The following is a 71,522-nucleotide window of genomic DNA, read 5'->3' as shown; positions in this document are numbered from 1 at the left end:
TAAATAAGTGACTGTCCCTTAACATCCTAAAATAACTGAATGGCCTTCCATTTCCTTTTGTACAATTTTTTTTTTCAGTTTTGGCCAGAAAGTGAAAAGGCACGGGCATACATTTATACGGATAAGATGTGGCCGTGTAAAAACCACAATGAAATCAAGATGCATCTGCGGAAACCACATGAGAGAGCATGAGCAGCATGGAGAGGCATTTCCCACGGGCCTGTGGACACACACTGAGGAGATGGGTTCTCCTGCCACACCACCACCTCCTCCAACCGACCCTCCAGCTACCAGCTCAACCCTTTGCTCCTTCTCGCACTCTCTCGCTCTCATTCTTGGTTTCTCTCGGTGGGGCTGCGCCCTCCTCTTGACATGCTCTTAGTGCTCTGCTTTGGCCAATCACAAAGTGGCAACCTGAAGTCATGCCTGGATGGGTCACTTCACCGCTGAGTTGGGCTTGATTACCATGGGGGGGGGGAATCTCCATCAAACTAGACTGAATAGGTAACACCTGGGCAAGGTTAACGGCGTAACTGCTCAGGAAGATCTGAAAGAAATCTGAAAGGAGATGCACTCGTGTGCCATAATAAGCATCCAACCCATGTCTTAGAGATGTGATGTGTACGGCAAGACTGCCTTTAATTAACAAAATCCCACCTAGTCAAAGTGCAGAGTAAGAGCCAGTCTGATTCTAAACTATGATGAGATCTAGATAATAAATCAAAACAAAGAATTTCGCTCTTCATCTCTGGGCTCTAACAGAGTCATGCACTGATGTGATATATAAGCCCCCGTCCCTCCCAGCCTGCGTCTCGTAAATATTCAACACTGATATGTGTCTCCAGAGTTGTGGATGAGAAACCCCACGGAGACAGAACATGTGTGTGCGATATGTGGCCAACACATCCCCTTACAGTGTATAGCGAGTGCATCAGAGAGGTCCCTAACATACACAACCACCCACACATGGACACACTTGCACACACGCACAGCATGTAACCAAGCGTTTACTTCCCCAGTCATTTACGTGCCTTCAGATGACTGAAGTCCTTGGAGCTACGTGTTTACCTGTAATGTTCTCCTGTTTTGGACAGATTCCTCGAGATGACGTCGACAAGCAGTCGTCGTCCTCTGGTGTGACCTGGACGCCCACCTCCACAGGGTTGGAAGCTCTCCTCAGCTCTCCGTGCGAAGGAGAGGGGGGCTTATCCACTGCTTTGTCCATGCACAGGGTGCCACTGCATTGCTTCCTTTTGTGCTCAATAAAAATTAGGATATCCCCCAGAGGGAAGTTCATCTGACACTGGCCACAGGTAAGCAGGTCCTGATCCCCTTCTGGAGCGACCTGGACCAGCCCGTGCTGTTCCTGCCTCTCCTCCGAGACCACGGACGACAGGGGCTCGGCTGCTCGCGGAAAAGCAGCAGCATGCAAGACGTGAGGAAGGAGAGAGACAGACAGGGAAGAGAGAAAATCACAGATTAGGGGGGGGTTCTGATGACCATGACCAATATGACTAAGAACACATTTCAAGTAAATATAATGGATTGTGATCATTACCCAACAATTTGTGTGCAGTGATCATTTGATGCAACTATATCCATACCATGAGCTCATCATCTTCAGAATTTTAAGATTCCCCGTCAAATTCTATCTTCTGCACTCTCTCTACAGATCTAATTGTTAAAACATATCATTCTTACATTTTATATAAAAGTAATTTGCATTCTTATCAAATGATTGGAAACTTCTTCCGTTTTAACTAAGAAAAAGGGTATCTATCGGTTAACAGATATTCTACTGCTCACTGTTCTTTATTTTGAAAAAAAAAAATCTATTTAGTAATGCAACGCAAGTTATCTCGTGTGTTCCCTTTCTTTTCCAACGAAGTTAAGGGTGACCAAATTCTTTGCAGCCACACTCTCAATTGTGCCCGACCGCGCACACATCTAAAGTAAAATCCATTTAAACGTGGTTAACACATGTGTAGACTTGGAACCAAGGATCTCATGCAAACAGCTTGCCGGACCTCTTTCCGGCGCGTCACTTTTATTTCTTTTATAATTGGCCTTAATAAAATGTATCACACATCAGCACTTACTGCAGTTTTAGAGTCATGATAAAGTTTCCTACAGTAGGCTATATCCGTGGACTAACCATCGCTGTGGAAGGGGATGTAAGTAATGTGTAAGGACACTGCAAAAACTGGACGGGGAATAGCAATGTTTTGTGCTTCTCGCATTCCTAATCTTTGCACAAAGGTTAAGGTACTACGCGAGCTTCCCAGTGCTAAACCGTCTGGACCTGCACTACTTTAATGAACTGTAAAAGCACTGAGGACCAAAACATATTTTTAAATTTTAGATAGATAGATAGATAGATAGATAGATAGATAGATAGATAGATAGATAGATAGATAGATAGATAGATAGATAGATAGATAGATAGATAGATAGATAGATAGATAGATAGATAGATAGATAGATAGATAGATAGATAGATGTTAGTTTTTTTAAGCATTGGGCTCTTGTGAAATGAGGTTAAAATTATTTTTGTCTTAAACTGAACTACACACTGAGTGGGTGGAATGTGAAGTAACCCCGAGACGTGGTCGCGAACCTACACCCCATGTGCGCTTAAGCAAGGACAAAAAGATAGCGCGTAATAAAAACGCCTTGTCCGTACACGACTCCTTTACATTTTAGTCCATTCAGGAGACCCGCGGGGGTTATTCAGCAGTCCTGGGTTAGGCGTGTGGGTTAACAAATTTGATCGTCTGAGCTCTTACTATGCACAAGCAAACAAACGTGATCCCCTTTTAGGCAGCTGAAGTGGAAATAAACCATGAAGAAATGTTAAAGTAAATGTGTTTTCAGATATCTGATTCCACCCGAAATAAGAGCCACTTTATTCCATAGGATTTTTACTCTGTTACATGAGGTTATCGGCATTTCCTTGATAGCCTGACTGCAGTGCTTCTTTTAATGTTTGATTCTGGTTCAAATAAATGCAAATCTATAAATTTACTTGACTGGTGTATTTGAAGTTTGTCGTATTCATAATACAGACTGGGAAAAATTATAGAGTGTATAATACGTTTGCTAAACCTCTTCACTGTTCATGATTAAGATGCCATTCATTTACAAAAGAATAACAAGCCCGTCGACATCTTTCCTATAAATGCAAGATCAGACAGGAACTGCCATCGAGTGAACTAAAAAAACAAAAAAACAAAAAAAAAAAAACTACAACCCAAATTGCCTAAAGTGTGTAAAACAAGCTTAAATCAAACTAAAGCATATTAAACTGACCAGTGGACCAGAGACTGAAATGGTCTGAAAACGTGTAAGAGGAAAATTATGCAACTTTTAGCATTCAATGGTATCATTTTCCGATTGTATTTAAACCCTATTGCCATTGGAAAATAGAAAATATGTGCTAGCACGATTTTCGAAATTATACTCAAAGCTGTTCGTGTCGTCTAGCGACAGTAGAGTAATGAATGCTTAAATCATTTTTAATGTTTGTTACCTATATCTCTTTAAGATGTTCTCTTTATGTTGTTTCTAAATACAACTTTGGCTACATTTCCGTATATAATCAGTGTTGGCTTTTAACAGTTAAACGATCTGTCCTAAGCCTAAATTGGATTTTGTTGGTTAAGTTTGTGTAAATTAAGCACAGCCTGTGTACGTATCTTTTCACTGAAGTACATTAAGATTTCACGTACATTTTATCAAATAACGTACTTTGGCCCGGCAAAGAAAAATGTACGAAATCGGTTACAGGTCTGCACGAAACGTTTCTCTCTTCCAAATCTATCGTCAAATATGTAGATTGAGGTGGCGGTAAAATTGATCAGGTTCAAGTTCATTTCCAGTTTATGATCATAGCCTGCCTCCTAGCGACGGGTGTCACCGGCGAATAATAAAGAGACGGCCGTGAAACTTGGAGACAGCGCTGAAAACCAACAGCCCGTGCGTGGAAACCCAATAATGTTACACGATACGTTACAACGTTACAACAGCGTGGGATTTGTGTCGAGCATGTTTATGAAATAAAGGATAGCCTAATACTTTTAGAGCTTAGTGCTGTCTAATAAAACGGAGTGAAGAAAATAGCAGTAGTTTTGTGATTTTGAGTGATCTTTTCGCCATACTTCCGAGCATGGTTTTTTAGTCTATAAAATGTGAAATAGGCCTAGTTCGTACCTCGAAATGATCAACAAACGGGTGGCAGCAGTTGTTGAAAACTATGCATAAAAACAGTCCTCACAACATTTTTGCCTTTTTGAAATATATTTAAAAAAATCTTGCTTAAAACGTTTAAGAGTCAAAATTCATATTTAGTACTCAAAAAAAAAAAAAAAAAGGTTTTAACCTCAGGTCACGGCCATGAATGAATACTTTAATTGAAGCGGAATTGTCCACGCAGAATATGCGTTCAAAACAGAGAGAAAGAACACTGGCAATTGAGCCGTATTCCTGTTGCTCTTCACGAAAGCCCTACATTAACGGGCTTTCCTAATAAATCTACACTTTAAACCTTAGAAATATAAACACATGTATATTAACTAGTTTAACGTAGCTTATCCAAAGCGTAAAGGTTAGTTTCTAAAGAGAAAATTCGTTCTGTTTCAGCGCTGCTGCCAGTGAGTAGGACGCACACGCGGCGCTTGTAAACAGTCGGACACGAGATTTTTCCCAATCAAAATCCACTTCCACTTTTTGAAAATCTTCCAAAAATAGTGCGAGAGGGGGGAAATCCTGCCCAGAATCACTCACAGGCAGTGTTACGGTATATTCCACGAGCCAGTCCTAACAGCCAGGCTGAAGCATGCATACCTACCACAGTCCGATACCTTAGCGTATCAACGGGGGCACGGAAGCCAAGGCACGCACATTTAAAGAAACTAGCGCTTTAAACTTCTCCGGATTTCACAGGGGCCGTGTATGGACGAAAACCAAACTTTTCTATTGACTTTTAGCAGATGAAGGTACGCGTAATGGTATTTCATAAATGGAAACACTCGCCACGCTCCTCGGTGAAGTCCACTTGACCACGATCTTCGCTGTCCACTGTCCACTGTGCCTTGACTGTGTTACTCTCCTCGTAACCGCTTTTTTTCCCCCCGTTTACTCAATATTACACACAGGACCAAGAAAAGGTGAGGGTAAGGAGTACACAATACATTTTCTTTACTTACGCGAAAAATCCCGTTTGCTTAAGTGCTGGGGTTTGCCTTGCTTGCGGCGAGACATGGTGGTTGGTGGTGGCTTTCAGCTCGGTTCACATCGGGAGAGCCGGGTTAGAAGGGAGACTCCAGAGAAAATATCTTCATCAATGCCTTTGACATCCAAAATAAATTAGAAATAATACAAAGATGGCGCAGGGAAGATGGATTGTGGGATAGCCGTCATGGCTTTTTTGAAAAGAGAGAGAGATGAAAAAATGGCAAAAGCCCCCCTGAGCTGCAAGTTCAAGTGCGGACGTGACGTCCCTGCGAACTTGAACGTCAGGAGATGGATGGACACAGACATACAAAACATGGGCAGGGCAAAGCCGGGGAGTGGGAGGAGGGAGTGGAAATAACAAAACCAATGGACACTCATTAGGGGCTGGACGTGAAAAATAGACCCGAAGAAGCCAATGGACAGAAAGATCAGGGGGCCGGACAAGAGGCGAGAGAGAGAGAGAGAGAGAGAGAGAGAGAGAGAGAGAGAGAGAGAGAGAGAGAGAGAGAGAGAGAGAGAGAGAGAGAGAGAGAGAGGTGTTTAATGAAAGCAGCAAGCAGTGTGTGTGTGTGTGTGTGTGTGTGTGTGTGTGTGTGTGTGTGTGTGTGTGTGTGTGTGTAGGGGGTGGACGCAGGAACACGGACCACGAAAAGCCAATGGACATGAGATTCAGGGGGGCTGGACATGCGATATGCAAGGGGAGGGGGAGAGAAACCTTTAATATAAGCTGCTTCAGTGGACATTGATCAGGGCTACTGGGGAAGAACAGAGTAGCTGAAATACACATTCAACTCATGGTCAAACAGCAGTGTGCAGTGTGGAGAGGGTGAACCTACACAAAAACAAAACAGTAAGCGCGAAACAATCAGGTTGCGTGAACAGGACAGACAGGTTCCGTGCCAGGGCGCAGAGGCTAAACCTTGAAACGGCGAGACCTCGGAAGAGCGCGTCCTGACCCAGACCTGCGTTGCAGAAGCCCCCGTATAAACGAGTAAATACTGCCTTTGAGGGGCATCCGTCAGGCAGCCTATAATTGGATACGTACTCGCAGTTTTCGCGAAAGATGTAGGTGGGACTTAAATACTACACAAGTGTAGTTTTAAAAACATAACACGGTGACGAATACATCAGGGGAGCAGCCCACTAAAAAGGGGGCCGAGGTAATAAGTTTCAGATGTGTTCAGGTCAGGATGGCAGCGGGGGAGGGAGACTTTATGTAGGCTTTCCAACGCCGAACGGATTTGGCTATAAGACGCGCAAAACATCGAGATGCCGAAGCGTTCTAAATGCGTAAAGAGACATCAAGCGCATAACAAAAGCGATGACAAGAGTGCTCCCATACATGAGGTGGGAGGAAGAGAGGCGCATCCCTGCGAAGTAGCTGAAGTAGGAATAGACTAGCGACCGAGCGAGAGAATCACGGCAGCGAACGGGGGACAGTCTGCAGGGAAGGGGCGAAATCAATAGGAGATTCTGAGAATGAAAGGCGCTGGAATGGAGGTCGAATCTACCAGATAATATGTGGCCAGTGAGTGAGTGAAAATGTTTTCCAGGCTACGTTTGGTGTCTTCCATTTTGGACAAATGTCGATCGATTTGTTGGTGCGTGGTAGTTTGTTTCATCTGTATCAGCTAGGAAGTGACAAGCCCCATCCGAAACTGTCACCGACTGGATAGACCCTGGTTAGGCAAGAGAGCCAATTCATTTTGACAAAGTAATGGTATAACCTTATGAATTTGGCTAATTCGCTTTTAAGGTGCGTTACAACTCTTGTGTGTAATATGTGACTGTGACTGTGATGTGTTAATTTGCAAGATTTTAGAATCCGCAAAGTAAATCGTATATGAAAACACAGTCTAGTTAACACCAGTGGGGCGCCTGTTTTACGTTTTTTACTTGTAGTACTGCCTTTTGCTCGACAGCCTAAGTGCACTGGTTTTGTGATGTTGTGGGATAATGTCTTTCGGCAGCGATGACAGTAATACAGCTTTGCTTCCTGTAAAACGTCTCACCCGGTCTCATGTGTGTTTTACGCATGGCTGAAAGAGACGAAACACAACTTGTTCTGGCAAACGGGAACTTGTGTGTCGTGATACCTGTTCAGAAACCGAGTTAGAGTTCTTCGGAACACACTATATTTGTTGTTGTTTGGAACTGGCAATGTTAAACAGGTGACGCAAAATCGTACACTGAAAAGCTCTATTTAATGGAATAAAAATGCTTAGTCAGACACTCAAGAAATATCGCTTCAACCAAAATATCACTTTATAACATAACAAACCAATTTAAACAGTAAGGTTTTCTGGTATTTCGTTTTAAATTACCTTTACCTTATTATGGAAACTTCTGTGGTGTGAAAAAACATCATCTTTAGCCACGGAAGAACCGGATAGGGGCTCATAATATACATGTTTTATCTGTTACCCTGCAGCTCATATTCCAACTTACAACCGACTGCTTTCAGCCGTGACAACCACAGCAAGTGTTTGCACTGTATTCACATCTTCCAGCATCGGCTCGCCGTTACTATGAGAGAGCACTAACCTTGACCTCCACACACGCCCCACGCTTTCCGGTTTTCCTTCCTTCTCGCGCTACCCCAGCTTCCTTACAGCGGACACTGATCAAAGAATACCGAGTATCAGGCAGACAAACCCGCGGGGGAAAGAAGACTCTCCAATGTCAGTACATCGCGACTGATCCCATCATACATCACACAGGCGTTGTTGGTAAACGTATTGGAATATTCATCTCGCCTAGCGCACGTGTGTGTGTGTGTGTGTGTGTGTGTGTGTGTGTGTGTGTGTGTGTGTGTGTGTGTGTGTGTGTGTGTGTGTGCAAGAGAGATGTAGTGAAAGAGAGAGAGAGAGGGAAACAAAGAAAAAAAAACGAGAATAACGAGAAAGAGCGGAACATCCAATGACTGATCTATGCTTAATAATACACTCCATCTTAGTTCGCAAGGTTCATAAGGCCCTGGGTATAGCATGGAATATGTGAACGTCTGAAGCGCCGCTTTACATCAATTATAGGCTAACTATAGGCTAAAGGTATACTGCTTTAGTTATGTGTCAAACGAATATTAGATCATAAGGACATCACTTAAACCAAGTACAATGTAGAGAAATGCAGCCAAAATGCATGTATGCCACGTGCACGTCTTCCGCGGGCGGCGTGTAATACGAAATTGACCGACCGGCCCGGTAAGGCGCGTGGAGTCTGGAGATGACGGGGGCTGCTATGATAAATGAGTGCTACCACCCACTTTGTGTTTCTTTCCTCTCTTTCTTCCGCTCTCTCTCTCTCTCTCTCTCTCTCTTTTTCTCTCTCTCTCTCTCTCTCTCTCTCTCTCTCTCTCGCTCTCTCTCTCTGTCATTATTCACAAAAATACATATTTCTGGAATTGTTTTAACCGTTGTCTTAACAATAGAAACATTTTTATTGCCATTTATTCTTCAGCTGTTTCGCATCAAAATTAGTCCATGGGGGAACTCAGCGGTGTGTGTGTTCGTTGGGTAGCGTAGGAAAATACAAAACAAAGAATGTAACAACTTATCTACTCGCCTATAATAGAAAATGTATTCATCGTGCATTACATGGTATTAAACCATAACTATTTTTGCGTGACCGAGACCTCTCTATCACAACAAACCGAAAGTTTAAGTCATAGTTTTCTTCGTTTTTATTTAGCGGTGATTTATATGGGCCTACGCCAAGTCCATGTGCTTTGCTTCTGTTTTGGTATGGTCCCATTAAACAGACATAAACAGACACTGAGCTTTAAACTGATTTGAAGCTACTTTTACCGTTGAAAGTTGCTGCAAAAATTCCATCACATCTTTAAAAAGAAATAAATATTATGCTCAGTTAAACGCATGTTTTGGGGAAGTTTACAGGTTTGCATGTCTCATCTATTTGTACCGCACTTAGGTAACGAAAAAAAAATTAACGTTCAAAAAAGTAATTTTGACGCCAAGGTCATCTCCCATCTCCTAAGTGCGCGACCGTGCACGCGCACGGAGCGCGCAGTATTCAGGGCTATCAAATACTGCGTCAGACTAAACCCTTGTACTAATGATGTAGGAGCATCGCATTAAGGTATCCCATTTAGACAAAGATGTATGATAACTGCTTTTTGCGTGTGACGTTTGTGCAGTACTAGCCTGTAACATTTATAACCAGCTGATAAAAACAGGTGTACTGTTTTTGTCTCTATTGTTTTAACTGACTCGGTTCGTGAAACACTTAATACTTGTCTTGAACTTTAAGGCATGTTTGCTCTTTTAAAGTTTCTTTGTTGCAAGTAATTGTCCTTTAATTATTGGTTGTATTAATTTTTGAAGACACTTATTTTAGGATGCCACATGAAATAAATTCTTATAACTCGACAGTATATGAAGAATTTCATTCCATTTCTGACGGACAATGGAATTCTATCATGGTATGCATCTTAGACCAACCAAGTGAGCAGACAGTGCATCATTTACCTAACCAACGCACGGTTCATTGAGTTGTAAGCTTCTGTCTCTCTACGCGGACAGATCACTTCTGTATGTTTGTGGGCAGCCTCGAACACAGGAGGCCGCACTGAGAGTGACCGGACTGAGAGCGAGGAGGTTCGCTCGGACAGACCCCGCGCTGACCTTTCCGGACGGGGTGTAATCAGTCCGGCCTTGCTGGTCCTAAATAGCACGCGATCAGACTGTCGGCATAACATAATTTCCAAACTAAGGCTAAGGGATAGTTCAGAGTCTTGTTAAAGATGTGGCTAACAGTCGTGTCATTTAAGCATATTTAAGGCATGTTGCGTACAAGATAAAATAGGCTTTTGTAACTGGCTGCCATTGCATATAATTCATTTAAAAAATAATAAAAGATTCATTGAAACTTAAACCAGTAGGTTACTTCATTCGTCATAAACGCTTTAATCAACAGGCTACTTAAAATGAACAGTCTTGTAAAGATTTTTAAAGATCGTTTAAAAAAAGAAAACCGTTATCTATGCTGGGTCCAAACAGTGAATGTGAGTCTCAGTTCAAAAGAAAGCAAGACTGGGCAGACTGGGAATTAGCTAAAATCCCCAGTAAGTCATGCCTTGCCTTTTTAAAGAATGTTCAAGCTTTAGCAGTTCAGACAGATTCAAAGACAGAAAATTAATATTAATGGATAGATTCCACAATGGTATTATCACGCTAAGCGATGGGTGGGCATGCCAAGCGGGTTTCGGCAGGTATTAGATATAATCAAAGGGATTACGTGTCTTTGGGGAATATATATATATATATATATATATATATATATATATATATATATATATATATATATATATATATATATATATATATATATATATATATATATATAAGTAAGTAAGTAAGTATTACTTTTATATAAATAGCAACAATGTTGTTGGGATAGAGAAACTGGGAAAAGAGAGACAAACAGGCACAGAAATGGAGAGAGAGAGAGAGAGAGAGAGAGAGAGAGAGAGAGAGAGAGATGGATGGATGGATGGATGCGTGGATCGGCCTACACTTTAAAATACCAAAATACTAACATATTATGCTTGCTTTTCATTTTGTGCCTACAACCAAATGCGCACACACATATTCAATGGTTATACCATCCTTTACTAGTTTTAATACCGCACGTCTGTTAAGCACTCATAAATCTATAGAAAGGGCTTATGCATTTCCCTGTTTATTGCTGTAATTGTTAAGTCGTTGTTAATTTTACTCTAAACGGTGGTTATGATGATGAATGAGGAGGACAAAATAGCACTCTGGGGACGTTTGCGTTTATCTGTAGGCCTACTGCAAAGCTTGCTTTATTGTTATAGTGTCAGATTTCAGTTTGGAAACTGTACAGAATGCGTCTGACACTAAACAGGCATAACGATGTGCATTATTAGAAGTATAAAATAAGAGATATTTTCCGCATATTTGGTCATCCACAAGCAGGAACTTATAAATATGTTTAACCCAGTGCAATCAGAACAGACCCGATAATTATGCATATGAATCATGTAACAATGCTAGGAAATGTTATGTTAAAGAAGGGTATCTTTTTCAGTCCATGAAATGAAGGCGAATATTTTTTTCACGACAACAGAATATTTAAAATATTACGCTCCAATGCACTACCGTAAATCTCTTGTCTGCTGAAAGCGAACGGGAATTTGTTTCCAGATAACGTAGTGAGTGATATGATGGCAATCAGTCATGGTCCAAGCCCCCTCTAGTGGCTAAAAATATTATAACCAAAATTATTTTTTGCCGCTTTCGAAGGTATGCCCGTAACGCGTTCAATTTACGATGTGGACCACAGTTTAAAAAAAAAAACGTTACTGCTTTCATAATAAACGATAGTTGTGAAGTGATAGCGTCTATAACATAACATATTCAAAGCGTTACCTACCACAACATTAATAATTTTGAGGAAACATGGTTAGATGCAAATATTTTAAATTCTCTAGAATTCTCCAGGCCTGTTACGCGTTATATCTATTTTATACGCTGATGGCCATCTGGGGCACTGTGACTCATCTTTTTTTTTCCTTCAATACCCTTGCAGTCTTAAACCTAGTCGACGTGTTTACCTAACCTTTGAAACTATAAAGTAGCCTACAGATTTTTATTACAGATTTTTATTATGTGTTCTGTTCACCACCTTCGCTTCTCAAAATACAGCCTGCTAAATACATTTGCATTACATGCATAATATGCATATATGTAGGCCTATATATAGTTTATAATGACGTAATGCAAAAAAAAATTATAATGTAGGGTTTGCTACTCTTAACTACATTCATGGTAAGGTTCATGCAGTGAGTCTAGAAGAAGTTAGACCGCCTATTTCCATATGTATAACTGACTGGTAAGTATTTGAGGTCCTATTTTAAGGCTATAAAACCAATGGCAATGGACAAGTCTTCATCAGGCTATGATATAGGCTATGCAATTGTTTTTTTGGGGGGGATGGGGGAGGGGGTGGGAGGGCTATCTGGATATCAAAGCATTCTTTGATAACTACAAGACAATCTTTTGCGATGCTTTTATTCTGAATAAGCAAAAAGTAGCCTTTCTGGTAAAAACGAGCCTACTTCTAAAATGACGCTACTTCATCGGCTAGTTTTGCTGACTGAAACATTTTTTGCCAGATGAGGAAATAACTCAAACACTTCTAATATTTCAGTATCTAGATAACATCAAAAGCTGGTCGTAAACTGCTGTAATGCTCATTAGTACAGTGATTCAGAACCATGGACAGCGCCAATTTTACCACAGTTTCAGAAAACGATTTTACTACTAAGTAGTTTAGGATAGCCCAAAAAATCAATAAGCACCTACCTCTAAAAGAAAATAAAGAGCTGGCGTGTTTCGGTTTCCTCAGAAGACGTGCACATACTTTCAGCTAATGTCTCCAAACTAATTTAGCTACAACATTTTCAAAATACTGAAGCGAATCAGTGCAAGCGCAATTGCAATAAAAAGAATCATGATTGATATCCCGCCTAAGTCAAAACCACAGCAAAGCATTCAGAATTTAACGTAAAATGGAATCGTATATATGGTTTGACCAGTATCTGGATTTTTAAAAAATGATAAAACTGGTAGAAGGTAAACAGCAAGAAAAAGTTTTGTTATGGGTTACGGTTTAATGAAAGTAGGTTTGCTTTAAGTGACTGGATGTGTTTTTTTCCTCGTTTTGACTGGCGACATGAGCAACATGGCGACGCAGCGTCTCAGACCTTGGCAAGATACGACCGAAGACGATATACAAGAGTGTAAGTTATGCGTGCCATGATTCATGACTGTAAATTAAAATTGACCAGTTTAAGGATATTACCATCTGACTTGCTGTTGTTGTTGTTCTTATGTGTATTGTGGCGATGGTGGTGTCCCAAAGATAAATGGAAAATCAATCGTTTAGTGTACCGTAATCTGGGTTTTAAAAAACTTTAATAAAAAAAACACCAGCAGAAATTCTATAATTTGTCTGTGCTTAATTAAGGAACAAATTAACGTGGCTAACTACGGCATACTATTTTCATTTGTGCATGAATTTGTGTGTGTGTGTGTTCTGATTAACACACAAAAAAGAATGCAATATCTGTGTGTCTGTTGTACACATACTGACGTACTAAATAATTATATCCATCAGTATTAGGCCTAATGCTGACACATCACATCAGCAATCAGTAACAATACAGAAAGCCTGTCGTGACATAAAAACCCCTATGGAATCATTTGAATTTCTTCAGTAATGGCTCCTAAAATGTGAGTGAATAACAACCCAAGACATAATCATCTATTTTGTTCTTATTTAACATGTTGCACACACCCATTTACAGTGATGCACCTTTACTGAGCAAATTGTTTTTTAAAAAATCACACTGATTAATTAAAAAGTATGTGACCCTTCAGCACTCTGTTAAAAGTAATAACCTCAACAGCATCCATTCCATACATGCAGATCCTGCACAGCAGTTCTAAAAATTTGGAATTTTTTCTATTCAGTTAGTGTGATATTGATTTACTCCTATGTTTTTTAACCCTGTCTTCTTGCATTACCCAACCTTTTTTTAGTTTTACATCACAAACACCTTGACATTCTGCTGTTGATGTTTTTTTCTGATACAGCTTTGAATGCATTGATCCTCTGATGACTACAAATTTCCGAGGCCTTGAGGCAGTTAAGTCATCTCACCATTATTTCGCATCCAACACCTTCCACAATTGGGTATGAGGTTTTAGGTGTTGATATGCAGAATTTGGTTTTCTCCAAACATTACTCTGTATACATCTAACAGAAAGTTTAGTTATCTTTTCAAGTAGTTATCTTTTCTGTCCACAGAATATTTCTGTCCCAGTAGTGTTGTCAAACATCATGGTGGTTTAATCAAAGACAGTGTAACAGAAAGAAGCACAGGGAGCAAGTGAGAGAGAAAGGTAGAAAGACAAGGACAGTGGTTTATCTGTAATAATAATATAAATAATAATAATAATAATAAATATCACACATGTTAAGTGCATGCAGGGTTTTTGTATACATTCTTCTCAAAGGTTTAGAAACACTTTCTTACAGCTGCATTGCCACTGAAAAGGTGATGATAGTATAATCACATCACGGGGCTATTTATGCAGAAATCCATGATATATCCAACACAGAATATGATTCTTAGCATCAGCAATGAATATTACATGTAATAAATATATGTTCATAATAATAAATGTTCATTCAGGTACATGCCTACTGGTAATAAACTTCCAACTAATTTCTGCAGTTACCTTTACCATCCTATGCCTGTCTTAGTGACAGCATATTGCTGGTACATCACATGTTAAACCAACTGATGCTTTATTTAGCACCACAAAGAAAGCAGCCACACACTGTGCCTATTACCTGATCAAATCTATTTTACAAAATGAAATAAATGACTTGTCTGTTTGCATGTAGTGCATACTGTGCAGTCTACTACAAATTAATATAGTAAAAAAAAAGTGAATGTTGTACAACCATTAACCACCAGGATCGCTAAAACGCTATTTTCCCTAACCTATGTCATATCCATTTCCTTTATGCAAAAATGGACCATGAAAATAGACCTTGGAAACGTTGCTGTGTTTACAGATTAAGATCTCTTAATGCTTATGATCTTTGTTTGGCTGTTTGCACCTCTGTGTTTTCTCAAGGAATCATTAACTGATCACCAGTTTAATTTGAGGATGTTATGCCCAAACCTTTGTCAGTATAAATAGTAATTATCCTGAAAAAAAAATGTATATTACAATTTTCAGTTTTACAGTTTGCACTCTTCTTCGGGTGGGCATTGTGAACAATTTTACAGCAGAGCAGTTTAATACTTTTCAATAAGTAACTTACAAATATTTGTATATGTGTATAAGTAAAATATAAGAGTAAAGTATGTGGAAAACATAAAAACATGTGTTAGTCTTCATTAGACTGTTCAGTGACTTATATTTTGAGAGTTTGTGTGTGTGTGTGTGTGTGTGTGTGTGTGTGTGTGTGTGTGTGTGTGTGTGTGTGTGTGTATGTGAGAGAGAGAGAGAGAGAGAGAGAGAGAGAGAGAGAGAGAGAGAGAGAGAGAGAGAGAAGATATTTCTGTTTAGTCATGTGGATGGTACTGCAAAACATTTTGAAAATTTTGTGCAAACATTAGAAGTGAGAGACATACATACATATTCTGGAAGGATTTGCAATATTAAAAATAAGACTTTTGTTATGTAGTAGCCCATTGGAGTGTTTGATCATGCCGAGGTAACCAAACACAGTAGAACATTCCTGTCAGCTTGCATAGAAAGTGCGATCCTGAAACACCATTCTAGATTTTGTTTTCTGTTGATAGACCAAATATATAGTTTGGTTTTATCTCAGTTTTACATTTATATATTCGCATTTGAAACATGTGCTTTCATTATCAGTCTTGAAAATGCTTCACTGAGTATGTTTGTTTTTATAGTAAAAAACCTTTTCAAATCTGATTTATGTGTTTTGTATGTTTTGGGTTTTTTTGACATCCAGTTTGTTGATAAAGTATGTCAAAGTGAAAAAATAACCCACCTACAACAGGTTATATGGGTGATATTTTGCTGAAAGAAAGATACCAAACATTGGCATAGTAAGCATTATTTAAGGTGATATATAAAGGCAAAACCAGAAGTATTCAAAAACCTACAAAATAGCCAAAAAAGCCCGTTTGTGGCCCGAGTACTGCAGAGCACGGGGCAGGACGTACAGACTTCCTCGATAGTGCATACACATACACTTTAACACGGGACTATACAAACGACCGTTACAGCTACAGAGATCTACTTGAACACGCACGAAGCGACAATGACCAGCAAAGGGAGCACACACATATAGGGGTTAAATAGACACATTGATACTTAACAGCGAACCCTATACACGTGTGTGCAATACCGGGGGGCGTGGTTACAAAACAGACGAACACAGTACGTATGTGGATCCCCCTGCACGCGGCAGGCCGTACCACGTGACTTAAGGGGGCGGAGCTGTCTGTGACAAAGGATTAATACAATATTAACAATTAAATATGATTTTTTAAATTAAATTAATAATTAATATTTTTACAACAATAAATAAATAAATATATAGCCAATACAGGAAAAAGGTGAATTTATAATTCTAATTAAGTACCTGAAATTAGTTAAATATTTCAAAACAGGAACAAATGACCCAAACATTTGAAGGGGTGAACTACCTTACCTTGTATCTTTACAGGCTTGGTATTAGTCAATGAGAGATATAGAAATATCATGCTAAGCTTTATAAAAAAAAAAGAGTTTTATTACTTGGGAAAAGATTCTAGGCCATTTCAATGAAATTTGATATCACTCTTGATGTCTGAAAGATCATCTATAAATGCAGAAGATCATTTTGACAAATCAGCTTGGGCTAGACAATGTCATTGAATTAACTTTAAGAGCCAAAGTCACGTAAAGAGGTCTCCAAGAACCACAAGTTAAGGTCAGCGAATCTACTGCCACAGTAAATGTTCAGCAAGCATCCCACTGGTCTCAGAAGAAGATAAGGTCAACCAGTTGTTCAGGAACAAAACACCTCTGCTTCCTAAAAGAATATTGCTGCATAACCCAAGTTTGCCAGACTACATCTGAATGAAGAACAGGATTATTGGAACAATGTGCTTTGAACAGATGCAGTGAAGGCCGTAAGTACACCATGTCTGTTTTGTTTTATACTCCAACAAAAATGTTTTGTTCAATCTGTTCTATACTCCAACTCATTGGATTTCAAAAGAAACAATGTCAGAATATTAGCTTCTTATTGGGTGAACAAATGTTTTGCAAGGCAGTAATAAGCTTTATTCTTAGCACTTTTGTAAACAAGGTTTACAAAGCACTTTACAGAAATATATAGTAGGAACATAATAAAATTAAGTAAAATTAGATACAAATAAATATAAGAATAAAATAAAAGAGTGGAAATGAAAGAGTAACATCAATAATTAATTCTATGCTCATTAAAAGCTAATCAGAACAGATACGTCCTCACATTCCTTCTAAATGACTTTAATGCAGCTGGATGAACTAGGTAAGAGAGGGATCCCTGGCTACTCTATGGTCGCATAGCAGGTATGGCCAGCATCTTTCTGATGGTAGATCTGAGAGTTCTTGTGAGAACATACACTAAATTCCTACTTTTTTAGAGATATGAGAGGGCAAAAGGGTGCAAAAATTGGATCACTGAGCAGTGGAAAAACATCACCTAGCTAGTTTCCTGTTGCACCAGGCTGGAGGCCGGGTCAGAATTTCACACAAGCAGGATGAATGAGACCTTTCTGTCAAGTGTCAACAGTTCTGGTGGCTGAAGATGGAGTTATGGTGTGGGGACTGTGGCTAACCAAGATCCTCTTCTCATGGCAGCAGGAAACTTTTAGCAAAACAGTGCACTAAACCACAGGATTCGTATAGTCATGCACTGGTTTCAGGAATAGGACAGTGGGTTTTCCTTGCTGCGCTGGCCTTCACAGCCCCAGATCTTAATCCTAAGTGCATCTTGGGGACAACGTAGAACAAGCTGTTCAAAGCATTTCAGTACCTTCAGATAATTTGTGGTAGCTGCTAGCTATCTGCTAGCAATTGTCTAAACCTAATCTACAGATTTAATCTATCTGCTAGCAGTTGTGATAACTGCTAGCTATCCTGTCTACATGGACCATCCACATGGACCAAGATTCCTGCAGAATGATTTCTGCTTCAAGTTGAATCTATGCCATCATGAATTGCTGCGGTTCTAAAGACCAAATGAGGTCCAACATACCCACTAGATGGGCATCTCTAATAAAGAGTTTATTCAGTATATCTAATAATCAATTCAGTGTATCTAATAATCAGTTTGCTGAAGTACTCTCAGGTGAAACCATAAAAGCATTTGAAGGTCATTAAAAGGATCCTAAAATAAATTCAAATGACACAGGAGCAGCTGACTGAGAAGAGGTGAAATATGATCCCTCATTATTGTGTGTGTGTCAAAATTCGCTCTGCATTCTGCACTCTCTGCAAGCTAGAGGTACATACATCTCTATGGTCGACCATAATAAAAAGGTGCAGACAAACTGACACAAAAGCAGGTATAAGTTTTTCACTGACAGACTTGGAGATGATGTCACAGACCTTGGATATATTTCTCAGGTTGTAGAATGACACTTTGTAAACATTACTTATGTGGTTCTTAAAAAGGGGACTGAAAAGTAACACTCAGGTTTTTGACACAGTTTTTAGCCTTCACAGAGAGCGACACTGAGCATGCCAGTGCAACATTTATAAGATTCCTATTACCAATAATAAGGAATTCATTTTATTTTTGCTTAGCTGCCGAAAAGTGTGACACATTCAAGATTTCTTTTCCTTTTGACAGTCAAACAGTGAGCTAAGAAAACTTCAGTGACTAGAGACTGCTGTGTATCATCGGCATACTGATGGAAGGAAATATAGTTATTCGTTATCCAGGCTAAATTGATCTTACATAAATTAAATAGATTGAAATATAAATGTCATTTGGATGAAATAGTTCTGATTGCAACATAATATACACCGCTGCTTAGGTAAGACTGAAACCAATTTAAAAACAGAGTCAAAAAGGTCAACCTAGTTTTGTAGTTTATTATGTGGTTAACTATATAAGAAGCAGTGTTAAAACCTAAAAGACCCTATTAGTCTAAGGTCCTTAGGAACTTTACAAAGTGTTGTTTCTGTACTATGATGAACAAGAAAATCAGAATAAAGTACTTAATTTAAGATATTAAAATAGAAATGATCACATGGATCAGAGGTAGCATCACAAGTACAACAGTGGTGGGTGAAATACATGTTAAAATTCTATCAATTCCAGCACCAGCAGTGTAATAGGTTAACATACCTGTCCAGATTACCAAAGCAGGCTGTTCTGTCATCTCCTCTTTCTGATTGACAAAAACTTCAGCTACAAAAACATATATGGGTCATTGACTATTTTAGACTACTTACTGATAAAATTACTTTCAGCATTATGTGTATCCTAGCAAGGTTACAACTAAATCAATAATATTTAAACAAACATTTTCATGAAGAATGTCATGCATTTATTTCTCTGGCTTCATTTAGTTACCATTAATAGCTAACTGCTAGCATCCAGAAGAATTTCAAATACTAGCTTAGTATGGTGGCTGAATTATGAAATACAACAATCATTTAGTAAATATAACAGTGGGATACAAAGCCTGACTGAGTGCATATATGATTCTTCACCCCATTTTCTTTTTGAGGACTGTCCCATATGCCCCAACTGAAATGTACATTTTGATTCAGCTACTAAGTATGACTGCATATCAGTCATACCTATAGTTAAGTTCTGGAAGCAGTTAAGGAGACTGTAGGCTTCTTTTTTCTTTTCCAAATAAAACCAGCTTCGGCTTTTACTGAAAGTGGTGGGGCATCACCCCAGTGCTTTGAAAAGTGTTAGGTCAAATGTCCTCTCGCCCCCATGATTCCAGTGGCCTTGCCCTTGAGAGTACGCCAAATGTTTTTTGCTAGGTAGAAGATCAAGAAGGTAGCTAGTAGTGTTGAGTAGTGAATCACTTTACTAAGTGTTTCATGATTAACTAACGAGAAAACTGGTATAGTATTTCTATGCCCATCATGGACAGTCACCATAATTTGCTGTCCCTGATGAAAAGTATCTTGCTACCAGCAGTTTGCAAACTCATCACATTTGTCATTTAAGAGTTCTGATGAGGCATTGGGTTCATTAGGTTCAACAGAGCTTTAAAATACCTATATGAAGACTCAGGTTTTTAGTAGGGCAACAGTAGGATATTAATGCATCTAATAAATTCAAATGTTCAACTATGCTGTCACAGCACTCAATAGGAGGAAGAGAGGTACAGAGGCCTGAGAAGGTCATCATGAAATTAGCATTAGATAATTATTTTCTTATCAACTAAGTGAGCACAGACCTTACAAAGACACAGAAATAATTGGACATTCCAATATCTAAAATATTCAACTCCTTAATATCTTAACCATGTGATATAATCAGATCTAGGGTGTGACCATGTTTTTTTTATAGAGCCCAGTAATGTTATATAAGGTCAAGGAAGTTCTGTAAAGCTGTAAAATCATTAAGAATCTGAAGACTCCATTGATTAATCAATAATCAAAATCTATGATAATCCTGGACAGTAGTATACCAAATTCATCAAGAAAGCATGAATATACTGTACGAGGACATATAACCAACATTGGAGATCACTATTTAACCTTAATATTCATGCAACGATATTAAAATATGGAGACCTCAGATCTAGGAACACTGAAGGACAAAGTTATTGCCAACCTTGGTCTCTTTTAAAAACATAAAGGTGGACAATCTCACTGGGGTCCGTGGCACAGCGATTTATGCCCCTCTTATTCATAACATGTCTTATCCTTGGTGGGCGAAAGGTGCTTAAACTGATGAAACATGATATATTCTAAAATCCTAAAATGTGTAAGTAATTCCATTAAGATATCTAAATATGTTTTTATCATGGCATATGTCATATGATATATTTCTCACGATCCAGATGGCCTGCCTAGAATGAGCGCTTTGGTTGACGTTGGAGAAGTCTTTAAGCTTGTTAGGCCTGCAGAGGCGCAGATTCATTGCCTCTGACTTGGTACAGTGTGCACCGTTTAGTTTCTTTTCCGATTTGCGCCGGACAAATGCACATCACGATGCCACAAACCGTTGTAATCTCGTGTAACATCTTCATTTGAGCTGTTATTGGATGGTGCTGTCCTGCAGAGACCCCTGCCTGGCCCTACTTGGTGGCCATGGCCAAACATGTACCTACAAACTGTAATTAACACAGCCTGCAGGTTATTCATTTATTTTGTGTGCGCTGCTTATCTCCAAAATTCTGTACATTGAAAATGCCCAAAACAGGAATTTGAGGCCTATTGTAGATGAACTTTGTGAGTGCAAAGCATGTGAGTGAGTGAGTGTATGCCTTAAAAATATTGACTTAGCTTAGACATATAAATAGCAACTAAACAAGCAAATTACATTGTTACATTACATTATTACTTTTGTTGTTGGTTTTGACTAACTACTGTATGCTATAGGCTAGTGTTCTGCTCTATCAACTACTTTAGTTAATTTTTATTTTAATGAATCCCTATTCTTTCATAAATTAATTCATTAATAATTATAATCAGTCAGGTTGAACCCATGACTGTAATAGCAACATACTAATACATGCTCTCCAGCTACTTTTACGAGAAACATGGCCTTTGTTTACAGCATTAGTCTCCAGTCATTAACTAATACATGGATATTTAAATGATCAGCATCACTGCAAATTCAAGTATCTTATTACAGGCAGAGGAGTATTTTTTATATTAACTACGGTTGGTGCAAAAATGTATCTGTTGGGGCTAAAACAAGCTCTCCTGCACTGGAAACACATGTTATTAATTGTAAACCATTTTACTCTCCTTCTGAATTTAACTCTAAAATTCTGTTCAGGGTCTATGTTCCCAACTGACACATGCCAGCTCTGCACTGCAACAGTTGGCTGAGCAGATTATGGAGGTTGAACAGGAACACCCAGACCAGACTCTCCTATCACCATTACGGGAGAGACGAACCACGCAAACTTTAATTTTACTTGCTAAAAGCTTCTGTGAGGACAGAAAACTCAAAAACTATCTACATATACAACATCAGCCAAAGCTCAACAACAACCAGAGCTCAGGAAACAATGTATAGCCAAAGAAGGGGCATGTAGTAGTGGAGATACATGCAAAAGGGCTACTGCACACAATCATCAATTACAAGCCAAAAGCACCAAAGTCACTTCAGACCCCCATACTCCCAAAACCAGCTACACTCAGGCTTGGAAACATAAAGGACAGCTACCTCTCCTCCTTCCTCCCAGCCTTAACAGTATACAGTCAGCCTACAGCATGCTGCCTGCAAACCTTCTCGCACCTCACCTGTGCTTATTCACAGCTCTTTAGCATCTGCATCCTCTTCTCCATCACCATCTCTGGACAACAGATCAGCCGGCTTCTCAGGAACCAAAAGACTAGGAAAGCAGCAGGTGTCTCACCTACTGTACTCAAGCATTGCCCCAAACAGCTTCATCCATCCTCACTGATCCCTTCAATCAGTCCCCGGCGCAATGTCTTGTGACGTCTATTTCAAGACCTGTGCCATCATACCCGTTTCCAAAAACAGAATATCTCCTGCCTGAGTAACTATAGACCAGTTGTCTTAGCTTCTATAGATATGAAGTGCTTTAAAAGACCATTTATAGCACCTCAAATCATGACTGATAGCGCAGGATTGTCTGCAGTTTGCATATAGGTCTGTATATGATGCCATCAATATGTAACCACACAAAATTCTGCAACACCTGAATGGTCCCTCTACCCATGTGCTGTTTGTATATTTTAGCTCTGCCTTCAGTACAGTCATGCCTGATGTTCTCATGGATAAACTGAGGAAGCTCAGTGGTCTCACTCCTGTCTAATACTGGGTCTTCAATGTCCTGTCCAACAGGAAACAGTATGAGCCTCTCTGTCATGGACAGTCAACTACATCTTTTATCACACATGTATTATTACACATATAGACTAGATGAGCATCTCATCTACAGCAGAGAGATTTGTTTTTCTATAAGCACCTGGTTGTATCACATACTGTTATACAGGTCAGCATATGCTATTGCTGTTGTTGCTTGTAATTCTGAATTGCTGTGGGATATATATCTGTTCAAGAGCTGGTTGTTATATAGATAGATGACCACAGACCAAAATGTCGTTCAAGAACCTAAACATATAAATGAATGAGCTTGACATATATTTTTTTATAAATAAACACAAACATTTTAAATTGTTACCATGACAGTGAAACATTTAAAATCATGTTGTCATCAGCTTTGTGAAACAGATATGACAGGAGATCCAGTGAAGCAGTTTTAATTTATAGACAGCGTTTACACAGAGAACTGTACTAACATTCAATAAGACCAAAAATCATAATAGGCACACAGAACCTAAACATACTTGAATAACCACTCTTGAACCAAAACAACACTTTCCCAGAGCCTTAGATTTCCCTTACCAAGGGGTAAGCTGTTCTTAACAGCCCCAGTCCAGCACAAAGTCCAAAGCTTTGTCTCAAAATCAAGCCTCCTGAACTCTTGGTCTCAGATATTTGAGACTGCCCAGGCTCTACCAGTATGCCATGGCTTTCTGATGGAATCCAGTGTGATACATATAAATCACTCCTGTAAATCACCCAGAAAATTGTATATTTTTGCATACTTTTGTATAGGCCTACTTTAAATCAATATGAGCTATTTTATGCTAAGAATGAGTACTTACAACACGGTGCTGCAAAATCCTGCAGAATCCTACTCCACTGGCAAGGTTTCTGCTTTTTGAAATGTTTTTAACACTACACATGAAATGTTATGTGTGACTGAAGAATATACTAGTTGCATCCTCAGATGCATCCAGCTGTAGCTGAATGTCCATTCAGTAACATTACAACCGAGAAATGCATCTTATGAAAGCTGCATCTTTGGGGTAAGCATAGTGGGCTCCAGTGCAAAAAGCACTTTTTAATTGCTTGGCAGTGGCTACTGCTAAGCTTGGGGGACTAGCATGCCTTGTGGGTTGGGCACAAGACCAATACCTCATCTCCAGGGGCGAAGTCTGGACTACAGCAGTGCATGTGGAAAAACTTGTTGTTCAGTGGGTTTCAAGGTGTTTGTGTCTTGTACTACCCTAAATCACTCCACGGATGCTTCCGCATAGGCACTGCCTCATCGTGACATGTAAATAGTGGATCAGTCCACCCAGGGCAGTTCAGTTGTCACAGCAGTGAAGGTGGAGCTCAAAGGCCCTACCCAGTTCACACCAAAGCCAGTGAAGTAACATTGGCTATGTAATCTTACGGCACATTTAGAGACATGTGACACACATGGAGATTTACAGGAAAGAACATGAACGCGCACACCAGATCACAAGCCCGCGGACTCTGGGACTGAGCCTCGCTCTGTTATCGCTGCTGTTTTCGCGCAAAGCTTGTCGGGATATTCTGGACCGGTGGGCGCCATATTGGAGTGCAACTATTGTTATAAAAAGAGACGGGGCTGCTGCTGGCTGAGTTTATGTTTTCTACTGTTGTGAGCTGAAAATATAAGGTATTACCTACGAGGGGTCATGAAAGAAATGTCAGCGTAAGTCACCGTAAGTCACTGTACGTGTAGCAATGTAATATTTTGTGTCCTGGTGATGGCAAGATGACGAGATATCAGTGGCTAGGCTACCCGGCTAACGTGTTTGTAGCTAGCATGCTAGCAGGTTTAACATCAACAACCAGCAGTGTGTTTGACGAAAATAGTTCTCGTTCAACTTTTCACAAGCCCCCTCCATTCGCTTAAAACGAACGCCACTGGCCCAACAGTGTTATAGGTTTATTGTTAACTGAAATTTCTCTTTTGAAGTTAGATTTGTTTACAAGCCAAATCGGAGGTTCAAGTTAGTGGATCAAACCAAAGTTAGCTAGCCATGCTATCTAAGATAGCTACAGTTAGCTGTGTGTAATATGTAGTGTTTGGAGCTGTTGCGAGCTAGCTACACCCATACAAGAGTGCCCAGCAACCTGTGATCATTGTATTCTAGGTGTTTGAGACTTTTATTGCAATGTACGTTTACATCGACCGTGTAAATATGGCGTAGCTCAAACGTTAACTTCAGTTTGTCACTCGCTGCTAACCTCAACTAAGCTAGCCAGTGTGGGATTGTTACAAGGTTAGCAGCCTTGTTAGCTCCGAAGACTAAAAGCGCTCCTGGAATAGCTCGACATTTGCATGAGTCGACGAATGAATCGTGCTGGTATTATAACCCAGCTTGCTGGCTGCCTTGAGTGGCCAGCTTCATGTTTTACGTACAGCTTGATGATCGATAGCCAGGTAGCGCAGTTGAGGCATGCGTTGTGCCTTTTCGCTACGGCAGTAGTGATGTGTGGAGTCTTATCTTTCTCGACTAATGTAGCATTATAGATGGCTACGTGTGTGTGGTCGTCTGCTCACTTGTGGCTAATGGTATACCAGCTATCTCAGCAGTGGCTCTGCACGTTAATGGGAAGACGAGTTGGATTCGTTCGTGTTAGTTTGTAATTTACGCTTTTCGTTAAGACTGTCTACTGTATTTGGACGAAATGCCTCATATATTTTCTAGTGGAGGTTGATGGTCTGTAACCCGGTTCACCAGAGTTTCAGCAGTCCAGGTTTCTGTTCCTGACTGGTTGCATTTGAGCTTAATACTAAATTGTGTAACTATGCAGTGGTATATGTTTACTGAGAAGCAATGGTCATCAATTGTACATCTTTCTTCCCAATCTCCAGAATCAGTAACAATATGCTTAGCGGGCAGCAGCCTCAGAAACACTATGGTATCACTTCATCAATCAGCCTGGCTTTTCCCAGGGAGATTGACCACATGTACACTCAGAAGCTCATAGAGGCTATGAAACCTTTTGGAGTCTTTGAGGATGAAGATGAGCTCAATCACAGGTGAGGGTTATGTTAGTCATGCTGTCATAATATATTTGCCCAATGTGTATATTTCCCTAATGGGGTACCCTGATGGTGTAGCATGGCTGTGTTCAGAACGAGTTTATAATATCTTGTCTTTATGGTATGGTGACAGTTACACACTATTTCTCATTAAAACAACTTTCTAAGATATGCTTGTCTTTTAGTCGGAGAGAAACACTAACTCTGTTTTTGTTTTGGTTTTTTTTGGTTTGGTTGTTTTTTTCGTTTTGTTTTTTGCTGTTAAATGTTATAGGGTACCTCAATCAAAAAACCTTTTTAAGAATTCTTTTATTTCTTACAGAATCTCCATAAAGAATTCTTTAACATTTCTATTGTTAATTAGTTTATTTGAAGGTGGTGTGTTTAAATGCTTTATATTTTTAATTGTAGTCTTTCTTATCTGCATGTATTTTATTTTTATTAAATTCTCTGCTCAGCGTGGTGGTATTGAAGCCAAAAACAAATATCCAGTAATGGAAAATGGTTATTAATTTCAAATCAATGAAACATCAAGGTTGTTTTTTTTTCCATTTCTGAAGCTGTTGTCATAGTTTTAAAGGATTGTAGATATTAATTTATCATTGGATACATATGCGTCTCATACATGGAATTGACATGTTCCCATCCACACATGCAGCAGCAAATTGCGCCAATTAAGGTTTTCTATTTGTTTACATAAATTTAAAAGGTATTTGTAGCAGGCTAACATGCATTTCTCTCAGTATATGTTGATTATGATTAGAACTAAAGATATATATTGTATATATTATAGTGTGTTTTGTTTGTTTATTTATTTAGTTAGATATTATAAAATCTCAACATTTTAAAAATATTTTTCCAACTCCAGGCTTGCAGTTCTTGGAAAACTTAATTCATTTGTGAAAAATTGGATTGCGGAGATCAGTGAATCAAAGGTAAAACTACAAGAGATGGGTTTTGCACTGTATTCATTTTAATGACCAATACATGATTTGTAAATGAATGTTTCGTATGTTCAGAACCTGCCACCTTCAGCTATAGCGAACGTTGGGGGCAAAATTTTTACCTTTGGGTCCTATCGACTGGGAGTGCACACGAAAGGTATGCTTGGTCATGTCAGTCACTCGCACACAACAGTTTTAACGTTCATATGTGTCTGACTTGACTAGACATGTAGTTTTAAGTGATAAATGTACTGTTGTGGTACAGGGGCTGATATTGATGCTCTGTGTGTTGCACCTCGTCATGTTGAGAGGAGCGACTTTTTTTCATCTTTCTTTGAAAAACTAAAACAGCATGAGGAGATCAAGGACCTGCGGGTGAGCACTTGCCTCAGCCTTAATCTGCTGCTTAATTTTGTACATCTTTGTGTGTGGGAATCTGAATCATCTGCAAACTTCTTTTTTAGGCTGTGGAAGATGCATTTGTACCTGTGATAAAATTCAAGTTTGATGGGATTGAGGTAAAGCAGTCACAATGAGCTTGCTGTTGTGTGTCTGTGTGTCTGAGAGGTTCCTCAATTCAGCCCCCACTTGTTCCTCCACAGATTGATCTTCTTTTTGCGAGACTTGCTTTGCAGTCCATCCCTGATAACCTGGATCTGAGAGGGGACTCTCTGCTCAGAAATTTGGACATCAGATGCATTCGCAGTCTTAACGGTAATTCCCCCAAGTTTGGTGGGGTGCGGTTCTGTCTTTTTGTTTTTGTGGTGGAGGGGATGTTTTTGTTTTTGGCAGTCTTGTGCTTACCCAACCACCAAATGCCACTTGTTACACAGGTTGCCGTGTTACTGACGAGATCCTCTACTTGGTGCCCAATAAAGAGAACTTCAGGCTTACTCTGAGAGCCATCAAACTTTGGGCTAAGCGTAAGTGTAGTTACAATATTTCATTAAGCTTCTTTTAGTAATCTGATAGTTCAAGTTTATTCCAACACAGGTCTGGTTGTTAACATTTCAGTGCACATCACTGAAAGGAAGAAAGCAGGTGTCTGCTGTCAGAGGTTCTCATGAATGCACATGTTTGCAGCATATTGCATGTATATGAAGTAAAAGCCCTGACTCGTACTGCAGCCCTTGCAATACAGTTTTATTGCCTTCTAATGAAATCTTCATTTGATCAGTGTGGGGATAACCATACACAAAAGAAAGCAACAGTGGTTTTGTGCATCGCTAAAACTTTGTCCATGTCTGGACATAAAAGAACATTGTTCTGCTAACAGAACATACATTCTTAATGCTTGCTCTTTAATCCTCCGTGCTCTAGTGCCCATTTCTTTCCCCAAAAATGCAGTGTTTTTCCTCATCACCTGTTTTTAATGCATTATTTTAAAAATTAAAAAATATATGAATGAAATAATCCAATAATTTACTAGTTTGTCTTTTGGTTTCCTGTCATGGGTATGAACTAATCATTGTGAAATGGATTTTCAGAGGATTCAGTCAGTGAAAAATGCGCAAATTTGTGCTATTACAATTCACTTTAAGTGAATTACGTTCTTCACTTTTATGAATTAATACCTATATAGCCCACCAGGGGGCAGCAGTGCACAGTTGGAGAATTTCTACGCAGGCCTGGTTTTGCACTCAGAAATACTGTCTCAGAAGTACTCTCCATTAAAAGCAGATATTACTGTTTACTTATAGTAGATAAACTACTACACCTTTTTGCATTGAGCCCACGTATCCAAGTGCATCCGAGGCAGTGAGTGAAAACTGAGACGGCTTAGTAAAGTTGGCTTGGACCGATAAGTAGTCTTAATGAAATTGACTCTAAGATAGTGGGGTAACAACTGCTGCATTTCTGTGCCTTCGTTTCTTGGCACCACTTCTAGGCCGAGGGATCTACTCCAACATGCTTGGCTTCCTTGGCGGTGTGTCCTGGGCCATGCTGGTGGCCCGAACCTGTCAGCTTTACCCCAACGCTGTGGCTGCCACACTTGTGCACAAGTTCTTCCTTGTCTTCTCAAAGTGGTAAGTGTTCCTTTTAAAAAAGACTTAAATTGCCCTGTTGGTTCTGTGTTTTTTGCTTTTGCGCTTTTTTTTGTTTTGTTTGTTCCTCTAATACAAATTTTCCACATGGTTTGTGTATCAGGGAATGGCCAAATCCAGTGCTTTTAAAACAGCCTGAAGACAGCAATTTGAATCTGCCGGTCTGGGACCCACGGGTGTGTGTGTGTTTCGTAAATTAAAACTATAAATGCCAGTGGCTGAATGCCACCACTTGTTTTCACTGTAATGCACAGATCTGATTCTTCTACTTCTCATGTTCCTTTCTCTAGGTAAACCCTGCAGACCGATACCATTTAATGCCCATTATCACGCCTGCATACCCACAGCAGAATTCCACCTACAATGTCTCCACATCCACACGGACCATTATGAGCGAGGAGTTCAAATATGGTTTGTATCTCAGGGGGAATCACCCGCAGCCCCCAAATATTTCGCTATTTCGTGCTCTTAAAAATAAAAAATAAAAGTTTTAATCATCCAACCCCCTACTATCAGGGCTTGCGGTTACAGATGAAATCCTTCAGGGTAAAGCTGAATGGTCCAAGCTGTTCGAGCCACCTAACTTCTTCCAAAAGTACAAGTAAGTAGCTGATTGCAGTGTCCTATAGCAATGCTCCTGTAGTACTTGACCTCTCTGTGTATTGAGGGATTCATGCGTTTACCCATTTGTATGTGTGTTTAACAGGCATTATATTGTTCTCACTGCCAGTGCATCTACTGAGGAGAACCACTTAGAATGGTAATTACTGTGGTGATTGTTGTTGTTTCACATGTCAGATAGTAATAGTATATTTATTATTTGTGTTACATGGATCAAGGTTTCAGTTTGCATGTAAAATCCTTTAAAATGCTTGGATTAAAAAAAAAAAAGGTTTCTAGTGCACATTGACAGTTCTTTTGTATGTGTTTACTAGCCTGTTGAGCTGCGAGCAGCACTACAGACTCTTGATGATGTGTTCACATCCATAGGGTTGGGCTGGTAGAGTCTAAGATCAGGGTTCTGGTTGGTAATCTGGAGCGCAATGAATACATCACCCTCGCACACGTGAACCCACAGTCATTCCCTTGGTCAAAGGAGAGTCGAAACGAGTGAGTATATCAAGACCTTTTTGGATTAACTAAATATGCCCTTTGCTCAACTGCTGGGCTTGCCCAAATCTAAAAGGTTCTGAGGAACTCCTGTGCAGTTTTGCAAATCCAAGACATGGGTATGGTACAGGGCTTTCGTCTTAACTGTATGCAGCAGTGTTTCCTACAGGGTAACTGACATCTGATATGATTCATATATAATCCCCCCCCCAAGGTATAAAATCAGGTTTTAAACCACTGAATGGTTCATATTCCACTGAGACACCTGATGAAATAAGACCCCATTGAAAGGGGGGGCGGGGGGGGGAGACACACCTGTTAAACCCCAATCTGACTACATTTAGGGGTAACTCAAGGCTCCCAAAGTTTAGAATAGGATAATATAAATGGTCAGAAAACACCAGCAAAGTTTATCGCTAAACAATTGCTGCAGCTTCTTGATTGAGTCTGCAGAGCGTGGTGTTGCTTTTATCCAGTGTTATAATGGGTTGCTGATCCATCATGAACTAAAGTTTCTGTTGCATGTCGTCAAACGGCATCGTCGCGGGTTTCCAAGCTGTCCAAAAGAACACTTGCTGCCATTGCTGGTAACAATTAGAGCAGTGATTAGCAGAAGTCTGTGTGAAGTAACGTGACTCACTGACTACTGTGACAGTATATTGGTAGATTTGCTGTAACTGTTTTGGCATTGACTGAGTGAAACCAAGCTGTAATATCAGTATCCTCAGTGTATTGTTTGTTTTATAATCAAAATATTTGGAGTATATTAAACCTTTGGGGTTTAAGATTTTATTAAAGCAACAGTTAGACTGGATATAACTTCCTGTTTTGAGTTTGCATATTTTCACGAGCAGAAATTTTACCCAAGTTTTGAGCTATCTCCCAACTATAGTTTTGTTTGTTTATTTCTGGTGTATATATCTTTGTTTTTATAACAAATGATACAACTTTAAAGGGTAAGACCAAAGAAAACGTATAAAACAAGTATTTTAAAGAGAGTGCCCTGTAACAACCATCATAATCCCTACCGATAGCAGACTAAGCTCTTTTCCTTCCAGCCCAGATGACGGATTGCTTTCGCTGTCATTTTTGTTTTAACAGGAATGATTTTGTCTCAATGTGGTTCATTGGAATCATCTTCAAAAAACTGGAGAATGCTGACTGTGTGAACATTGATTTGACTTATGACATCCAGTCCTTTACAGACACTGGTAAATCCTTCTGTCCACAGATTTGTTTCCTTGTTACTCATGTTACAGTATTCCTGTCAAAGGAATTACATTTTGACTGAAGGCTCTGCTTTCTGTGCAGTGTACAGGCAGGCCAACAACATTAACATGCTGAAGGAGGGCATGACCATTGAAGCCACACACGTTAGGAAAAAGCAGCTGCACCAGTACCTGCCTTCTGAGCTGGTGCACAGGGGCAAGAAAAAGGTAGATATGCCCCTCTCTCAGGATAGGAATGTCAGCTCGAACAGTGACAGCAGTTGACGGGGAAATCCTTTCACATCTGATGTGAATTTGTCATTTTGCTGTCACTTTAGAGCCTCGGCGATCTGAACCGAAGCTCTAATGGTGGTGGGTCAAAGCGCTGCTCTCTGGACAACAGCCAGCTGGACAGCTCCAGAGATACGGATACAGGCACACCTTTCAGCTCTCCCGTCCCAGTCAAGAAAGTCTGCAAGGCGACTTCCAGCCCCGATGACAGGTAGCTTAAGCGGCTGCCACTGGGGATGTTCTGACTCATAAATGACCCTGTCAGTTAAGTGTTGCTTGTTCACCGCTTTTTCGTGGGTGTCGTTATATTTTGAGCAGCATCACCCCTCCGGCACCACTGTTTGTGGATAGCTCCCCAGTCTCTGACTCGTCTCCTCCAAAGCAGGAGCAGGGAATGTCCATACCAGTTATTGGCGCAAGTAAGTGCTTAAAGTCATGTTCCTTTTCTTTCTCTTCATTGCTGATGGTGATGAATATTCAACATCCACTTTGTTTCGATCAGCTCGTGCTTTTAGTTCCATCCTATTACCCGTATCTTGGTGCAGGAAGAACAAAGTGAGAATTTGGTCCGACCTCTCTTCACACTTGCTCCCTCTTCCATCTCAGAGCCTTCAGCCAAGCCCACAGCAGCCCCTGTAAGCAGCACCATCCCCACAGTGGTGGGCCGAAGCGTCATCCCACGTATGAGCTCACCCACTTCCAGCCCACCTGACCTGCCCAATGGCCTCAACGGTGTTGCCCCCAAGAGACCCCACTCACCGTCACTGGAGGAGCCACCCAAAAAACTCAAAGACACAGAGCAGGTAATAAACACTCTTCATAGGACCATTTCATTGCAATTGGAGAGACGAGATGTTTGTACGGACTGTTTGAGCATTCCGTTGTTTTGCGGCTTCCTGAACTGAGGGTAAGTGGACTTCATTCATTATTCAATTAAGTATGCACCCTTTTTTTTTTTTTCTTCCTTCCTAGTACACAGTTGTCTGCCTACTTTTACGTTTAAAAATGTTCTATATCGGCAACATGAGTTGTTTTTATTGCCTGTGTTTCAATATTATGTAAATAAGTTTTACTGTTGTATTTACAGTATGTATCTGGGTGGTTTTGTTCAAGTAATTCTCCGTTATACCAAATAAACAAATGGAGGTGATCTTTATGATTTAAATAAATTTCTAAAGGCTCATAGTTGTTGTGGTGTCAGAGACTTGTACCCCTGGTGAACTGGATAATCATCTGTATATCTTGCATGGGGTTTGGTCAGTATAGAATTTCAGGTTATTTTGTGTTCTCTCAGCCATTGTGTTGAGTGTTTTTGTTTTTCTTTTGAAGTATTGCAGTTAAATATATGTAGAACTTGGCTGTGCACAATAAGAACATTCAAACTTCGTTTGTTTACCAGATGTTCTCGGATGATTCTGCATTTAAAGAACCATACCCACCCCCCAGTAACGGACAGGATCTAGTAGACACCCCTACAGTGGTAATTGTAATCCATGTTCATTTTGATTAGCCTATTTTAGTATTTCACTATATCCACCTTTATCACCCAACAATAATTTTTTTTTTTAAAGGAATAACATGTTACACATCCCATTTCTAACAGGAGGGTGCTGCGGTTACAAAGCCTATGCCCATTCCAACTATTGATACATCAAGGACCCAGGTATGTCATATATTCTTTATTATTCAAAACACTGAATAAGAATTATTTGTGACTAGTGTGTCCATGTTTTCAGAGACTGCCCAGTAAGGAACTGCCAGATTCATCTTCTCCAGTTCCTACAAGTAATCTGCGCGTCATTAAGAACTCAATCAGGCTCACTCTTAACCGGTAACGGTGAACTCTCCACAAGGAATGTGGCAGCCACTCCGGGATTATTTTTCCTGCTTCCTAATTTAACCTCCTTCAGAGAGCTGAGCGTGTAAAGGCTGCTTGTGAGAGCCAGACTACTGTGGTCAACAAGAGTGCTTTTAAATTCTGGCTGCCACAGGCACTCATCTGATCTTTCTGATGACGTTGTAAGATGTTATGAGTGTAAAGTATGAGACTATTAAATTTTTTTTTTTTTTTTTAATATCGCCTTAATGTGTCAAAATGCTTGCTAAGTGAACGAGTGTGTGAAATTGTACAGTAGATGTAGTTTGTATATAATGCGTTTAAAAATCATTGTTAGTCTTTCTATACCATTCTGATGTAGTTTTTACTAACAAGTTTAAAAAAAAAAAAAGAAAAAGGAAAAAAAAAAAGTTCTTCCTGTAAAATAGAATGTTTTGTTATTCCTCCTCAGTCTTGTCATCACTGTGTAGGTTCTGATAGGGCTTTCAGGAGGACTGGGGAGGTGCAAGTGGCCTGTATTGTCATAACCATGACCAATTTACTGAGCTCAGCCCACTGGACCATCATGGATGCATTTACTGTACCGGCTACAGAGTGCAAGAGTCCATTGCGTATGGTTGGAGGGTCGTGATTACTGAGCAGGTCATGACTAAGCTTGTGGTTTGGTTTTGTTTGTGTGTGTTTTTTTTTTTTTTTGTTGTTGTTGCAGAAATGGTTTATAGCTTTGCTGAATGACCTCAGACTGAAGTGAGTGTGTGGAAGTGAATGTATGTGAAATTTATTCCCTGAGTTTAGGGCTTCACCCCTGCGCCTCCCATGGAGGTTTCTTTGGAAGCATCATCTTAATTTCAGTGAGAACAAAGACAAAAGGAGAAATGTGCTTTTCCTGATGCTGTTTTTCCTTCCACAAACAGTTGTTCTGTCCCATAGGTATTGAAAGACACATCTATATGTATTTAAAGAGGCTTACTGTTCATTTGGGGGGGGGGGGGGTTCCTTTACCTTTTATTTACATTTGCTTATTTGTACCATGTAATTTTTATATCGCAGGCATTGCAGTTGCAGATTCTTCAGAATGTCAGTTACACACAGCTTTGAATATAGTCATTTCAAAATACTTTATATATAATTTCACACGTCTTTGTTTTGTTTTTTTTTTTTGTTTTTTGGGTTTTTGTTTGTTTTTTGTAGGGCAAAAGTTGTATTTCAAAACATATTTTTGTATGTAATGTATTCTGCCTCCTTTAAACTGAGATCATAAAATTCACAAAACCCCATAATGAGACTGCTGTTTGTTGCTCCTCTAGCTGTTTATAGAACTCTGTAAATTCCTTTGTATTACATAGAGTAGCATATTTCCCTATAGGAACTTTTGTGGAATAATACTTTTTGCACCTTTAACCCCTATTGGCTGAAACCTTACCAACGTAAACTTAAAGCGCTTTCACATGGTTCTCGACAAAGTTTAATGACCGCGGAAAAACTTTTATTTCTGGCGGGTCTTTGATCAATATTTTAAGACGGTTCTATAGTTTCAGATGTTTTCGCATCTGCAAGCGAGTGATGGATAATGTAATCAGTCTACTTTTAAATCAGTTTGACCATTCTTTCATTTCTATGGGGTTTCTTTTACAGTAGGGCGATTCGTGCACTAACTGATTGTAGCCTGCAGCAGAGAATAATTCTGACGCAGTTTTACCCTTCTGTTTCCTCAGCCTGTCCTACTTCACGTATGTACATTTAACGTTTTTTTGTTTTGTTTTTTTGTTTTTTTATCTTGTGTATTGGCAAAATGATGAACATTGGTTTTATTGTCCGAAACAAACTTCCTCGTTCGTGGTGTTTTCTGGGAGATTCCCATTCATCCGTGTGGGCGAGTGACGTCACAAGGGGATTACCCCTCACGACGCGTTTAATCTCGTGTAAAATTCTAAAGTGCCTCGGATATTCAACCCAAGCAACCACCTTAATCTGTGTGAGCAGATTATTCCCGGCTGGCCGTTTAACAGACCGGTGTATTTCAACTCTCATTTGGGGGTAGGCGGTTTGTTGAAGTGGTACGATCAATGCGGTTTATACAACCAAACAAAGTTTATAAAAATATAAATCCATCAGGTAGCGCATCATGATAATGCAAAATGTGCAGTTTGTCATTTTATGATCTCATGCACGGGTTCAGTTTTGACTTTTGCCATGACCTTTATCATTCATTTTTATCATCTGAATTAAAATACTAATCTGAGGTTCACTTTTACCGTTGTAAATACATTTACCATTACTAACTTTCTGCCGTTTCTTCTGACATTAATAAAATAATCTACACGTGTTATTTATAATTTGACTGCGCAATATACAATCTGTGTGGTAAAAAGGAGAGGGGCGTGGCCGACGTGCGGGGAATTCCCGGGCGTCTTGGATTTTGGAGCAAAGCTTCACTCATTCACTCCAGACCTGACGCACGTACAGTAAGGTGCTACAAGAGTGTCCTCGGAATGGATGGTGAGTAACGGTGTTTGAAGATTTAAGTAGATACACTCATTTGAATCGGTACTTCGTATAGTTTTTTCTTGATAAACAGAATGAATTGCGCTCCACACCCTTCCAAAACTAACGCAATGAGTTTTTAGAGTGATCGATATTGACCGTTTAGTGGCTGCACTGATCAGATTGTTAGTGAAGTATCATATACAACTAGCTTGTCTAATATCACGAATTTTCCGAGTTCAGTAGCTTACTTAAAGAACCAGATAGCTAGTTGGTTCATTACTTTAATGATTTCTTCCTTTTTCACAACTGAGAGAGTGTCGTATAGGAAGAACATGAAAAGGATTTTTCATATTTACCCTTATCAAAAATTAGTTTCACATTTTCGCATAAAGGTTCATGTCTAAGTTTACAGAGGGTATGAAATCCATGACTGACAAATCCATACCAGGAAATCAAAATGAGGAACCTGTCAACTGTTTGTTCAAGTTCCCATTAGACGCACTGATAGGAAATGTCTTAATTTTGCTTTTAATTTACGTATTTATTTAATGTATTCATGATTTGTTTTTCTTGTACAGCTCATTTTCCCGTACTGAACAGTAAGTTATTAATATGATCACTGCCTTGCCAAGCGTTGTTTGTTTTAAATCTACAACTAACATGCTTTTTTTTTTTTTTTTTTTTTTTTTTTTTTTTTTTTTTTTTTTAATACACACACACACACACACCTTTTTTTTATAACTACTTCCCTCTTTTTGCTATGGGTGGTTTGCTGAGTTTGTCATTTCCTGTGTTGCATGCAGAGCAGGTATAAGTGAGTGAGGTCAGCTCTGTATAGTCACTGCACTACACTTCCTGTATCTGTCTCATGGAAAACTGGAGTGTGGAGCCTGAGTGCACACCACCTCATGCTTGGCATACTACTGCAGTTTGGGAATCCTGTTTAGTAGGATTTGCTAAAAATCTCTCGTGTTAAAACGAGAAGGCATAATGCCTGGTATGCTTTTAAAAATGTCAGTGTGTTTGTAACAAGAGAAAGAAAACAGGAACATCTCTCGCCACACACCTGTCTCCAACATCTGTGTCCAAGCAGGTGTGTGAAGAAACCTTGATAATCATAATCTTACTCTGTGGTCTACTGACAGGGGAGAGTTTGAGTGGTGTATACCAACAGGTGTAGCATGGGGGAAATTATTTGATTTTAGTTTGTGTTGGCTGTGGTTGTAATCAGGTTCTGAGAGAATTTCTGTGGTCTGCAGATGTTTAGAGTTTAGCAGTCTTTCTTGTGACCTGTAACTTCCAGCTAATAGATAATCTTGTCATTATGCTTCTGTTAAACATTTTTGTATTGTCTTTTGTTTTGCAAAGGGGGCTGTCCATAATTCTCACTGTGTATTCATTCTAAAGCTTACAGATGTAGACTGTAGATTACTGGAATGAAAATTGTCTTACCCCTGTTCGCTGTCTGTCCCCATTTCTAATTAGTGGGAGAGCCCTGTGTTCAGATCTTTGAACAACCCAAACAAAGAGGAATGCGCTTCCGATATAAGTGCGAAGGCCGTTCAGCAGGAAGCATACCTGGCGAGAGAAGCTCGGACAATAACAGGACATACCCTAGCATTCAGGTACTGTACAACCCCCTCAACTGTCTTAAAGATTCCTACAGTCCTTTTCTTGTCATCATTCCTATGCTGACAGGTCTTCCTTATCTAGCTTCTTAACTCTCTGCTGATTTAGATTTTGAATACCTGTGGGAAAGGGAAAGTGCGTGTGTCTCTGGTGACTAAAAACGAGCCGTACAGACCACATCCACATGACCTGGTGGGAAAAGACTGCAAGGATGGTTACTATGAGGCCGAATTTGGACCCGAGCGCAGAGTTGTTGCGTAAGTTTACACCACCAACTAATTCCACCATCAACACATTACAACTGTATGAGCAGAGTCTCTTTGTGACCTTTAACTATAGCTAAGCATCTGTTCACACTGCACCATACAAACTTCTTGTACATAATTTTTTTCCAGTGCACAGGAAGACTAGAAAATACGTTTCTGTTTTGTTTAGAGTATCTTTTTGTCGTGTCGCCATTTCTTTCTCAATGAGGTTAAAACATTACTGTGCTCCACATCAGTCATTCCTGCCCGCTTTCTTTGTGGAGTTTAATCTCAGAATGCAATACACCCACCTAACACACAATGTGCATGCTGCTACAGATCTCCTTAAAAGGTCTGTCCATCTTTTTTTAATATAAAAATTTGTTTTAGGGAAGGAAAGCAGTGAGGGAATTCCCCTAGTATGCAAAATGTGTAGCTAAGAGCTGCAGTATACTGTCCAGCCCTCAAAATAATCTGACTATCCATCTCTTATGGTTTAAAATTCTAGACTTCTCTAGAAGTAGATTTAGTTTGATTAGTAGTGGTATTTAAATTGCTGGCAGCATTTAACTATGGACTGTGACCAATCTATGGACTTTCTCTTTGAGAATATGCACTTAAATTAACTGCCAGTTGATTTGTTTCCCCAGCTTCCAGAACCTGGGTATCCAGTGTGTAAGGAGAAGAGAAGTTAGGGATGCCATTATGCAGAGAGTAAACCGAGGCCTCAACCCTTTCAATGGTGAGATCTGATTCTAAAGTTTTCCTTTTTGTATTAATGTATCAAGTAAATCAACCTTACAAATAAATTCAGATCAAGTCTCTGTAAATCACTACAACTTACTTACCAGTGACTTCCTTTTGATTACTGCTGTAATTACTGTGTGTTCAGGCTGCAGTGGTATCAGTAGGGTAAGAGAAGAGAAGTCAGTTCTCCTTTTAGGCAATTATGTTGCACAATTGTCTGTGCTGTTGCATGGCATGTGATCAGGGGGAATTTATTCAGAGTAGGAATAGTGTAAAAATATTTATTTATGTTGCTTAATAGGAAGTAGAAGCTATAGAATTGTTAATTATATTTTTCAAAACTATTAAGTTGTGATGTTAGTGTTTTGGAAACAATTGAATTTTACATATGAACAATACAGCAAAATATTATAAAATTGCAAAAATACACAGGCATCAGTATCGTCATGGTATTACTGTTGGCACACTCAACACAAGGGTGTAGGTAGAATCCAAGGTCCTCTTAGTATCAGGTTGGCTCTCGTCATAGAAGCTCTGTAATGATTGTCAAATAATGGTTTTGGCTCACACTAAAATGTTCTTTACAGCCTTCAATAATTAATGTTCTTTCTCAGTATGTAGTTAGTGCCTTATTCAAGGTTCAGTAACACAGAGGTAGAACAAGGATCTCATAAAGCTCATGTCTGAAGCTGGTGAAAGAAGGCCTTTTTCTCATCTGTTATGGATTTGTTATCTGTTATGGATGCTTTGGCAGCACAGCATCCAGATTTCTTTAAAGGTGCTATGTTGCTGTGGCTTGTCATACCTCAGTGTAGCCCTAGGGGCTGGACGCAGGAGACCATTCATAGAAGGCTTCTATCTTGGAGCCCACAATAGCACTCAAGCCCTGGTAGCCCCTCATGGTTGGGGAGGCTCTCTGAGTGTCAGGTTGTCAGTGGAGATGGACATTTCACAACTGACATTGTCCTGTTAATACTTCCTCTTGGTCACTTTGTTCATCTCCAAGGTGGCTTGCTGATCACTCTCGCTTCAGCTGTGAGAGTTCAGCACTTCCTGAGATGGTGATATTGGCCCACTCATCTGCTCCCTAAACTCAATAAAATTCATTCTGTTCAGAGGTGTGACACATTTAGAGTAATCTACCATACTGTGTATAGAATGAATAAAATAATTCTTCTGGTTACCTTTATAGTACTGATATTGCTTTTGATATTAGTAGTTGCTTTGGTCATGTGAAGGGAAGGACCTGCCAATAATGATCTCACTTTCATTAATGCTGTCCCGCTGTTAGTGGCCTGTTAGTGACTCATGCAGTAACAGCATATGACTTGTAATGAACTTTTTTTGAAAATCTAGGTAATATCTGACTGTGGCGGTAATGAATGTGAACATGATTGGCTTTGGTTTAACCTAACTGCATAGAAGATCAGCTATTCTCTAGCTTGCTCTCTCCGTCTATGTCTGGTACACCCTCTCTGTGCAATTCATCTCCCATCTGCCTACATTAACCCAAATGTTCACCCTCTCCACACCCACAAGAATTGTTTGCTCATCTATGTGTCTGTCTCTTTATGCGCACACACACACACAAACATGTATATACACACCGATATATATATATATATATATATATATATATATATATATATATATATATACACACACACACACACACACACAAAATGATGCATGCATACAACCTCTGCATTTTCACACTCTGCCTCTATTCTACACCCACTCACCCTCACCCACCTACTCTCTGTTTATCAGTTATCGGTCTACCTAGCTGTGTGTTTCTGTGTGTGGGTCTCTCTTCATGCACACCACATCTCTCTGTCTATCCACCTCTCCCTCTCTTTTTCCTAAGCAGAGGTGGGGCTCACAAGGTCAGGGTAGCAGCCTCTGTGCTGCTGAGTCGTCATCCGTCCTCGGCCCCTCTTGGTTTTCGGTTCACTGTAATATTTCCACCTGCCATGATCTCACCTCAGGCTGTCACCCGCACGTCACAGCAGTCAGCTATGAAAGAGAGAACAAGTGGGCTTGCCATGCACGTACTTCACACGCATTTTGTGTGGGATGTGCGTGTGTGTGCGCGTGTCTCTAGATGTTCACCCATTGTGCGTGGGCACGTCTGCAGTGACATACCTGGGGATACCGCTGAGTAGTGTTTGCTACAGTATGACGTAGTGTTGCTCAGAGATATTCAAGATTATCCGAGATCGAATTAAAATAGTGTATTGGCTGACGCTGGATTTTTCTTTACTTGCCAACCTCTGACTTTCAACATCTTCCTTATGATGAGAACAGAAAAGTACAGTGAGGTCTCACTGATGTATACTAACATTACTTGTGTGTGTCTGTGTGTGTGTCCAGTGCCCCGGGAGCAGCTCTTGCAGACGGAGGAGTATGACCTGAATGTGGTGCGTCTGTGCTTCCAGGTCTTTTTGCAGGATGAGAGTGGACGCTACAGCATCGCCATACCTCCTGTCATCTCTAACCCCATCTATGACAACCGTGAGTAGCCACCAAACACATCTCCCACGGTGACTGAAGAGCACTGGAGTCAAACAGATCCTGGCTGATTTGGTTCATTATCTTTGTGATATGCTGAGATGTTTAGTCTGCCCTGTGGTTCATAAATAAACTCTGCATTAGCTTCCAGAACACCGTATGAAAAAATGAAGCATCGGGATGGGTTTTTTTTCTCGGTTTTTGGATGCTTCAAAAGGCAGACTAGAGCTTTGGCCAAGTCTGTCTTGTATAATGTTGCAGATGTCATAAAGCAGTCACTGGTATACATCACAGGAAGTGAAGCATAACCTCATTCAGCACTTCCTGAGTCTCTAGCAGTGTGCGTTCAGTGCACAGCGGAAGCTAAGGCTTTTTATGGCCACTGCACCTGTCCACACTACAAATGCAATCACAGAGGATAAAAGCAGGGTGGAGCTGAGGAAGGCATTTTTTTAGGATGTTGGGAGAATGTGTTCTTCAGGCCAAGTAAGAGGATTGAAAAATATCATATAGTAGTCAAATCTGAACTATACCTAACACTGTTCTTAAGACATGCTAAGCTCCCCCTCGCAGACACCTTTGCACATAAGAACTCAAAAGCGGAAGTACTAATCAGCCGCACCCTGCAGCTAGAAAACAGGACCTGTCTGTCTGGTGTAGACTCAACTGCTTCACTCACTTCCTGATGCAGCAGAGAGCTTGGGATTTTTGACGCTTTAACCAACAGTTCACAGTGACGCAGGAATCTCCAGCCTTCTCGTCAGCTCATGCTCGTCTTTGTTCTCCTGGTCTCCCGGTCTTATGTTAAGAATACTGCGTTGACCTTTTAAGCAGTGACCTCATTGCCTTCGTTGCTCTGCAGGGGCCCCAAACACAGCTGAGCTGCGCATCTGCCGGGTCAATAAAAACAGTGGCAGCGTGAAGGGTGGCGATGAGATCTTCCTTCTTTGTGACAAAGTGCAGAAAGGTAGAAACCTTTTTTACACACCACCTAGAACGATCCTAAATCATATTTTTCAGTTTTCATTCTTTCATCCACAGTTTTCACTCTTTCATCCATTTTTCATTTTATTCTTTGTTTTTCATCTTCTCTTCACACTGCAGTGCAATGAGGCATTCATGAATATGCAGAGCCATGCTTTTTTCCTCATGCCTGCTGTTAACACACCACTGCGTCATCCATCCTTCCCCATCCCCATCCCTCCATGCTTTATTCCTCACTCTAGATGACATAGAGGTGCGCTTCTTCACCCAGACCTGGGAGGCCCGTGGCTCCTTCTCCCAGGCAGACGTGCACAGGCAGGTAGCCATCGTGTTCCGCACGCCTGCCTACTGCGACACCTCCATCACGTCTCCCGTCACCGTGCGCATGCAGCTGCGCCGTCCCACTGACCAGGAGGTGAGCGAACCCATGGAATTCCGCTACCTGCCCGATGACAAAGGTAAGACATCTTTTGCATTCACTTAAACTTGGCCCTTAAAGTTCCATATTGGACGTGTTTCACATGGATGGTCAAATCTGCAGCTGTTATAACTGTATTTGCGGTTACAATAAAAAAAACAAACAAACCCTTAAAGGGTGCTTGACAACTTCATGCTGAAACTGCTGTTCCCAAGTTCAGAATATGTTGATTTCTTTCAGATCCTTATGGCTGCCGAGAGAAGAAACGCAAAATAGAGAATCTGATGAAGTCCTTTTCCAGTTTTCCGCCAAAACCAATGATGCCCCAAAGAATTAAAACTGGTAAGGAACTGGTCTTTTTTTGGCAACATTTAAATAATGGTTCGGATATTTAAAAAGCCCCACTCACTGCTGGGTATAATATTGTCCTACATTCATTTTCCTCAGAGCCAACAAATTACTATCCAAAGCACCCTAGCACTGGTATGATGAGACAAAATCAACAAAGCATGTACAGTAGTCCCTATCAGCCTCACCCCATGGTGACCTCGTCTTCGGCTTCTCCAGCTCCAGCACCGTTCAGTCATGCACAGTGGCACGGTTCTTCACTTCACTTCAGCACAGCAAGTAGCAGCACAGGGCCCAGTAATGGGATGGCTATGCAACAGCTGAACCCGGTTAACCCAGCTCCCACCCTAACCACTACAGGGGAGAGTGGAAGCAGTCTGCCTTTACTGAGTTCAACAGATCTGGAGTTTCTTGACCAAGGTCCTTCAGCCAGCCAATCCCAGCAGGAGCAGCAGGAGCAGAGCCTACTTCACCCCCAGCAAATTCTCCATAGGAAGGAAGCCCTGCCTGCAGGGGAAGGCGTCTGGTACAACAACTTCGTCTCACCAGCTCCAGGGACACAGAATGGTGCAGCAAGTACAAGCGGGGTTATGGTGATGAGCTACCCATACAGAGAGAGCCAGGATGGCAGTGAGATGCTCCAGAGCCTGGTGGTCCCTCAGACAACTCTTCATTTAAAACAAGAGCCTCAAGGGCAGAGTAACCTGACCATGCTGGGTCCTAGTAACTCCAACTCTGACTGCACACAGTCTTTCACTGTGCTCAACTACCCAACTGCCAACGGTAGTGGTCAGGAGACGATGAGACAGGCAGCCAGTGGTGCAGTGGGTGGGCCAGGGCAGAGAAACACCCAGCATCCTTGCTATCCCATCAGTGGAATGGTACATGAGGGCAATCTGGATGGCATGTCTTGGCCCTTCTTTCCAGAGTAACAGCACCCCACAGTTTGGTGGAACAATACAGAGGACATCAAGTTCGTCATGGATATGAATATGAAATGTGTTACATTTTGTTTGCTGTTTTGAGATTTGGTAACCAGAACCATTATTTTGCTAATATAGGCTCTACTATATGCTTTATGTTTTACTTTTATTACCCCTTGATCAGGTGAGCTCATTTAAGTGTGAAGCAGCAATTACTGTAGGACACCACTGTGGTATCGAAAAGGCAGCATGACTTTAATGAACATTTATGTACATAGATGCTGAAGGTCATATTTGGGAATATTCTGGAAAACTTGTCCAGACTTTCTCAAGTGTGGCAGAGTAAGTCTGTTCTCTGGAACTTGCAGGGAGTGTCAGACCCTGGGTAATGGCTATGTCATATTAAGCAATCCAAAGTTCTCAAAATACTATGTTTAAAAAGCAAGATAGCTACATACAGCCTTTGAAAATAACTAAAGATATGTTATGCCTTTAGAACACAATGTTGATATTTTTCTGCTTGTTTTTATATGAACTGGCAAAGAATGTTTTTGTTGCTTATTCTGGTGAGGTGTACTTGTTTCAGCTTCACAGTGAAATCAAGATGGTTTTCAAATTGACCTTTGTACTTTTCTGAATGCATTGTGACCTTTGTTTTTTATACAATAAAATGATATTCAAATAAAAAATTAATTGGGTGCTATTTCAGAGAAAACTTAGTGATGTTGAATTTATTCCGAAAATGACTTTTTCAACCTGCTTGGTTTGTCCACAGTGGATTTATCAGTCATGTAAATGGAGGTTAAACTGGTTTAGTCCACACACAGGTAAGTAATCTATAACTTGGGGGGCGGGTTATAGCCTATAAGGAGAAGAATCTAATGCTTAGACACATTTGTTTTGTGGTTATCTAGTCCTTATGAAGAGCCAACACACCACTATGGTGCCAATTGTATACATGATTATATTCCTGAAACCATTCAAAACGAACAATTTTTGCATTGTGACGGTGCATTAACTTGCTGCAAGAGGGCACTGCCATTAGGGAATACCGTTGCCATGAAGAGGGGTGTACTTGCAACAATGTTTAGGTAGATGGTACATTTCAAAGAAACATCGACTGGACCCATGACAGGACCCATTGTTTCTCAACAGAATATTGCTCAGAGCATCACAATGCATTTGCTGGCTTGCATCCTGGCGCCATGTCTTCCCCAGGTAAGCAACATGCATGCACCTGGCCATCCACACATACATATACGTGTATATTTATATATATATATATATATATATATATATATATATATATATATATATGATTATGATTATTATTAACATCTCGATGGTGTGTATACATAGTGTATGTATATGAAAAGGGATATATAAAAGGATTACACATATATATATGGAGAATGAAATGGCAGTTTGAGAAAAAGGTATGTTTCTACCAATATCCTTCTGATATGAACCTGCATATTGATTTTAATAGGGATTAATAATGTATTAATACATAAAAATACATTTAAATAATGCACAATTAAATTGTTACACTCTTAGGACTGATGGTGAAATGTAATGTCATGATATTTTTTTTAACCACAGATTACCAAGATCACAAGACCAGAGATTTACACTCTGCCCTTGAGATGTTGTAAATGAAGGGATGACCGTTCTGTGTTCCTAGACACTTCCCCTTGCAGGCATGCCATCCTTCCTGTGGAGAGGCTGCTGAGAGTGCAGTAGGCTCTCCTCTTGCTGAGACTGCTGGGACTGATGCCCTCCTGTATTTAATGTGGTACATGTAGTGATTTCCTGAGTCACAACGATGCCCGATGCATTGTATAAATGCAACATGAATTTTCTTTTCGAGTTGGTCAGCTGCCTGGTCTCTCTTGCAATTCTGGAACGTTTGTCATATGACCCTATGAAATAACCCAAAATCTTTCATTTCACTTTCTCTTTTGTTTGATATTTCTTCTGCATTCTGAACATTTTAAGGAACCTAAACGAGGCACAATGATTCGAAATTTGATTTTCCGCAAATAAACAGTATGGAAGCTTTAACTGTTGCACCTTCTCAATGCCAAGATGTACAGACATCACTAATAATACATTAACATGATACATTAACACAGAACACACCAATACATGTAAAAAAAAAAAAAAAAGGGCCATGGAACCAAAATAAATTTTAAAATGTCACATTTCAGGGTGAATCTTAACTATCTAGCTAGCTAGCTATCTCTCTCTCTCTCTCATATATATATATATATATATATATATATATATATAAATTCAAGATTCACCCTTACACTCTGACATTCACGTTTTGGTTCTATGGCACATACCACTAGATTAGCAAGATAACAACAGATTTGCAGTTAAAGTACATAAAATGGATTTAAAATTTGATGTTCACTCATAATATATACATTCCTTTGCTTCAGGCTGTTGGAATACATCTGAAATCCCCTGAACCGCATGTCTGAGGGGCATAAAAATATAAGGATATCCAGATCGTTGCAGTACAAGGGCAGACAAGTGCGAGCACAAGTTTACTGAGGGAAATGGCCATCGACTGAGTCCGATAGCTGGTGGAGGGGAGCATTTCTCCCTGAGTGGTCTAGAAGCTCTGGGAGCTGCAGTGTGTGTGATTCTTCTTTTATGACACACAAACAGGATCTGGCATGTTCCCTAATAACCTCCTGTTCAGTTTAGTAGATGGGGTTTGTTGAATCACGTCACAAAGAGCAATGAAGATATTTTCACAGCACATGGGCTAATGGTTTGGAAAGGTTTGTGATGGAAAAAAAATTTGTACTGTCAATAAAAATAAAGGTTTACATACAGGGTGCAATTTATCAAATAATCTGTGAGTATAAAATGAATTGTGTGAATTTAAATATACAATGGCTTTGTTTTATGGTACCACAGAAGATTGACATGCAGATTTTAGCAAGGTGTACCACAGTGTCTCAGAAGCATGCATAAATTGTTTTAATAATATTTTATGATTTTATGGTTTTATTGTACAAATGTCTGCTGCATTAGAAATGATGTGTTTCTGTGTACTATTGTTCTACTCACCTCATATGAATCAGCAAATCTGAAAAGTCCTTTCCTCATCAATGCCACTGAATTTAGGGCATACATCGAGTCTCCTTTTTGTGTCTTATTAAGACGTGCAGTTTAAAATTGCAGCTTCCTGTCTGTAGCACAGCAAACCACAAGCAGCAAAACAATCCCACCAGGTGCAAGGCACAAACACAGAGACAAATCAGCTAAAGGGTATTTTCCTTTTTTATTAATTTGTCCATATCATAGAATGCAGTTCATTAAATATGGAGTTTGTTTAAATGAGAGAGTTCCACTGCATCTGTGTAGCCAAAATCAGGTAAGAGGTATGCTTGTTTTGCTTTGATTCCATTTGTAAGCTCTAATAAATAAATTTGTAAGCAACAAATAAATCTCAAGACAGAGAGACAGTGACTATGAAAAGGGCTACAACAAGGATCCAACTGTTATGAAGTCCAAAATGGAAAAAAAAAAAAAAAATCTTCATGTTTTTACTTTGCTGTTATATGCATGTGTGTGGGAGGGGAGAATCAGTATAGTCTGTAGGCATGTTATTAAGGAAGACTGGTGAAGTAATTTCTCAGTTTACACATGTTGGAGTGGTGGGGGGGGGGTATGAATTGTGAATGAATTGTGAATAGCAGTGCCTTGGAACATTGCTAGGGAAAAAATATAATCACAACCAGTTCCTGTCAGGCTCCGCCTTGTGCTTCGTCACAAACCCAAACGCACACACATTACTTACGATGGTATCATAAATACCTGCTCAGTGTGTGCCACAGTTCTTTCTAGGAGAATGAGGAAGTTAGAGGATCAGGTTACACTATGCACCCAGGGTGCATGAGCCCAAGAAAGACTGATTTGATGATATAAAGATGTGCACGTCTTTATCGTGAACAGCACGTCATGGAGTGATGGGCAGCCAGAATATTAAACCTTTCATCTTTGTTTAGGTTATGGAACAGTGTAATGCATTGCTTTATAAATAGAATTAATATATCTCTAGATTACCACAGGCTTTTTGTCAAATTCCTTGCCATATGAGACTTGATTTATTTGAGAAGTCTATGATGCTGTAGTAATAGTCTCTCTTCATTTTGGTAAAAATGAATCATCCTGAAGCTCTACCTACTGCCTGCTTGCTTGGCTGTGAGGCTTACCTCTTACAATGAATCTCAGATTTCATGGCACAGGGAAAATCCCAATGTTTTGCAGGTAGCTCTGACAACAGAACATTTTGTATTTGCATTCTTCTGTTCCATTTAGCACAGAATGCATTTTTCTATGCCATGAAGCACATATTTATTGTTTCAAAATTCTAATTCCTGAAAAGATTTTCAAATGTTTTAACAATCTATTCTGAGAACTTAATACATTTAAGGCAAGACTTTCTTTTTACATATGAACTAGCTAGCAGTTTCAGGAGGCCTAAAATAATTGGACAAATAGAATGTTGTTTACCACTTCGTCACAAATCCTTTGCACTTGATGTTTGGCTAAGCAATCATACATCACTAAGTATCTTCCCTGCTGATAGACTTTTAGGCCTCTAGGCTATTTTCAGATCCTCAGTGGAGTACAGATGACATGGCTATCTTGGCCAGTTAAGAACATTTCGGTTTTTGGCCATCCGGTGAGTTTTGAGGCAGTTGGTTGGATCTGAGCAGTTAAGATTATTATGTATACTGTATACTGTATTCTGTATTATTCTGTATACTTTAAAAAATTCATCAGTAAGGACAAGTGAGCTAGTACTACTGCCAGATACACATGCACATGCCACCATACTTCACAGATGAGATTATGGATTGTTTCTTTTTCTGAACTTTCCTCATCACTCTGTTAGAGGTTATTTCATCCATTTATAAGATATTGTTTTAAAACAATTTTTAAAGTACCATTTAAAATTATACCTGTTCTTGAGGCTACCAGTGGTTTTCATCTTATATAGCATTGTTCATGTTTTCTGTGCTCACATCCTTGATAATATGTTTCTGATTGATTTTCCTCAGATTTTTCAGCCTTGTTAAGCATGTTGTCCTGGTATTAACACAGCTTTTGTCTTCATATAACAGGACTGTATGTCATAGACAGATATTACATCTAAGATCAACTCTAGAGCCTTTGTTAGCTCACTCATGAATGACAAAGCTTGCCAAAAACAACTGAGCAGCCAATTGTTACTTATCATTACTTATGGTCACCCGCAATGTCGTTCCTACCCAATCCATTATGGGTGTACATACACTCTAACTGAGAGTCAGCACTTTAACTTCATAATTATTGTTTTATCTCATGCTAATTCTGCTACAATACATAAACTAAATTAAACTTGTGTCACTGTCTAATTATGTACAGATTGCCCTGCATGCTGTGAATATCCTCACAGGTACAATGTTTTCTATGACTTTTGAACGAATCTAAAAATTCTACTAACTGGCTTTTTCTATTTAGAAGCCAATAGGCCAAAAGTAATGGAAGAATCATCTGCTAAATCAGATTGTCTGCAATCTGTCCAGTCCTAAGAGTTATATACAGGTATTGATCGCTTAACATTTACAAAGCAAAGCCAACGTTCAAGTGTTTGAATAGTTATTTTCAGATTGGATGTTGTGATTTTATTTAACATCATTTTCTATTAGATAAATGTGACTTTGATTTTAGCATCAAGTATAATTTTAATTTAAACTCAAGCAAACAGAATTTGACAAATGTATGTAATTGTATATACTTTTTTCTAAATTGATGATGTTTGGGAAATATTCTTTGTCTAATATGGTATAATCTCATGATAAATTGCTTGAATTTGACAAAATAATTCTAAATTTTGGAATTTATGATTAAGTGAATTGTGTTCCCTTTCCATCAACTTCAGTATCAAATTGATTAACTGTGATTTCACAGCTGCTCTTTGGCCTTTATTTAATGACTTTATTTTTGTATGGATTCAGCAAAAGACCCATTGACAGTGCCACTTCTTTTTCACACTCTTTAGATGGCATTTTACATGTAAACCTCTAGTGTGATTTCAAAAAGTCTGCACCTGCTCACACAGTGGTCAATCCCTTGTGCGTCAGAGCCTGTGTATGGAGGCTTAGTGGGTACAAGAGGGTGTAAACACAGTTCAAAATGTCAATGTAAGCCCTGAGCTCAAAAAAAAAAAAAAAAACCACAACCATCAAACTCACTTTCATACTCACACTCTGACATCAAATAAGAGGTTTTAGTTTCCTGTCCTTCCTACCAGGCCCCAGACCCACACATTATCATCAAAATGTCTTTTAGTCAGAGAATACCAGTGAGCTGTGGCTGACCAAAATCCAGACAGAGCACAGAACTCTTTAACCTGCTCCTCCTCACTACCCAAATCACATGGTTCACTTCTGCTTTTCATCTGAATACATTTTCCGAGAGGAACCACAACTGCATGCACACCTGCCAAAAAGAGATCTCAAACAAAATATAACATCCCTGATTTTATGGGCTGAATGACAGTAGTGTCATCTATTGTTTAAAACATTAGTCTCACTTTTTACACTGTAAGAAATGCCATTCTACCGTTCATATGCTTCATAGGTTTTAATGAACACACCAAATACCTCAGTTCTGTACAATTACATGTTTACACTTATTTAATTGCATATTAAACAACTATTTTAATGAATTATTATCAGTTGTAGTTGTTCTCCTGGTATTCTTTACAATGCAACCATGAAAAAAGACAGTGGAAACATAAGAGCTGAGTCTGACTTTGGTCTTGGCAGAATGAGCATGACCTCTGCTGGCTGAAATAAGTCATCACCACTGTGTATGTGAACCCAACACCTCAGAAAAGGGGTCTCCTACCTCACTGGGATTAGATTAGTGTCATTACTGTCCAAATTACAGTAATACGTTTTGGTTAGGGAATTAATCAAACTTCACCAATCTGCTATACTTTATACAGTATACAATCTGATAGACTATACTGATACTACAGGCCTAAATCAGAAAAGGTTGGGGTTGTAGTATCAGTATAGTAAAAACAGCGATTTGCAAATTCTCTCTGACCTGTATTACACTGAAAACAATACAACATCACATTATTTGGCACAGTAATTTGGCACAGTCAATAAAGCTCTTTAAACTTCAATGACTGGCCTGCAGTTGTCAGACAGGAGTTCAAGATATAAATTCAGTCTGTCCCTGTCTATTTAAACTGATTGTCTGGTTAGTGACCAAGCTAGCGAGATTGTTATCTGGTACTTAGCTAATTGTAGTGATCCAGCTAACCAGCACATAATCAGTTAGCTCTGCAGTCATATTAGCCTGCCTACTAGTCCACTAGAGTAAGGTAATTTAGGCTTTTTCTAAGACTAATACAAATGTCCCAGATTATAAAGTGACCTATCCCAGATTGCCAAATTCAAGCATAATTTTTTATTGGTATAAAGAACACTAATAGGTATAGAATTATTGATTTGTCTGATCACAACACATTTCCACCATATGATGGTCCATCCCTAATGCCTCGGAGCCCAGAGGCATTGAAGACGTGGTTAACATAAGGATTCCTTCTGGCACAGTCCAATTTTAACTGTCGTTTGTGGATGCATGCATTGTAGTGCTTGATAAAGGTTTGTCAAAGTAATCCTGAGCCCATGTAGTTATATTGGTTCTAGAGGAATGACTGATCCTGCTGCAGTGCTGTCTGGGGGATCATCTTGCACTTTATGCACTGAAATTCCATCAGATTCCTCGAACCTATTAATTAAAGTATGCACCACAGACAGTGAAGTATGCAAATCCCTTCTTAATTTTCACTGAGGACCATTTTTGGAATGTGTTGCTGGCCTGAATGGCAGCAATGGATGTAGATTTTACAAATGAAATAAATTTGACCAGACAAAACGTCAAACAGCTTATGTTTGTACTGGATGCAATGAAATAGAAGGCAAAGTAAATTTATTAATCATGATTTGGTTATTTGTTTATTTATATATATTTTTTGCATTCTCCATGCCATCCCCTTTACTGTTGGTGATGTAATTAGGATAATCGTATTGGTGGGAAAATGCAGAGACAGAGAGAGATTATTTTACACATTTAGGTTTATAAATCCTCCTACACTCTCACATTTTTTGGATCTATTTGTCAGATTTTGTGTTGTGTATCCTTGAGTCTGGCAAGGACAGGCAGATTACATCATGGCTACAGATTTTTTGGTTTAGTTTAAACCAATGATCGATACGTCGAGAATGTGCTTCACAGTCCAACATGTTTCAATGCGCCCTGCTGCTGCCAGGAATTCCAGGTCGGGAGTGGCACATTCCATATCCTGGGATTTGGCTCTACCATAAATGGTAAGCTTCGATATGATGGCATAACGTCCCACCCCTACACAAAGATAGGAAACAAGTTCTTATCAGCAAGGACTTGAATCCATTCGCTCATTTTTACGCAAAAGTCCCGCCCCGTTCCAAAGTTTTACAAAGTTGCCTCCCTGGCCCATTAAAATTACAAGGAAAATTTCGTTTCGCACCGCTCGCTCGGACGTTAGCATATTAAGTCTATACAGGGTGCAGTAGTAAGGGGAAAAAAACTTTAGATATGCCACTGCGGGTTGTCATGCAAGGTCCTGGACCATGGGGATTTAGACTGGTCGGGGGCAAAGACTTCGAACAGCCGCTGACTATTTCACGGGTAAGTGCATCGTACCCAGCCCGAGTGCGGGAAGCTGTATTTCCCATGCGTTTTAGGTAAGTGCATTGTACCCAGCCCCAGTGCGAGAAAAAAATTGTATTCCCCATGTGTTTTAGGGTTTGTGTGGCTGTGGTTGTGGCTGTGGAAAAACAACGACTGGAAAGTCCAACGATCAAAACTTTCGAAATACGCCATGCAGCCGAGTCTATCTCGGCTCGTTAACGTTACATGAAAATGTCCATCCCTTAGCTAGAGACAGCTAGGCCAGACAAAGACACGCTGATCACATTGATTTGATTGACGCTGCTGGTTTTAAGGACATAATTTAACATCACCGCAAAAAAAGAGAGAATAGCTCGAATGCTCCTTCTGCCCAGAACCGTTTTGGTGGCATGTGCTAAGGAAACCAGTAATGTTATTAGCTGGCGTTACTATATTGGAGCTTATTGCTAGCAGGGGGACAATCAAGGGAGACTGTCCACTAGTTGGAGAGGTATTTTTAAATAGTTTTTTTTATTTATTTATTTTTTTTACTCTGATTCTGTTGGAATCTACACGTTTATTTTATGCGTGCATTATGAAGCCCGTGTATGTGCGGTTTAATTTGACCTGGCTCGTATCCGTTTCAAGATGACACGTCGTTTTGGGGCGGAAAAGGAGAGGCTGTCAAGTTGCAGAACTAATCTTATTTTTGAAAAGAGAGAAGTGAAGGTTTAGGTCAGGGGGAGTAAAATTCATTTAATAAGGGCATTTTGCAATTTTGACGTACAAGTATTTGATTGACATGGCAACACTAAAGTGTTTAAAATTCATGTAAGCCCAACTTAAAGTACTATTACTTCTCCAGGTCAGCCCAGGAAGCAAAGCAGCCCAGGCCGACCTTTGTATCGGGGACATGATCCTCGCCATTGATGGAGAGCCAACAGAGAGCATGACCCATTTGGAAGCACAAAATAAAATAAAGGGCTGCGGGGAAGAAATGGTCCTCTCCATTGACAGGTATAATGCTCTGTGGGAATGATGTTGGGGTTACTGATCTCAAAAACATCAGACACCTAACTTGTGCTATATACAGTGCATAGTGTTGGGCTTTTCTTGACTGTACATGTGCTTTACAGCCAAATCTAATCCCTGGAACAAAGGCCTACATGCCAGTACAATCACACTGCCACTGCTCAGTCTAGCGCCCTTTTTTTTTTTCTTTTTTTCTTTTTTTTTTTCTTCTTTTTTTTTTTTTTGCTCGTTTTCGATTCCCTGTGGTGGTTTTGTCACTGTCACTTGTATGATTAGTAGTTGATATCCTCTTTTTCTACAACTGTCTAGAGTATCTGAACATGGACTAGTGCAGGCCCTAGAGTTTCCTGTTATTAATATTCTCAAGTAAGCCCGAGCTGGTTAAAGTGAGCATGTTTCATTGAAAAGCTGGCTCATAACGCAGGAAAACATCAGACCTTTTAGAAACTGCAGGTTTTCTGCTCCTGAGTCATGTTTGCATGTCTGTCTTTTTACTTTTATTAGATCCGAGTCAAAAATGTGGTCTCCTCTTGTCTCAGAAGAAGGAAAATCTCATCCGTACAAGATGAAACTGGCATCAGAACCACAGGTGTGTGTGTGTGTGTGTGTGTGTGTGTGTGTGTGTGTGTGTGAGCTTAGCTTGCAATAGCTTATTGTGAATGGCTTATAGAAGGACCTTTGACCTGTTCCTGCCATTTTACAATCTTCTGTAAAGGCATGAAGAGAAAGATAATGATCCTACAAAGTATAGCCTTTTACATAAAGCATAAAACAAACAGAGGCAGGGAAGTGCATGTTACCAAAATGAAGTCATTGTTTATGCCCCAACAAACCATATCCATGGAGACCGGAGTTTGAGCCAAACCATGATGCAAGGCACTTCCTGAAGGCTAACTTGGAAATTTGAGGTCAAAGAGTGAGCAAGTCCTGGCTGTGTATGTATTTGTGTGTGCCTCAGGACAGGCATGTCTAACTTTTCAAATGCCTACTTCCTCAGTGGGAAAGTCATTTTACAAGATAAAGCGTTTCCGCTTTATCTTATAATGTGCAGGAAGGGTAAATTGCACTGGAGTACTTGTTTGTGGTGTAATGCTTTCCGGAATGTTGTTTTGTTCTGTATACTTTAAGGCGCAGAAGAGACTGGCAGAAATAAATGTTACTTTACTTTACTTTACTTATTTAAAATATTTATTTTGTTGTAATCCACATACGTTTGAAATATCTTTATTCTTGCTCTCTGGTATTTTTTTTTATTGCTATGAGTATACACCATCTTTTACCATCTATAGGTGTACAGATATTGACTGATTAAAAACACCAGCAACACTGCTGTGCCTAATAATCATTCTTATTGCACAAAATTGATGTATATTATAATATAGATATGTTTGTTTATTAACTAGATGATTCAGATCTCTTTTACTCCCTATAGGAAGTGAAACACATAGGATCTGCTCACAACAGGAGTGCTCTGCCATTTGCTTCGACTGGTTCTAAGGTGGTTACTAGCCACTACAACAGTCCTGCAGGCTTGTACTCTTCTGAGAACATCAAGAGCTTTAACAGTGCTGTCGATGTTGTCAAGGCCCCTCCCACATCTAGTGAATCCAGTAATCAGTAAGCAAGCATGGCACAAATTTCTGTTTCATTTCTGTGGTCATTGATTATATGTGGCGATGGTTACACTTGACAGTTAGTGTGTGTGTGTGTGTGTGTGTGTGTGTGTGTGTAATATATATATATATATATATATATATATATATATATATATATATATATATATATATATATATATATATATATATATATATATATATATATATATATATATATATATATATATATATATATATATATAGTGTGTGTGTATATGTATATATATTAGTGTGAATATTGCTTTATTATGTTACTGGTCTGTGTGACAGTTCTTTTAAATGTCTAATATTTGAGCTGTTGCATTGAGTTTGGGTTGTTATTTTTGGAACACACATGACTGTGTCTGTTATTCTGTGAACTTAGCTGTTTATATTGTCAATATTCTGCTCTAGCCCAGATCTCTCCAAATCCGTCCCAGCCAGACCACCAGTGGCTGCCGAATCGGAGGTGTACAAAATGCTGAAGGAGAACCAAGAAGCAGATGAGCCTCCACGCCAGTCTGCTTCATTCAAAGTCTTGCAGGAGATCCTTGAGACAGGTAGAACACCAACATATAATGAATGCACTTTACACACATCATTAATATATGATTGTTTTTCTAAACCTGAGCATCCCACTTGAGTGGCTTCCTATAATCCATTTCTTTTGTTGTAACCCATTATTTAGTCATACCACTGATATATTTCTGTGGAACTTTTATGTTGGTATGTTTTGGGGAAAATGGTGTTTTCTGGATATCTGTACAGGGGATTCAGAGAAACCCTCTGGCTTTAGAAGTGTGAAAGCTCCCACTACAAAAATTGCTTCCTCTGTTGGCAATGCTGAGAAACTATCTATTTGTGACAAATGTGGATCAGGCATTGTGTAAGTAAACCATTCTTGGAGCATAGAAAAAACATGTCCCAAATGAAAATCCTGTATGTAGCGGTGTTGTCACCCAGTGAATATTGTGATTTTATGTATTTTCATTCATATAGGTCAGTATAATTTCATTGACAATAAATGAAAGAACCTTGTCAGCCTCACTAGCCAAATCATCTGCATGCATAAGCTTTCTCCACTCACTCAGTCTTGTAATGGAGATCTGCATTCCATTGCACTGCATTGTGCCTGCATTTTGACAGCTAGCCTGCCTGATTTGGTTATATGAGTGGATTTAACCTCTTGGTTAAGGAGTAGACCCCTCACTCTTCATTTTGCCATGGAGACAAAAATATATCTTCATTTGCTTTCCCCCCCCCCCCCTTTTGCTTTTTTTGTGCAGTGTTTGGATTGAGACAAAGCAACAGTCTTTTTTTTTATGCAACTGTTATATTCTATTACTGGATAAAATAACTGTATTGCTCATCCTCCTAATGTTAAATTGTACACATCAGGCTTCTGTTCTCATTGTGGAGCAGCCACAATGGCAGTTTACAACAATTGCAGTTTAAGATTGATTTACTGTGATCAGACCTTAAACTACAGGCATGATGTTTGTACTGGGGACTGTCCTGAATTTTGTTGTGACATCTGGGATCTCTACATTTTACTAGACTCATTTTGTCTCTGGATTTAGTTACTGCTCCAGTTTTGTATTTTGTGTAGCTGCATGAACATGCATGTTCAGGGTTAAACTGCTCTTCTGTGCTTCAAGTTGCTACTGTTTGTTTGTTTTGTGAATATAGGGGAATGGTCGTCAAACTCCGAGATAAGTTCCGGCATCCTGAATGCTATGTCTGCTCAGACTGCCAGGTCAATCTGAAACAGAAGGGACACTTTTTCGTTGGGGACAACATTTACTGTGAGAAACATGCACGTGAGCGAGTGACCCCACCTGAAGGTTATGATGTCGTCACCGTTTTCCCAAAATAGATCCTTCTGAGAAGCTGCGTCAGATCTGCACACTTTCCTGTTCTGGGGAATCTTGCATAAAACATCTCTACCACTTAATTTGAGTAATTGTTGGAGACTTTTTGAGAACATCTGGATGTCAGTTACAGTATTTGGTTACTCCCCATGTTTCTTTGCAGCCTGTACATATGAAGGGATGCTAAGGCATTCCTTTGTAGTACTCATTCCATATGTGGGGTAGTAAAAAAAAAAAAAAAAAGTAAATATTTGGCACTGGATGTCTGGCTGACATGTTACAAAAAAAGTGCTAAGACTGAAAAAGACAAAGTTCCAGATTGCCTCAAATTTTTTGCACATGGGCTTTAAATGCTGCAGGGATTGAGCGTTGAATGTGTGAATAAGTCACTGTAGTAAACATTGGCTTTTTTGGCACAATTATTGTATCTAAAATGTATTTACCACTTTATCTTTTGGCCTCCCCAAAAAATTCAGGGATTAACCATTTTTCATTTTACTGGAAAGATTATCTCCAACATTCCGCTTTCTCTGGAAGCTCCATCACATGCCATTCTGCAGTCTCTAGTGAGTTTATTAGGGACTGAACTGTTTTATGTAAAGCAATATCTCTTTCTTTACAATAGCTTTGCTGCAACCTTTGTAGACATCTTTTTATGGCAACTCTTGCATCACAACTAGCATCATTTGTTTCAATAAATAAAGTATGTACATAAACATGAGTGTTTTTGAAGGGATCATACAAAGTACATAAAATGTTTTGAAATTGAATTATTGGAAAGACTGACCTTGATAAGAATGTAACATTTTTAGTGAATGTTTCTTCTTACTTAATACGTTTAGAAAGTTTTTGTTCTCTGTTCATCTGCAGTAGAAAGTGACTGTTCCAGAATGTTTGGGTGTTTTTAGTTGTGTGTGTGTGGTTTTTTTTGTTTGTTTGTTTTTTTTTAAAGATATTCAAGAGCATTAAGGACAATTAAATTAGATACTGTAAATATTAGAATGCTATCCACGATCAGCATGACTGTTACAGCAAACAATTTTAATGTTCTTGAATCATCAATGCACATGGTGCTGGGGCTGCTGGTGGCATGTTAAATGTGCTGGAAGTAGAGTGGGTGGAGCACCCATAGGTGTAGCCTGCTCACTAACACTAGTATACCTCAGAGATTCAGGACAGGCTTGTTGCTCTCAATAAGGAGTGTTGCTTTCTTAATAGGGATAGTTGGATCATTTTTCAAGAGGTCTTTTGTAGTTGAACCACTGCACTCCCAAGAGGTGTGTTTTTTTTTTGTTTTTTGTTTTTGTTTTTTTCCTCCATTTCTTGACAAGTAAAACTAAAATAATTATTTTTGAAAGTTTTCCCTTTAAATGTGGAAACCACACAAAGCTGTGAATAAAGATTGGGTGTTTTGATCAGCCATGCCTTTTCAGGCAGGGTTTGCTGTCTGTTCCTGACAAGCAACACAGTCATTACCCCCCCCCCCCCCCCCCCCCCCCCCCTGCAGCAGATGTGCTGATACTTGAATTAATTTTCATGTAGCATCATAACCTTCTGACGTTCTCCCTATAGCATTGTATACAGTATGCAATGTATGTTAGTTTAGTTTTAGTTTATTTATTGATTAGGTATCAGCTTGAAAAGGGCCAGCTGGTAAATAAATAGGCTAGCACAAACCGACTCCTTCACAAGATATAAAACAAGTGCTAATCTTAAAACAAACCAATGTTTTGAAAACTATCTTGACAAAGTCTCAACAAAGACGCTGACACTACCAGATCACTTCTTAGAACCCACACATTCCCTAAAAGAAGGCCTAACGACCACTAACGGGGTACCATAGATTAGAATGAAAAGTTAGACTGTACTAACAGAGTTCCTTAATGTGTTCCTTAATTTTGCAGTCTTAATTAACTTCAAAATAATTAACCTATGAACAGAAACTTGCAAAATCCTTAAGAGACTACATATTAACCATTGCATCCTTTCCTTACTTCAATGTAAAACTTTATATGGAGAATAAATATAGGACAATGGAAGACTCCTGCTCTTCAGACTAGAAAAGGATATGAAGCCTAAATCACAGCATTTCTAATTCTGTGGTCTTCACAAACTACAGTCACTAATGCTCAAGCTGTGTTCCTTTGAAAAACAAACAAACTCATTACTCATAAATAAACCATCTTCATCAAATCCAAGAGCCAGATTTTCTTGAAAACTGCAGTCACATGGTTCCACTAATATTTCCGCGTAACCGTTACGAACTTGTGGGTTTTCTGAACGGATTGTAGGGCGCCACTTGTGCGCACAAGCGCTTGAGGAGTTGCCGTGCAAAGTCACCGCGTCAATGGAGGAATGTAAATATTCCTGATCCCTCTCGATATTTGATATGTGTCGAACATGGTCAGTAAGCCTGAGCGTTTCCGTCAATGCCCAGATATAATTGTGAGCGAATCTTAATGTCTCTATTTTTGTTAGCTTCGTGTCCTCAGGAAACGTGGGAAGCACGCTCCTTAGCGCGTCCAGGGCTGAATTTAGGTTGTGCATGCGATGTCTCTCCCTGTCGTTCGCCTTGGCCCTGCGATTACCACATCGCCTGTGCGTGGGTTTGTTTGTAAACTTTGTGTTCAGGCGACGCTTCCCTGCTTTCCCGTGACAGGACGTAAGTGAGCCTTCATCACTCCTTGGATCTCCCGTCAGCAGGTCAAGTTCACGGTTGGATGTGCTCACTGGTCTGCCTTTAGTAATGTTTGAGGGCCGTGGAATTAAATCCTTTGTTGGCTGAACATACAATGCGCATGTCCCGTTTCTTTCCGCGGATGTCCTCATTGAGTTGTGGGGCATACTGTAAAGTTAAACAGTGCGTCAATACGTACATACAAAATCTTTAATATTAACGTGAACATATATCCTAAAATTTCCAAATAACGCACGACGCAATTGCCGTACCTTGGTAAAGCATGAAGTAGTAAGTCCACTTCAGTGTAAGGGGTTTTACCGTCGCACAAATCTTATTTGGTTCAAAACGTTCCTTAAGCGCCCTATATAAATCTTCTGGATCAATGGGGGTGACCCCCCCGTTTCATTTCCTTTATCTTATCTGACTGCGTGGATTGTGGAAGACCAAGAGCGCCTTTCAACGGACCAATCAGATTTAAGCGAACACATTCTTGTGTTTCTCTTGCGCATTAGTTTGCTTGTGTTGCGCACACAGAATATCTCATGCTATTATTGTCATTTCAGCTGGGGTTTTGACCACTGATGAAGTTCATCAAATGTTCATAGGCTTAGAAATATCTACATTTTTAAAACTAAAATCATCAGCTGTCATAATAGGCTGATTAACCATTATTTCAAAAATAATTAGTATTCTCTTGAAACGTGTCTTCGTGATAGAAACATCAGTGTTTATACTCGATTTAATGTTAAACTTTTCTTTTGGTCAGGATAAAGGCATTCCCAAGATTATATATTTAGGCTATATATGATGTGTAATATTCATCTGATCAGTAAATATAGTTTAGGGCAGTTACCCTTGTTCCAGGAAGAGTCTCTAAATTTCAAGCGCGAAAAGGCTGTTTTGAGATCAGCTATTGTCTATATATGACATTAATAAACACATGCCAACAAGCTCATCTAAAGTTTCTTAAATATTAAGAGATTTGTATTCAAAATTATACAAGTATAACTTTTAAAGTGACCTCGTCGTGGTGCGCAATAAATTTAATTGTGCGCAAAGTTAGTTTTGAACGGAAAAAAAGGACAGGGAAATCTTTCAGCGGAGTTATATCTTTAATGACGCTGTCTTTGGCCCACACCATTACTGATCGATTAATAATAACGCACTTCATATGCAAAATGATTATATAAATTAGCGTGCGCACTCGTGTCTCCAATTGGAGTTCCTATTTACTGACGCCCAGTGCGCATTTTGCATCTAGTCGCAGTTGCGGATAAAAGGCTTTTAAACATGAATGATTGGCGTAGGTTTACTCTCTGCCTCAAGTCTTGATAAATCTTAGTTTATTGAAGAGAACACAGTATGTTACTGTGGACAAAAATATTTGCTATTGTCCACGAAGTCTCCGCAAATGCACCCATCTACAGTCTAACTAAATATGTATTTTGTAGGATATCTGATAACCATATGCTTTCAATAAACTCGCCAAATAAGACAGGGAGATAGGAGATGTTGCTGTGCTGTTATAAAAGGCTTGAAATAATCCAAAGTAAACTAAATCTCACCGCTTTACAAATAACAATTGATGCCAAATATATATTCGGATATCACAGGCAGGTGTGAGTTTGGGGCTGTCAGTTTTGTCCTCCGATTTTTATCAGTGTCGTGTAATATCCTGCTTGCTATGCAAAGTATGGGCAAACATAAGCGACCAGTTGCTGTGGAAATCAGAGATATCGGAAAGAGTCGGTCCGACCGCGATTTAACAATATTTAACAATAAACGAGACTTACTCGAGAGCAGGTGATACCTGCCCTCGGTTTCTTGATTACTACTTCCTTAACTACTCCACTTTGCAATCTGTCGTAATTATTTATTAAATCTATTTATTATTATTTTAGCAAACAGAAGTACCAGGTGGGTCTTTATTTTCATCCTCAGCTTTTGTTTGAAGGACATTTGAAGAGGGCAATCAAAGACTAAAACTCGCTGACCAGCTTTTTGCCATCCATTTGTCCTAAACTGGCAGACAAGCTATTGAATTCTTCCCTCTTGTTCAGACACGGGACAAGGGTGCACATAAAGAAGAAAAAGAAACTTCGCTCTGAAGGAAAAAAACAACCTAAAACATTTAATTACAACCCGGATGCCATATGTACACCTCTTGTAAAAACTCAAACAATGTAAACTCTTTTGTGAGGTAAAACGTGCGCTTTTGGAGACGTGTGCGCGCTTTTGGGGAGGTGTGCGCATCAAGACCAGAATGACCTTAAGTACACTTCTTGGGAGAAGTAATGCTAGTTTAATGTGCTGTGGAGGTTCTTTTTAGAGTTGGTCTATTGTGCTATAACGCATATGCTTGTGATGACCGAATACACCAATTATAATTGAATAGCAGAGAGCCCCTTGGTAAACCTCAGTTTCGTTTAAGCAACTGAGGTCACGCGGATTAATCAAGCGTTGGCGTTGTGAAAGAGTAGGTTCAAAGCAGAGAGTCTCGACACTGGGCCCCATTTGAGTGGCACATAGCAACTCCTGAGTTTGTCATTTCAAATATTTATATTTATATTAAATAATAATCCTATTATATAACTATGGGAAATATAGAAAGCTCTTCTGTAACAACCCTGCTTTAAAACATGGGTTACATTTCTTAAATTATCACAATATACCTTGTGTGACTTTTCTGGTGGTGAGCTGCAATGTTTAGGATGTTAATTAAACTCTTTGACATTCAGTTTTCATGTAAATATATTTTAAAAATACCATTCTACTGCTTAACAACGTATAATACTAATAATACTAATACTAATTCTAATAGAGAACCATATATTTCAGATTAAGGTAGATTTACCTTTTGATAAACACACAGTTTTATTTATTTTTTAAATAATGTAGTTGCCTATTCCTCCGATAGGATGTGTGTCAGACAGACAGACCGAACATGAGACAAATGAGATTATCATTGGAAGCACGTAGTTCTCTACAACCTCGGTCATCCTGAGAGACTTGGGGTCTACCTAATAGAGGCAAATAGTCCTCTGTAGGACAACGTAACCCTCACGGGGACCTCCGGCAAGTGTTGAACAACAACTAATGAGCCACAATGTACAATGTTGAATTAATGTACACTGAGTAAAGGTTGAAATGTTCGTAGCTCAGACTAAGTGGCCTATTTAAAAGTAAATCTCTTATAAAATAGAATAAGGCACAACCAGTTGGGATTTCAGACTGATTTGGGATCGTAATTTATATCTGAATGTTTACTAGACTGATGTTGGCTTCACATTATGATCATCAATCAGAGAAAGTCAAAGAATACTGAACTACTGAATACTGAATACTGGATGTTTGTACAGCAGTTGACTGCTGTCCTGACAGATGCACAGTGCATCCCTCCTTGATGAAGGAACTAGCGGCGCTTTTCTAATCCATGATCATGCGGGTGGTGATACATGGATAATAATTGTTTTATGCATAAGAACAGTTTTGGGACCATGTTTTAGTGGCTTTCTCATGTGATGGTTAAAAATTCATAGTTTTAATAAAGCGTTATATTAGGCTTGCTTTTGCAGGGTAAAGTTATTCTTGGTATTTTTCAATCAGATCTCGATGTTGATAGCAGAATAGGAAGGACTTTGTATTGTATAGTTTAAGGCTCCTTACTAACAAGTAGCTATATCATCACCGATGTAGTGTAGTCAATGGTTTTGATTTTTCCATTAAATATGATACCATTTTGTAGCATGTTAGCTAGGCCTATATGTACATAGCTGGAAACAGTTCTGGTGCTCCTACTAAACACACTCCCTACAAAGCAGTGCTGTGACCTACACTAACGTTTCAGTGCGAACCATATTTCATAAGATGCGATACTAGAAAGATTATTGGCCACATTCCTGGGGGGTCAGTATTTGAACGGTAGGGGTCACTCTTTCTTACTTTGACAATTACGGGACGCGCTAATTTATATTGTAAACAATAGACGTTATTTCCTGAAGTCAAAAACATATTTTGAGAAATGAAATTTTAAAACTACACTTTAAATGCGAATAGGCATATAGTACATCCTAGAATGAGAGGTAGAACAGCAAAAACGTTTCTCTGTCGTTTCCTTTCATAACTGGAAAACAATTAGCAGGGAATTGCTTTTCAAGAATGAAATGATGAATTCATGTTAGAAATGAATGTAATCTGCCTTGAACAGTAATCCGCACCTCTGTATTGCATTTCACGGTGCAGAACACGTTGAAAGTAAATACTTCTTAACATGATCCCATGGTCTTTATTGACCTATTTCCATCATGAGTGTGAGAGAATTGGGCAATACCGAAATGTAATCACTGTCCAATCCATCCAGCCAGTACACTTTCCAGGTGGATAATGCACCATTCCTTGCTGGGATGCCAGCAAACACAAATGTGGCTGGACCATGACACAGTTCAAAAGCCATAACGTTGAACTGCCAGAGTCAGTTGATAGCTCCACTTATCGCTGATGGATCAATGATTCCTGCTGCTTCCCTTTTAGCTAAGAGAAGCTGGCGGATATGGAGCTGAATTGGTGCGGCACTTCTGTACGGCATCTGCCAAATGCCATAAATGTAAATGTAAATATACTATTTCTGTTTCTCAGTTAAACCTGACCCACTCTGCTGCCACAGTTCATGCACACACCTGGCTCCAGTGTCATGCAAGCCTCCTCTTTAATTGTTGCTGCTGACCTCCACACTTTCCACTTCCTGTGTTATTGATGCTATCAAGGGTGCTGCCTGCATGCACATTCAGCTGGCTGACCCATCTAGGAGAGGACAGGTATGTTACTTAGTACTCTCTTCCTCTGGGCTCCATCTTATTTGCTGCTCCATACAGTTATTACTCGAGTTCCTCATCTGCAACATCCCACTTCTGATACCATTGTTGGCTGTGTTTCCAAATAGCCTACTACATGCTACTTGAGTGGGCCCCAGGTCAGTATGCCGTATGCAGTATGCAACCAAAATGAAATTTTTCCAGTATGTGAAAGTACATATTCCAATATATTTCAGTACAAAACCAGAGCTATCTTCATGATTGTGTACCAACACTGGTGGGAATATTTCACAAGTGGGCAGAACCTTCATACGTTTATGTGGCCCAATAGTATGGTTTGCATTTGTCACATAGGTTTTGTTGTTCCAGTTAAATTCAGCCTTAGTAAACTGTTGCATATAATAAGATAAAATTAAGCCTTTCATGGCACTATATATATATAGATATATAGATATATAGATATATATTGATATATATTGTTGCTTGTTTGCTGATATGCTACAGGAAAAGGCTTAATTTCAAGCATGAGCAAGTCTCTGAAAAAGCTACCAGGGTTTCTGAGTCATCCTTTCTGTCAGTTATGGAAGATCAAGTGAAATGCCTCACAGACAAATGCATAGCTGTGTCTTATGCAGGGAAAAACAAGAGATTGAAGCTAACATTGTATCTGGGCAATTTATAAACCATAAAACTTTATAGTCCATTGAAGGAGGGAGACTCTGAATTGCCCCCCCCCCCCCCCCCCCCCAATTTGGAGGTGGACAAGCGTCAATGAATACTTTTCTCAGTAAAGTTGCTAAGAGAAGCTCTTAATGGACCCAAAGAATTATGCGAAGGTATGTCGTTAGCTAGCACCTAAGGTGCAAACCTTTTACAGTTTTGTTGCACCATTGTTACAGTCGTAACTATACAGCCTAGAGAAGTGTGTGTAGCTAGAAACTATGATAGTACAAGCAAAGTTATTCTCTGGTTGGTATTGTTTGACCCAAAGAACCTGTTTACTGTTGGGCTTGCACTTAAACTTTGAATTCTTCCATCAACGTATGGTGCGAGCTTGCTAGGATTAGGTAATGATCACTGGGCCATTATTCACAGTACCCATCTAAGGTAATTATATAGTAAATTCAACAATCACTAGTTTTATCTTGAATGTTTTTTTCTGGAAAATTCATAAAGATTAGCAGTTAGTAAATAGTAGTAATAAAAATAACCATTTATGTTACAGTCTGAGTGACAGTAGCTAGCAAACACTGTACATGTACAGAACCGTTATACGTGTGAACATGAGAATATGTAGGTGCAGGCTACATTTTACTTGTCTAAAATCCAATAATTTTGATAAAGATATCTATTAGGAAGACACTATTGAAGCAAGTTTAACAGTAATTACTGTAAGTAAATAGTTACGTGTTCCATTTAATACACCAAATAACATTTCTCAACATGTCATTTTTAACAACCAACTGAAGCATGAATGTTCACACTAGAGTTTTTTCCAGAGATAGAACTATTTGCTCTGTGAGTTCAACATGTTTGGTCGAGTGTTTAATGTTATCACTATATGCATTAGTGTATGTCTAATAAAACTACACATTCATAAGACTGGAGAAAGGTTACTGTAATAAAAATACTGTAATAATTTGTGGAGTGAGTGCATGTACCGAATACATTGTAAAAAAATGCATGTACTGTACTGGCCTGCATGGCTAAAACCTTTTTCAAATGAGAAGGGCTCCTTGTTTGCATGTGCTTCTGCATGTTTAAACACCATATATCCACAAAACACCTTTACCACTTGAGTGTTTATATCCAAGAAAAATAATATAAAGCAGTAAACAGATGAACTCAGTGACTAACATTTTGCAAACCGGTGTAGCATTTTGCAAACAGAAAAGTGATGTATGGAATAATGCAATCAATCAATGGTTTGAATTGAATTCTTCTCTGTGAAAGCAAACCAGCAATAATGAGCCCCTCCCCACATGAAGCTCTCAAACTGTTCCTGGGTGCAGACTGAAGTACTGGGACAAATGTGCCCCATATATATTACTGTCAATGTTGCTATTTACTTTTTTTTACATTTCATACATTTCTCATGTTTGTGAAATTGTTTACGGATTATTGCCATAGATATATTAAAAGCAAAGGTGCATATTTATTATTTATTCATATTCTATTATTGAATCTTCACTGCTGCTGTTTGGTAGAAGTCATATCTCTTGGATTACCATAGTAATGCTAACACCTGTCATACGTAAAGGTCATTGCCCACAAGCAATATTTACTCATGACACAGTACTTATATTGACATTGCACATATCCCTCAATATGGGTAATGTATTTTATATACTATATATTTATGTAGCATTTTGTACATACATGTTGTACATTTTACATATTTTGTACATATATTTTCTGTTCTCCTGTATATATTGTATTATTTAGCTGTCATTACTGGAGCCTCACCAGAAGCATTTCTATGTATGATGTGCTTGACATATAACAAATATAAACTTTCACTCTGAGCAAGGACAAGTCTTTTATTATGAAATATGTGAAGCAATACCGACCAGGAATGACTTTGTTTAAGTTACCACAGTTAGCTTCACACAGTTTACAATTATGATTCTGACAGCGGTACAACAAAGCTGTCAAAAGTTTGCACGTATCAAACTGACATGCCAACTTGTACAATTAGTGAAAAGTACAAATGTATTTAATGTTGGTAGTAATGTTCCCTTATAAAAAGCAATTGCTTTACAGTTGTATAATACATTCAATTCTGATATGAATTCAGTGTTTAAAAGAAACTCTTCCCCTATTTTTCCCCTCATATCAAACGATAACGGCTATGTAATTATTTTTTTTTTTCCATTTATGCACGCCACTAATAAAACAACTATCTCTTGTTTTTTTTTTTGCACTTTTTAAGGTCAAGACTGATTTAAGATCTGGTCCGGAATCTGCCTCATACGTTGGTGCTTTTAAAAATATAGAAACTTAAATGCTGGGTCGAAATAGATGGTTAAACAATCATAATCATCATAATCATATGACAAAAACAAACAAACAAACAAACAATTGAAATGACATTGACCAAACAACTACATAAAACGTGTGTATATTTTCCCCCCTGACAAGCTGGAAGAATTTATTTAATAATACCTTTTGTTAATTCACTCGGGCACAGCTAAGGGTGATGAATTAGAGGCCGGAGGAATTTTGCAACGTGATTGCGATAGCCTACAAGATGAAAGACACGAATAGCTTGTCTAAAAACATAACGTCGACTATATTATAGGCTCAGCAGCGTATATACAAATCTGAACTTCAGTCTACGTACTAGCTTCTCAGAGCATGGAGCACGTCACAGAAAAAAAAAAAACACTGATCATCCTTCAGGGGAAACGGAATTTGACGGAAGTGCTTCGGAGACGACTCGACGCGGACTATAGCAGCGTGGCTAGCGCCACCGATCTCTACATCATGCTCTACCAGTACTTTTCCGCGCTTGAAGAACTCGTCATGATATACAGATCTTCTCCACGCGGCTCTACCCTGTATGCACGTCTCGAATCATATTGTCTATCCCCCTGAATTGTCTATCGTACTTCCTGAATATAAGGTTGATGCTGTGATCGTGTCATGTAAGGCGATCGTTGGTCTTCATAAACCTAAAACAAAAGATCATACCAGTTCAGCAATAGAGACATAGGCTATAGACACATTTTCTTCTGCTTTACCCTTGACAAACGAAATGGACTACTGGGTAAGTGTGTTTATAATGGAAAAGCGAAGCCTGTTTGTTTCAAAGTAACTGCAGCACTACATATAAACAAAGTGTTATTGTAAAGGACAAAGCGAATGGCAGTTTAATCCGTAGTTCATCCAAATTGAGATTAGATGTATCTGTTTATCTAGTTACCTGGCTTTCGATTTGTTCCGTTTTAAACAAGTTGCTGCGCGGATATGGATGGATGTAGTCTGTAGGCGAGAGCCATCTAATCATCTTGCTTGCAACTTGATAGGCTGCGTGAATGACTTTGACTCATTGGAGCACGTAAATTCATAGCGGAATTTTATTTTATTTTTTTTCTTGGAGCACTAAGTATTTACTTAGAACATCACAGTGATTTATCGGCAAGTCAACAAGTCAGGAAATATATTAGCGTGTGTGTAGGTAGGGCTATCGTTTGTGCAAATGTACTCTCGTTATAATGTGAGAAAACTTTGATATTGCTGAATGTGTGTAGATTCTTTTTCATTAGCTGGCAGCTTCAGGTTCGAAAAAAAGGCTTAAAAATCTCCAAGTAACATGGATTCAGACTGGTCTAAAATAGTATAGTAATATAATATTTAATTAAATACTTCCATTGTTTAATTATTGTTGCATGTATAATATACCCCTCGTCTGTTTTACTTGTTTTAGTTGCAGATGCAGTAAGGGAATAATTACACTGAAAAAGTTCATTGTGTGCTTGTCTGTCAGGAGATCTCCTGTGCAAGCCACCACCTTGCAGGAAGCACTATTATTATCAAAGCAGTATATGCTGTACAACAAAGGCAATGGGCAGATCTGACATTAATCTGTTTTATGGCACTCGTGTTGCATAATGTAGAGTTTTGCCTGTCACAGTCCACTTTGTTGAGCAACAATTCACATTTCTATCATGTTTCATGAATCTGATTTAACATTCTCTGATTTAGATTAAATATAAATAGACACCTTTATCTGTTGTAATCCTGATGTTTTTTGAGGAATGAATAGTTGTATAGAGCCTATATGCCTATAAAATCTACATTCATAAAATGACTTGGCTGAAAAGGAATAAATTATGTTGCTAAATTGTCAGATTATGTGTGTTGCTTTCTAAACAGAAGTACATCTCCATTAGAAATATGATCTTTAAGACTCAGCAAAAGCTTCCTTGGCAAAGCCCATTGAGCATGGGAGGAACAAGGCTGTTTGTGTCTACAACACAATGGGAGATTTTAAAATGCTTTTGTAAGGTCATCTCTTGTAAATGGACCAAATTTTCCTCCCATCTTTAGTTAAAAACCTGATGAATTCTCCCTGTTCTTTTCCACACAAATCAGCTATCCTATAAATATAGAGGCCAAATATGTTGGATAACATGCAGACATATATACAGTTACATCTTAAAAACATATTGGTACCCCTTTTACCTATTGTCCTTGACAAGATAACCTAATCTTGGCTGTTTATGATAGCCCATGCTTCCGTTTCTATGCCGATCTGGTCTCTGACCATTAGGGCCTAGATACACTGAGGAGACAGGTCCACTTTTTGATAGTTCTTGGTTTGGTTTGTTAAAGAATATGAACATGTTGACATGAACATATGAAATCAGGATCATTTTCAGGCAAGCAGAAAAGTTATCCATGAAAAGAAAATGGCATCACCACTGGTCTCTACTGTTTTTGTGTTCATTGTAATGGATAAAGTACCAAAAAGCTTTGATTCTGTATCACACTACAAGGACGGCATTGAATCAACATACATAACCACTTACCATTATTGGCCAGGGTAAGGTGGTGCACCGATGTTCATTCATTAACCCTGGATCTTGACGTTATTGTCCATGACCATCTGTGACCAGTTTACCTGCTTTCCACTTCTGAGTAACCCTGTCAAACCTGTCAGAGAGCTTGGAGTAGATAGCCCTCCAGACATTGAGTGTTGTCCTGGGCAATGGATACAGAGCGCAGGCACTCATTAGTTCATATATATTTTCTTTGACAATCCTAATGACAGTGTAAGGTGTGACTTTTTTTTTTTTTTTTTTTTTTTTTTTTTTGAACATGAGTTTAATTTCAGTTGAGTAATGTGTGAAAGCGGTTTAGGTTTAATTACTCAGGAAAACGTTTAGTTTCTCTAGTGCATGTTCCAGTACCTGTCTGTTCAGATTCCTCAGTTATTAAAATATTGTGCTTCAGAGTGATGTTTTAAGTAGTAATAATACTTGCTTAGATCTAGATTATTATTTTTATTAAAGACCTCATCAAAGACCTGTATCCTGTTTAACAGTGTTATGGGTGACATTCTTCAGTCTGTGATTCTGAAAGTTGTTATTTAAGATATTATCTAATGGACCTTTAACCTTCTTCTGCTTCTGCTCTTTGTGTTATCAGAACTGTTATCTAGTAGAATGTCTTGTGTTGTAAAAAAAAAGAAGATAAATGCGTTTGCAAAATTACTGCTCTTATGAAATGTATTAAGTCTAAATGATTATGAGTAATTTAACATAAAGGGTATGTATTTTAGTATGTAGTTGTTACATCATTCTTAGTTTTCAATGAACAGAAAAACAAACAGGAAAATGTACCAATGAAAAACAGGATTCTCACCTGCACTGCATGACTGCACACAAGTTATGCTACCCTGCATTCAGTTCTAAATGTAGTTTTGCGTAAGTCTTATTTGCTCCTGCTTCAACTACAGAATAGCTGTCTGTGGTTATTTGGTTATAGTTGGTCATTGGTATACTGATAATTGATAAGAAGCCAGAAAAGAATGGGTCTTCACTTGATCTTCCAGAATTGGTAAAGGTTGTGTAGGTGTGTAGCAGGAGATGCTTTCTGACGATGTTTTGTAGAGGTATGATGGCTTAAAATGTCTCTAGCTTTCAGGTGGTGCCCAAGTTTAGAGAGTGAGTTGTGTAAGGAGTAGGCAAGCAGGACATTTTCCAGCCAAAAGCAGCAGTGCCGACTCAGCTGACTCAGTCACTCTTGATTTACCGTCAGCTTCACTCTGCTTGTCTTCTCAGAGTGCCTCGGAGGTCTATAAGGAGATGCTTCTGCTTTACGCCAAGGAAGCTAGAAACTATATCAACTCCCAGTGTGCTGGTATGGAGCCATGGCAAATCATTGCAGCAACACTGCTGACCTCCCTTGGGGCAGTGTGGGTTAAGGGATTTTTCTTTCAGCAGGAGAGTAAGTGCATTCAAGTTATTCTTCTTATATGTGTGTGTGTGTGTGTGTGTGTGTGTGTGTATGCCTGTGTGTGTATGCCTGTGTGTGTATGCCTGTGTGTGTATGCCTGTGTGTGTATGCCTGTGTGTGTATGCCTGTGTGTGTATGCGCGTGTGTGTATGCGCGTGTGTGTATGCGCGTGTGTGTATGCGCGTGCACGTGTGTATGTATGTATGTATTAGATCA

At 39.2% G+C, this 71,522-nt stretch overlaps 5 protein-coding genes across 12 annotated transcripts in view; 4 read left to right on the top strand and 1 right to left on the bottom strand.

Moving 5' to 3' along the window:
- bcl11aa (BCL11 transcription factor A a) overlaps positions 1–5,529 on the bottom strand; it is a 50,020-nt gene extending 44,491 nt beyond the window's left edge. The window contains exons 1-3 of one of the 3 annotated variants that reach the window (XM_081724733.1): positions 4,210–4,313; positions 1,605–1,674; positions 1,069–1,404 (exon numbers count right to left, since the gene is read on the bottom strand). In XM_081724733.1, coding sequence (XP_081580859.1) covers positions 1,069–1,297 — 229 coding nt within the window. In that variant the 5' untranslated portion in view covers positions 1,298–1,404; positions 1,605–1,674; positions 4,210–4,313. Of the gene's footprint in view, positions 1–1,068; positions 1,405–1,604; positions 1,681–4,209; positions 4,314–5,204 lie in introns of those variants that run through there. The other 2 variants (XM_027022596.3, XM_081724734.1) reach the window with 2 other exon arrangements.
- An 18,772-nt stretch (positions 5,530–24,301) lies between these two features.
- Positions 24,302–34,564, top strand: papolg (poly(A) polymerase gamma). Of its 3 annotated transcripts, none has more exons than XM_081724673.1 (22): positions 24,302–24,472; positions 25,679–25,846; positions 26,718–26,784; positions 26,869–26,950; positions 27,059–27,168; positions 27,258–27,311; positions 27,396–27,507; positions 27,627–27,716; positions 28,682–28,820; positions 28,942–29,014; positions 29,129–29,249; positions 29,355–29,439; positions 29,545–29,598; positions 29,829–29,948; positions 31,050–31,159; positions 31,260–31,384; positions 31,495–31,658; positions 31,766–31,866; positions 32,054–32,250; positions 32,847–32,927; positions 33,051–33,110; positions 33,184–34,564. In XM_081724673.1, exons 2-22 carry the CDS (start codon positions 25,692–25,694, stop codon positions 33,280–33,282), a joined length of 2,199 nt encoding a protein of 732 aa, XP_081580799.1. In that variant the 5' UTR covers positions 24,302–24,472; positions 25,679–25,691; the 3' UTR covers positions 33,283–34,564. The 3 variants fall into 3 exon arrangements, with proteins under 3 accessions (XP_081580799.1, XP_026878412.2, XP_026878413.2); XM_027022611.3 differs by having other exon boundaries at positions 24,302–24,508; XM_027022612.3 differs by having other exon boundaries at positions 24,302–24,518.
- Positions 34,565–35,662: 1,098 nt separating this feature from the next.
- rel (REL proto-oncogene, NF-kB subunit) lies at positions 35,663–44,265 on the top strand. 3 transcript variants are annotated; one of them, XM_027022614.3, is made up of 10 exons: positions 35,676–35,783; positions 36,350–36,370; positions 37,257–37,396; positions 37,509–37,657; positions 38,296–38,387; positions 40,766–40,906; positions 41,766–41,870; positions 42,130–42,345; positions 42,546–42,647; positions 42,753–44,265. In XM_027022614.3, exons 1-10 carry the CDS (start codon positions 35,777–35,779, stop codon positions 43,583–43,585), a joined length of 1,806 nt encoding a protein of 601 aa, XP_026878415.1. In that variant the 5' UTR covers positions 35,676–35,776; the 3' UTR covers positions 43,586–44,265. The 3 variants fall into 3 exon arrangements, with proteins under 3 accessions (XP_026878416.1, XP_026878415.1, XP_081580800.1); XM_027022615.3 differs by lacking the exon at positions 36,350–36,370 and having other exon boundaries at positions 35,663–35,783; XM_081724674.1 differs by lacking the exon at positions 35,676–35,783 and having other exon boundaries at positions 35,804–36,370.
- Positions 44,266–52,088: 7,823 nt separating this feature from the next.
- Positions 52,089–58,270, top strand: pdlim1 (PDZ and LIM domain 1 (elfin)). Of its 2 annotated transcripts, none has more exons than XM_035531867.2 (7): positions 52,089–52,333; positions 53,181–53,332; positions 53,852–53,936; positions 54,780–54,964; positions 55,396–55,541; positions 55,750–55,867; positions 56,671–58,270. In XM_035531867.2, the coding sequence occupies exons 1-7, from the start codon at positions 52,241–52,243 to the stop codon at positions 56,855–56,857; spliced, it is 966 nt and encodes a 321-aa protein (XP_035387760.1). In that variant the 5' UTR covers positions 52,089–52,240; the 3' UTR covers positions 56,858–58,270. The 2 variants fall into 2 exon arrangements, with proteins under 2 accessions (XP_035387760.1, XP_081581271.1); XM_081725145.1 differs by having other exon boundaries at positions 52,279–52,389.
- Positions 58,271–67,958: 9,688 nt separating this feature from the next.
- sgpl1 (sphingosine-1-phosphate lyase 1) overlaps positions 67,959–71,522 on the top strand; it is a 10,783-nt gene continuing 7,219 nt past the window's right edge. Inside the window, exons 1-2 of the mRNA XM_027022607.3 lie at positions 67,959–68,112; positions 71,132–71,297. Of these exons, the coding sequence (XP_026878408.2) occupies positions 68,101–68,112; positions 71,132–71,297 (178 nt within the window). The 5' untranslated portion in view covers positions 67,959–68,100. The remainder of the gene's footprint in view (positions 68,113–71,131; positions 71,298–71,522) is intronic.

Source organism: Electrophorus electricus, chromosome 12 (genome assembly GCF_041902795.1).
Source record: "Electrophorus electricus isolate QZ-2024a chromosome 12, ASM4190279v1, whole genome shotgun sequence".
Taxonomy (NCBI): domain Eukaryota; kingdom Metazoa; phylum Chordata; class Actinopteri; order Gymnotiformes; family Gymnotidae; genus Electrophorus; species Electrophorus electricus.
Note: the sequence above shows the minus strand (reverse complement) of the source record. Positions and strands in the feature narration are given on the sequence as shown.

Bases quoted from the DNA above. Each gene is read 5' to 3' on its own strand.
- rel (XM_081724674.1), top strand. From the start codon at position 36,328: ATGATTTGTTTTTCTTGTACAGCTCATTTTCCCGTACTGAACA. The intron at 36,371-37,256 runs GTAAGTTATTAA...ATTTCTAATTAG, and splicing joins TCATTTTCCCGTACTGAACA to TGGGAGAGCCCTGTGTTCAG. The intron at 40,907-41,765 runs GTGAGTAGCCAC...GTTGCTCTGCAG, and splicing joins TAACCCCATCTATGACAACC to GGGCCCCAAACACAGCTGAG.
- papolg (XM_027022611.3), top strand. The intron at 28,821-28,941 runs GTAAGTGTTCCT...TTTGTGTATCAG, and splicing joins TTCCTTGTCTTCTCAAAGTG to GGAATGGCCAAATCCAGTGC. The intron at 29,250-29,354 runs GTTTGTATCTCA...CCCTACTATCAG, and splicing joins GAGCGAGGAGTTCAAATATG to GGCTTGCGGTTACAGATGAA.
- pdlim1 (XM_035531867.2), top strand. From the start codon at position 52,241: ATGCCACTGCGGGTTGTCATGCAAGGTCCTGGACCATGGGGATTTAGA. The intron at 53,333-53,851 runs GTATAATGCTCT...TACTTTTATTAG, and splicing joins ATGGTCCTCTCCATTGACAG to ATCCGAGTCAAAAATGTGGT. The intron at 54,965-55,395 runs GTAAGCAAGCAT...ATTCTGCTCTAG, and splicing joins TCTAGTGAATCCAGTAATCA to CCCAGATCTCTCCAAATCCG.